A 66,609-nucleotide genomic window follows, 5' to 3' on the forward strand; every position below is an offset into this window, starting at 1 on the left:
TGGTTTGAAGTGGTTTAGACGGACTGGTGTGAAGGGTTTGAGCGACCTGGTGTGAGAAGGGGTTTGACGCGATCTGGTGTGAAGGGGTTTGGAGGCGACTGGTGTGAAGTGGTTTGAGCGATGGCTGTGAAGTGGTGTTGAGCGACTGGTGTGAAGGTTGGGTTGGAAGCGACTGGTTGTGAAGTGGTTTGACGCGATCGTTTGAAGGGTATGAGCGACTGGTGTGGAAGGGTTTGAGCGACTGGTGTGAAGGGGTTTGAGCGACTGGTGTGAAGGGTTTGAGCGACTGGTGTGAAGGGTTTGAGCGACTGGGTGTGAAAGTGGTTTGAGCGACTGGTGTGAAGTGGCGTTTGAGGCGATGGTGTGAAGTGGTTTGGGCGACTGGTTTGAAGGGTTTGAGCGCTTTGAAGTGTTGAAGCGACTGGTGTGAGGGGTTTGAGCGACTGGTGTGAAGGGGTTGAGCGATGTGTGAAGGGTTTGAGGACTGGTGTGAAGTGGTTTGGAAGCCGACTGGTGTGAAGGTGGTTTGAGCGACTGGTTGAAGTGGTTTTGAACGACTGGTGTGAAGGGTTTGAGCGACTGGTGTGAAGGTTGAGCGACTGTGTGAAGAGGTTGAGCGACTGGTGTGAAGGTTTGAGCGACTGGTGTGAAGAGGGTTGAGCGACTGGTGTGAAGGGGTTCGAGCACTGTGTGAAGGGTTTGAGCGACTGGTGTGAACGTGTGTTTGAGCGATGTGTGAAGTGGTTTGAAGCGATCATGGTGTGAAGTGGTTTGAAGCGACTGGTGTGAAGTGAGTTTGGAGCGACTGGTGTGAAGGGGTTTGAGCGAGTGAAAGTTTTTATTTGTATTTAACCTTTATTTTAACAGGGAAGACATATTGAGACTTAGCTATATTTTACAATTGTGCCTTGTATGGTACAACATAAATAAACATATTATACCCAGACTACACTGAACAAAAATATAGACGCAGTGTTGGTCCCATGTTTCATGACCTGAATTAAAAAATCCCCGAAATGTTCCATACGCACAAAAAGCTTATTTCTCTAAAATTTTGTGCAAAAAAATTGTGTATATCTATTAGTGAGAATTTCTCCTTTTGTCAAGGTAATCCTGCCAGGTGTGGCATATCAAGAAGCTGATTAAACAGCATGCTTATTAAAACAGGTGCACCTTGTGCTGGGGACAATAAAAGGCCACTATAAAATGTGCAGTTTTGTCACACAACAGTGCCACAGATGTCTCAAGTTTTGAGGGAGTGTGCAATTGGCATGCTGACTGCAGGACTATCCACCAGAGCTGTTGACYGAGAATTTAATGTTAATTTCTCTACCATAAGCCGCCTCCAACGTAGTTTTGGACAATTTGTTCTTAACTGACTTGCCTAATTAAATAAAAAATAAAGTGGTTGCTGTAATGGRGCTGTGCCCAGGCCTAAYACCTGATTGGTTTACATTCAAATGCATTTCTCAGATAAAAAAAAATGTGCAAAGTTMTACATTTTATCAAGCATTCAAGTATCTTAGCTAGACGAGGAAGCCTTGAAATGMGGCGATTCATTATTAAGCGCACTATCCTTAMGGAGTGGCAGCACGAGCTGATGTCCAGACTTATGGAATATTTTCTGAACCAACCATGATGGGCGCCGCCCACTTACGCAGCCCGGGATCTAATTGGTCAGCCCCTTGTAGATTTCATGTTGTCTATTGCTAGCAAAAGCATCCAGGACTTATTTTTCTCTAAATAAGCCTAAAAGAAAAGCTTTGACTATCATTTCTCTGATCATTCAGCAAGTTTCCCCCTATCAGCATCCAGCCCCAATAGCATTGTGAATAGGCTTAGAAGTTCTTTCAAAGAGAGAGCACTCTGAAATAAAATGGTGACTTAAATGCATCAATGATGGCATTTTTCCCCCGTAATGAGGCCAGTGTCTGAATTGATTTGTTGTGGCAGAGAGGAGGAAGTAGAACCCTTCAGGGATTTGACCGTTTTCCTGAATTAACCAGGTTCCCATTTAGTCATTTACATAATCAAGATTTAGCCTTTCAGARTTGTCTAACACAWTGATTCCTCAGTTTGCTTCAAAGCTTGCCAGACCGGGCCTAAGCCCGTGTTCCTGGCCTTGACCCAATCAGCATCTGTTTTATGAARGACTTCTGATCATTCCAGAGTGTACCAGACATTCAATCTATATTTTAACCCTTGATTTGTTTGAAGGGAGCATGAGTTTGTGTGTGAGAGATGGTACTTATTTCTCTGTCTGTCTGGCCATCCTTCCCCCTTCAGATCCGGCCCCACATCTCCACTCTGAGGAAGTATACGTATGGAAAACACATCCTGGCCAAGCTGGAGAAATACTACATGAAGAATGGAGTGGACCTGGGGCCTCTCTGTGGCCCTCCCAACGGCATCATGTAAACTTTACCACCCTTTTCAACACTCTTAACTCTTGAGGACAAGACGGACCAACGGGAACGTCGGACGTGCTCAGTAGATCACCGGCTGGGTTGGTGGAGGAACCGTGGTGATTCAACYTGTAGGACAGCCACCCTCTGTGTACAGCTGACGTTGTATTGGAATGTCATGTCTTTTATACCATAACCCCTAGCCCTATACCCTACATGAAAAATGACATGTTAACTACTACCCACAAACAACCCATTTCCTACCACCCGATGGTCTAAACCCTATACCCCCCCCCCTCTTTTCCGCTCCTAACTGAGAATAATGTAACTGCTGTCCTACCCCCCCCCCATGACATCATGTTAGAACCCTCTTTGCCTACTCCAAACCCACTCCCTTTCCCTTCCCACTCTTATCGCCATGGTAACCCATTGGTAAGCCTGTGTCTAAACAGGAAGCCTTGGTTAGTTTTATCCGTCCCCCACACCAAGCCCTACCCTGTTGCAGGGAGGAGACAGGGGAGGTGAGGGGGAAGGTGAGATGCGTCCCACCCTTCGTTCCTTCTCTCTGTTCTTGTTTTTCTTTATTTGTCTTTTGGATAAACTAGAAATCATTTCATTTTTTTTTTTTGCTACTGCCGTGGCATTCACAGTTTCTGTTCGTATCGCTAGTATGGGATGGAACGTATTTAATTTGACTGCCTACGTCACCAATTCATAGTCCCATACACAAACCACAAGCCATGTGCTTACCAGCAGATTATTAACATGGAGGTTAGTTTCCAGTCCTGCTTCATATATATATATATATATTTAGTGTGTATACTTGGTGTAGACCTTTGCATATATATAAATATAAAAGACTTTGTAGTTTTTCTGTTTGACTATCTATAATGTATCCTAGTAGTGAACAACATTTCTGACTGTATAATTGTCATTTGTAACCCTTGTAATGTAAAAAGTGATTTTTACCACCCTTTTGGTATCAGGCGATATATAATATATATATTATATATATTATATTATATATATATATAAAACGTAAAAAAAAAAAAAAACTCTTAAACTCTTGTGCATTTCAGTGTATATTCTCACTCCTTGGTTGTGTATATGAGTTTGTTGTATAATTGTAAATGTAATTCAAATGTTTGTTTGAAAATCTTTCTATACTGCGTAGTACTTGTACAAAGCCCCCACCCCACCCCTCTCTCTGGTTTTATTTACATTTTACTCACTGCTTAAACAGAACTCACCACCTCCTCCCCAACCACCGAACTACACTGCAAACGTTCCCTGTCCGTTTACTATACGTCCATTAGCCACAGTTAACACTGAAATCAACGAGACGTGGGACACCAACATGTCAGTAGTGAAGCGACTCTTTTTTTTTACACTTAAGTCTATTTAAATTACAGAGAGAGAGAGAGAGAGAGAGAGAGACATGGAATGTGACTGAAGCAGAAACAACTGACAGTGGCTTTGGGTTTCTTCCTGTGCTGTAGCAGGCAAAACATTACAAAACACACGTGAGATGTCTGCAGTGTAGTTTTGGGGGTTGTAACCGCCACCACAGGACACACCGTTAGCAGTCTGCTTTAACTTGGAAGCTGTGTTTTTGTTTTTGTATTTTTTAGATATTTTATAGGGATGCTTTGCCCTTTGTCTAAGGTTAGTGGATGGGGTGAGGGGTTTTGAGTTTAAAGGTTGACTCGGTGATATGACGTCATACACACCGGGGCGACTTCCCGGGCTTGTAAACATCAACAACGGCCTATTTTCAAATCTGCCAAGACTACCGCTATTGGTTCTTCTCTTGAGGCATGACGCCCACATTGAGAAGAGCCGTCAGTGGCGGTCTTGGGACATAATATATGAATTGTGTTGTTACTGATGTCTGGAAGCAGGAAGTAGCTCCCACTGTGTACTATGTCATATGGCTGAGTCTACCTCGAATCTGCTCTCTCAGGGTACAGTGAAACCATGGGTCGTACAAATGACGGCAGCAGCGTGGTATGCTTTCTGTTTTTGTTTTTGTACCTAAATAATAGTCCTGTAAAAGTGATGTATCATAATGTTCCCCGGTAAAGGCCGGGCGTCGCCTGTCTCGCCGTCCGTCACCAGGACTATTGTGGCGGCGGTGGGCAGTGGCATGTGTACATTTGGAGCAGCGAGCCTTGTGTATCTGAATAGGAGCACCGTCTGTGACCATAATGTGTATAGTTCTAACAGAAACCTCTGTGTGTGCTTGTTGCCTGGGCAACTATTTTTTTTGTATCTCCTGTTGTAGATTGTCTCTCTAAACAATGATGTGTGATTATTTTTATTTTGAAACAAAACTGGGAAGAAGAAAAAAAAACTGTCGTTTTGGAGTGTTTTGTTTGTCTGTGATTTGTGTTGGGTGGCCCCCAGGAACAAGTTTGGGGTGGCCCCCAGGAACAAGTTTGGGGAAACCCTGATTTACACAATGATTGTGATATGCAGTTGCCAGCTGGTGACATTAGGCTGATTCATTAGCTCAAATGATTGATTGTTTTGATCATTTAAGAGTTATTTATTTTACATTTTAACTAGACAAGTCAGTTAAGAACAAATTCTTATTTACAATGACGGCCTAGGAACAGTGGGGTTAACTGCCTTGTTCAGGGGCAGAACGACAGATTTTAACCTTGTCAGCTCGGGGATTCGATCTTGCAACCTTACGGTTACTAGTCAAAAGCTCTAACCACTAGGCTACCCTGCAGAGTGATTTGATTAGCCGATCATGATAAAAACAGATCTAGCTATAGAATAGTTGAGTTTTATTGTCCTCCAAGAAGGGAATCTTTTGGGGGGGGGGGGTTCAGACTGGTAGGCCTATATGGCTSCGTTTACACAGGCAGCCCAATTCTGATCTTTTGCCCAATTATAAAAAAACACCAACAATACCAGACTTGATGAGGCTGCTTTGTATTAGGGTAAGGGAATCTGGAAATACTTCTTATAGGCCTAATTGTGGTGTTTTTTAATATTTTAAGTTCCATTTTAAATTGGCCATTTGTACAATTATTTGGTAAATATTTAACCAAACTATTAAATCAAAAGACACTCCTGTAGAAAATCTGTTGATTTATTAGTGTTGTTTCAATAGAAAGTGTTCTGTGCTTCATGTCCTTCCCTGTTCTGTATTCAAAGGACAGGTGAGACAAAATGGCTGGAGAGGGGGAGGTCTCATGGGAACGTGCCCTCACATTCCCAATAAGCCTAATGATGATATGCTAATGTCAGTTCACCTCAATATGATGGAATGGGAAAAGAGGTCAGTCTGGGTCATCATTCAAAGGTACAGTATAGGCAACATAGAAAAACGTGTATATATATACACGTCGAAATTGATTTACCTTCCTTCATTGGGCAAATTCAAACTGTTGAACGTTTTAAAAAAAATGGTCTAGGCTACTGAACTCGAGCCAGTTTTGACAAGAATTAGTTGATATGTTGGTGTGAAAGTCCTCTGACTCGGGTTGTTATTGTTCGGTTGGAAAACGGGTCCAGTAGCCGGATGGTCTGGGGGTCTTGGGCACACCCGAGACCCAGTGAACACAGACACGCCCCCTATAACCGACTGGCGCTGCGTCCAATGTCCCCTGCAGTGTGGAATGTGCCCTACCTCGGCCCCGGTTGCGGTTGCGTTGGGAGGTGTGTGTGTCAGGGGCGGTGATGGAACAGCCTGAGGGTGCCTATTCGGGGCTGCAGGGGGCATCCTCGCCTCGCCCACCAGAGGAGACCCCCCCCAATACACACACACACAACCTCCTGCCAGACTGACTCTCCCAGGCTCGTCCCTAGTTACCACAGCCACAAAGTCATGAACCCCGCCTATTTCTACAGTTGCTCTTAAATTAGTTATTTTAAACATCACCACACTGCGAACCTTATGCCGAACCTTAAATTAAGGCCAAAAAGCTCATTTTTGTTTTCATGCAGTTTTACGATATTGACCATTTTTACTTTGTGGCTGGGGTAACTATAGCGAAAACCCTCTCCCAGGCCGACGCGCGTAGTCAAACGGATCARCAGAGAGCAGAGGGCTGGCGTCTCCTGGTAGTAAATCTATCAGGTCTCGAGCACATAAAGTCCAAAAGAGGGGGACTAAAGAAAATAAAGAGAAAAGGGGCTCCCTTGCAGGAAGAAGGAATCTCCCATCGTTTTAAACCTGGTTCCATTACCAGAGAGGACACACGCGGGTTTAGCGTTTTACCGAGACGGATTAATAAAACGCCAGACGGATGTTCGCGAGGAGGGGTGGTCCGCTCTGAAGTTGGAGACTACTGCCTACCGAATACGGAGAGAGGAGAGAAGCGCTTTTGTTTTTCCCGTGAAGGCTAGCGCCCCCCGGCCACAGCATGAAGCTGCCGCCTTGTTTCATGGCGCTCATCGCGGCGCTGCTCGCTCACTCCGCGCTGGTAAGGGCACGAGACTGCCGGGTCCTTTGTGTATTCTATTGAAGTATTGTTCAATTTCTACCAATGAATCACTTCGATGGACTGGGAAAACCGGAATCTAGGTTTGCATAGCATAGGGTATTGATAGGCTATGACTTTGACATGTGTGTTGCTCGTGGTTAATAAGGTAGCAGTGTGTGTGTGTGTGCGTGTGCGTGTGTGTGTGTGCGCTGCTCTGTGGTCTATGGGGGCATAGTGGTCGGTAGTAAATCTTGGACTCGACCCATATTTGGTCGCGAGCCGCCCGTGACTCCCGTGTCTCTCCCGGGTCTCTCCCGGGTCTTTGTGTCTCAGAGACATGGGGTCCGTTCTGATTGAGGTTATTATGGGCTGTTCTGTGAACTGCTCGTGTGGCGTCTGCTTCGCTAACTCACATCCATCCCCCGGTAATTCAGCTCAAGCATTTTAGGCTCCTGCGGTAGGGTTTCGATTGGTTGCCCTGTGTATATGTGTGGGTGTCTCTCAGATACTGAGGGTGAGGGCCGGCCTAGAGTAAACGGGGGCCTGTCCGTTGAGGATGGGTGAGAGACCCCGGGGCTTCTCCGGTAACCGGAGGGTGTGAAGAAGGGGTGGGGTAGTGGAAACGCCATGCGGTGCGCGATGGATGGGAATGATGTCATCGGGAATCGCGAGGAAGCAAACTGTTAGGAATGCGTGAGTCTCTTGGAACCAACCGGTGCTTCATGCGCATCCAGCACCCCCTCACCAGCCCGTGCTAATTTATCCTCCATACCGGAAGAGATCGTTGTGGTCTTAGTAGGATAGCACAAGTCGTCATATAGGCCACAGTCCATCTTGGATGCAAAAGTGCTATTGTCTTAAAATGGTAAAACACATAATTGCCTAAAAATACCCATTCTGTAGCTTTATCTCATATTGTCTATGTGGTCAGATTTGCTGCGGTATAGAGGTCAAACACGGCAAAGGTTGCTGGATCGAATCCCTGAGCTGAAAAGGTAAAAATCTGTCATTCTGCCCCTGAACAAGGCAGTTAACCCATTGTTCCTACGCTGTCATTGAAAATAAGAATTTGTTCTGAATTGACTTGCCTATTTAAATAAAGTTAAATAAAAACAGTGTTTAACTTCACTGTTTTGAGAAGGAGAGAGGAAGAAATTGATATTCTCCAACAGGCACATACTGGGTCAGTTGGTGCTGTTGGCTGCCAAAGATCTGCCTCCTCTAATCTGACCCTGATGACACACACATCCACACACACACACACACACACACAACACACAACACACACACACACACACACACACACACCCACATAGAGTCATAGAAAACCGCACAGATGGAGGCAGGTGTGTGTCTCATGCTGGCACAGGTAAATTACACACACATCAGTGTCTCCGGAATGCTCAGTAACCCAGACAGCCCTTGCCCCTGGGGACACTGACATACACACTTCAAAGGCACTCACACACAGATTGGCTACTTGCTCAGATCTTTTGCTGCCTCCAGTGATGACGGTTGTGTGTGTGTGTCCTGGTTCAATCCTCAGTGGCATGGTCTGCGTTGGGATTTATTTCCTATGATATGAGGCTGTGATTTCATTTCCTGCCGTGTAAGTTTAGATGTGCCTGATTTTCCCACATACATCTGCTGCATCGCACAAGACTCTCTCTCTCTGTGTGTGTGTGTGTGTGTGGTGTGTGTGTGTGTGTGTGTGTGTGTGTGTGTGTGTGTGTGTGTTGGTGTGTGTGTGTGTGTGTGTGTACGCCTATCTATTCGTACCAGGGTTTTAGACGAACCTGATTTTCCACCAGATTCTCTGTGTGTGTGTGTGTGTGTGTTTGTGTGTGTGTGTGTGTGTGTTGTGTGTCTGCCAGGGTTTGTGTGCTATTTTTGTGGCGTGTATGAAACGAGAGAGTACTTTATGGTGTGTGTGTGTGTGTGTGTGTGGTTGGTGTGGTGTGTGTGTGTGTGTGTGTGTGTGTGTGTGTGTGTGTGTGTGACAGAAGAGAGAGAGAGAGGAGAAGTTCAGAGTTTTTGAGGATTCATGTTTGGTTCGGGGATTGAATCAGTTTCTTGTGCCTGAAATAGTAGACAAGCCCCCATAGAGAGCAAAGGAGCGAGGAGAAACTAGTGAGAGAGAGGGGGGGATAGAGAGAGTGGTGTGGAATGTCAGAGGCAATTTGACACAGGAAGTGGGTCCTTCTCACTCTTTTAAGGGCGTCTCTCTATCTATATTCAAATTCAATTCAAGGAGCTTTATTATCATGGAAACATTGCTAACATTGCCAAAAGCAAGTGAAGTAGATAATAAACAATAAAAAATTAACAGTAAACATTACACTCACAGAAGTTCCAAAGAATAAAGACATTCAAATGTCATTGTGTTATATATACATTTACATTACATTAAGTCATTTAGCAGACGCTCTTATCAGAGCGACTTACAAATTGGTGCATTCACCTTATGATGTCCAGTGGAACAACCACTTTACAATAGTGCATCTAACTCTTTTAAGGGGGGGGGGGGGGTTAGAAGGATTACTTTATCCATCCTAGGTATTCCTTAAAGAGGTGGGGTTTCAGGGTGTCTCGGAAGGTGGTGATTGACTCCGTGACTCTGGCGTCGTGAGGGAGTTTGTTCCACCATTGGGGTGCCAGAGCAGCGAACAGTTTTGACTGGGCTGAGCGGGAACTGTAACTTCCTCAGAGGTAGGGAGGCGAGCAGGCCAGAGGTGGATGAACGCAGTGCCCTTGTTTGGGTGTAGGGCCTGATCAGAGCCTGAAGGTACGGAGGTGCCGTTCCCTCACAGCTCCGTAGGCAAGCACATGGTCTTGTACCGGATGCGAGCTTCAACTGGAAGCCAGTGGAGAGAGCGGAGGAGCGGGGGTGACGTGAGAGAACTTGGGAAAGTTGAACAGCCAGACGGGCTGCGGCGTTCTGGATGAGTTGTAGGGTTAGATGGCACAGGCAGGGGAGCCCAGGCCAACAGCGAGTTGCAGCTAATCCAGACGGGAGATGACAAAGTATACAGTGTGTGTAATGATGTGCAAATGGTTAAATACAAAGGGAAAATAAAAAACATAAATATTGGTTTATTTAAATGGTGTTTGTTTCTTCACTGGTTGCTCTTTTCTTGTGGCACAGGTCACAAATCTTGCTTGCTGTGATATCTGTCTCTCTCTCTCTCTCTCTCTCTCTCTCTCTCTCTCTCTCTCTCTCTCTCTCTCTCTGTCTCTGTCTCTGTCTCTGTCCTCTGTCTCTGTCTCTGTTCTTGTTCTGTCTCTGTCTTCGTCTCTGTCTCTGTCTCTCTCGTCTCTGTCTCTGTCCTCTGTCTTGTCTCTCTCTCTCTCGCTCTCTCTCTGTCTCTGTGTCTCTCTCTCCTCTCAATTCAATTAAATTCAAGGGGCTTTATTGGTATGGAAAACATGTGTTAACATTGCCAAAGCAAGTGAAGTAGATAATAAACAAAAGTGAAACAATAAAATGAACAGTAAACACTACACTCACAAGTTCCAAAGGAATAGAGACATTTCAAAAGACATATTATGGCTATATACAGTGTTTGCACGACAGACAGACAGACAGACAGACAGACAGACAGACATACAGGTGTGGACAGACAGACAGGTGTGGACAGATATCAGAACTCCCATATATAGGTGTATAATAATAACACCTATACTGCTGGGATTTTCCTCATCACTATACTACACTATGTAGCCTAATATACATTGTTCAGGGTTGGAGTCAGTTACACTGCAGTAATAGGAAATGAAACATCTCTCAGTTCATATTTGGAGCTCTGTTATACGCCTTGACTTTTTCAACATTTTGGTACATTACAGCCTTATTCTAAAATGGATGAAAATAATATATCATCAATCTACACACAATACCCCATAATGACATCACAATACCCCATAATACCCCATAATACCCCAACATATATATTTTTTGCAAATGTATTAAAAATAAATATTCAGACCCTTTAATCCGTACTTTGGCAGTGATTACAGCCTCGATTCTTCTTGGGTTTGATGCTACTTCCTTGGCACACCTGTATTTGGGGAGTTTCTCCCATTCTTCTCTGCAGATCCTCTAAAGCTTTGTCAGGTTGGATGGGGAACGTCACTGCACAGCTATTTTCATGTCTCTCCAGAGATGTTCTATCAGGTTCAAGTCTGGGCTTTGGCTGGGCCAGAGTGATGGAGTGCTGCATCAGATGACCTGGCCTTCACAATCACCTGACCGCAACCCACTTGAGATGGTTTGGGATGAGTTGGACCGCAGAGTGAAGGAAAAGCAGCCAACAAGTGCTCAGCATATGTGGGAACTCCTTCAAGACTGTTGGAAAAGCATTCGTCATGAAGCTGGTTGAATGCCAAGAGTGTGCAAAGCTGTCATCAAGGCAAAGGGTGGCTACTTTGAAGAATCTCAAATATAAAATATATTTTGATTTGTTTAACACTTTTTTGGTTTTTACTAAATTGATTCCATGTGTTATTGTCATATTTCTTTAACCCTGAATGGGTTGTGGTGTCCAAACTTTTGACTATGTTTTATGGTTATGTTATGTTACAGTACGCCCTTGTGTGTGGTCGTGTGTGGTCGTGTGTGTGTGTGTGTGTGTGTGTGTGTGTGTGTGTGTGTGTGTGTGTGTGTGTGTGTGACAGTCAGTCTCAGTCAGCGAGAGAGTGTGTGTGTCTAAGTCGGTGTGTGTGTGTGTTTGTGTGAGGACAGCAAGGCACGTCTGTCACCCAGTCACAGACACTCCCTCCTCCTGCTCTCTCTCCCTCTATTGTCCATGACTAGAAGACAGCCCACTGTGGAACCGGAGCAGGGGAGTGGCACTAAACGATTCTCAGACTGACAGGACTTTGAATGTTTAGATTAGAGCATGGAGTCAATTCAAAATGTCAGCTATGTGACAAGGACTAATATAACCATATAATAAGTTATAGTGTTATCCCTATCAAGTCTAAATGTGTCTATTTGCTCACCCCCCTTTTCAAGCGTTGAAATGGTATGTTCCACCAGACTCACCATGGAAACAGTGCAAGGCGGAGCACACCATAAGACACATACACCTGTTGTAAGGGTGGGGCCCCAGCCTGCCTCACCACAGTCACATCCACAGGTGACTCAATTTGCACATGCATACTTATTCAACGCAGAAGCAACATACTGAGAGCCAAATAACAGAACAGGAACCATTAAGAAATACAGAGCTTGATGAAATAGAATAAAGGAAGAACAGTATGTATACTGAACTAAAATATAAATGCAACAGTTCATAGAAGGTAAATCAGTCAATTTAAATAAATAAATAAATGAGGACTTAATCTATGGATTTCACCTGACTGGGAACACCAATATGCATCTGTTGGTCACAGATACAGTAACTGATTCTAATCAATCGACATGCACTGGCTTTATCAAACTAGTCACATTGAGAGCAATGCAACAGTAAACAAATCACCAACATTCCAGTGACAAATGTAAACTGCTAGACAAACTATTATAGATGTGAAAGCCGGTTAGTCAGTTAACTTGTGACAAAAACATCGTTGTGCCCATAACGACTGATAAAAACATCGTTATGCCCATAACGGCTGATAAAAACATCGTTATGCCCATAACGACTGATAAAAACATTGTTATGCTCATAACGGCTGATAAAAACATCGTTGTGCCCATAACGGCTGACAAAAACATCGTTATGCCCATAACGGCTGATATAAACATCGTTATCCCCATAACGGCTGATAAAAACGGTTGACAAAAAACAACCTTGATCCCATAGATAGAACACCATCACCAAATACTTCACATAACTCTCCAATTAAACATGTTTCCTTCAATTATCCCATGTCCAAATAATTTTCATTCATCTCATTTAACTTCTGGTAATATCCTGGGCAGTACTGTATGCTAGTGTGGGCATACTGAATGCAACCACACATTCCTATTGAAACAATACAGCATCCACAACAGCTTGTGGCTAACCCCCCAAAACAACCCCCACCTCACAGCCTTCCTGTCTGCCTCAGAGGCCCTTTTTGTGTGCACTGATAAAGTTCCCAGCATGGAGAGACTGGAGGAGGACAGCCCCTCTCACCTCCCTCCAACTCCCCCTCCCAGGCCAATAGAACTGTAAGCCCTGGGCTTTGTGAGCAGGGTGGAGGTGGGTAGCGGAGAGGGATGAGGAGAGGGGTACTGTAGGAAGAGGGGAGGGAAGGCTGGCAGAGTTTGGCTGGCAGCCTTCCCTCCCCGCTCCTGTGGGGAGATGTACATGGTCCATGCCCTCCCCACTGCCGAAGTGATCAATATTCTGAGCATCACCCAGGGCTGTGTACCTGCCAGACTCCCAGCCATGTGATCATGGAGCTAGGCCCATCCAGGCAGCTCTGAGCTTGGCCAGGCTGTCCCTGGCTGCCCCTGGCCTTCTGGAGCCCTCGTCTGGCTGTAGCCCACTGAGCCGCCAGTCTCCACAGTACAACCTCCCCTTTAAACCTTCCCCTGCTTCCATGTACTGTCTGCTTCATTATGAGCCCGTCTCCACAGTACAACCTACCCTCCAAACCTTCCATGAACTGTCTGCTTCATTATGAGCCCCAGTCTCCACAGCACAACCTCCCCTCCAAACTTTCCATGTACTGTCTGCTTCAATATGAGCCCCAGTCTCCACAGCACAACCTCCCCTCTAAACCTTCCCCTGCTTCCATGTACTGTCTGCTTCAATATGAGCCCCAGTCTCCACAGCACAACCTCCCCTCCAAACCTTCCCACTGCTTCCATGTACTGTCTGCTTCCTTATGAGCCCCAGTCTCCACAGTACAAACTCCCCTCCAAACCTTCCATGTACTGTCTGCTTCATTATGAGCCCCAGTCTCCACAGCACAACCTCCCTCCAAACCTCCCCTGCTTCCATGTACTGTCTGCTTCATTATGAGCCCCAGTCTCCACAGTACAACCTCCCCTCCAAACCTTCCATGACTGTCTGCTTCATTATGAGCCCCAGTCTCCACAGTACAACCCCCTCCAAACCTTCCCCTGCTTCCATGTACTGTCTGCTTCATTATGAGCCCCAGTCTCCACAGCCAAACCTCCCCTCCAAACCTTCCATGTACTGTCTGCTTCAATATGAGCCCCAGTCTCCACAGCACAACCTCCCCTCCAAACCTTCCCCTGCTTCCATGTACTGTCTGCTTCAATATGAGCCCCAGTCTCCACAGCACAACCTCCCGTCCAAACCTTCCCCTGCTTCCATGTACTGTCTGCTTCATTATGAGCCCCAGTCTCCACAGCACAACCTCCCTCCAAACCTTCCCCTGCTTCCATGAACTGTCTGCTTCATTATGAGCCCCAGTCTTCCACAGTACAACCTCCCCTCCAAACCTTCCCCTGCTCCATGAACTTGTCTGCTTCATTATGAGCCCCAGTCTCCACAGCACAACCTCCCTTCCAAACCTTCCATGTACTGTCTGCTTCATTATGAGCCCCAGTCTCCAAAGTACAACCTCCCCTCCAAACCTTCCATGTACTGTCTGCTTCATTATGAGCCCCAGTCTCACAACCACAACCTCCCCTCCAAACCTTCCATGTACTGTCTGCTTCATTATGAGCCCAGTCTCCACAGCACAACCTCCCCTCCAAACCTTCCCCTGCTTCCATGTACTGTCTGCTTCATTATGAGCCCCAGTCTCCACAGCACAACCTCCCCTCCAAACCTTCCATGTACTGTCTGCTCCATTATGAGTCCGAGTCTCCACAGCACAACCTCCCCTCCAAACCTTCCCCTGCTTCCATGTACTGTCTGCTCCATTATGAGCCCCAGTCTCCACAACACAACCTCCCTCCAAACCTTCCCCTGCTTTCATGTACTGTCTGCTTCATTATGAGCCCCAGTCTCCACAGTACAGCCTCCCCTCCAAACCTTCCATGTACCGTCTGCTTCATTATGAGCCCCAGCTCCAAACACAACCTCCCCTCCAAACCTTCCCCTGCTTCCATGTACTGTCTTGCTTCATTATGAGCCCCAGTCTCCACAGTACAACCTCCCCTCCAAACCTTCCATGTACCGTCTGCTTCATTATGAGCCCCAGTCTCCACAGCACAACCTCCCCTCCAAACCTTCCATGTACCGTCTGCTTCATTATGAGCCCCAGTCTCCACAGCACAACCTCCCCTCCAAACCTTTTCATGTACTGTCTGCTTCATTATGAGCCCCAGTCTCCACAGTACAACCTCCCCTCCAAACCTTCCATGTACCGTCTGCTTCATTATGAGCCCCAGTCTCCACAACACAACCTCCCCTCCAAACCTTCCCCTGCTTCCATGTACTGTCTGCTTCATTATGAGCCCCAGTCTCCACAGCACAACCTCCCCTCCAAACCTTCCATGTACCGTCTGCTTCATTATGAGCCCCAGTCTCCACAGCACAACCTCCCTTCCAAACCTTCCATGTACTGTCTGCTTCATTATGAGCCCCAGTCTCCAAAGTACAACCTCCCCTCCAAACCTTCCATGTACTGTCTGCTTCATTATGAGCCCCAGTCTCCCAACACAACCTCCCCTCCAAACCTTCCATGTACTGTCTGCTTCATTATGAGCCCCAGTCTCCACAGCACAACCTCCCCTCCAAACCTTCCCCTGCTTCCATGTACTGTCTGCTTCATTATGAGCCCAGTCTCCACAGCACAACCTCCCCTCCAAACCTTCCATGTACTGTCTGCTCCATTATGAGTCCGAGTCTCCACAGCACAACCCCCCTCCAAACCTTCCCCTGCTTCCATGTACTGTCTGCTCCATATATGAGCCCCAGTCTCCACAAACACAACCTCCCCTCCAAACTTCCCCTGCTTTCATGTACTGTCTGCTTCATTATGAGCCCCAGTCTCCACAGTACAGCCTCCCCTCCAAACCTTCCAGTACCGTCTGCTTCATTATGAGCCCCAGTCTCCACAACACAACTCCCCTCCAAACCTTCCCCTGCTTCCATGTACTGTCTGCTTCATTATGAGCCCCAGTCTCCACAGTACAACCTCCCTCCAAACCTTCCATGTACCGTCTGCTTCATTATGAGCCCCAGTCTCCACAGCACAACCTCCCCTCCAAACCTTCCATGTACCGTCTGCTTCATTATGAGCCCCAGTCTCCACAGCACAAACCTCCCCTCCAAACCTTCCATGTACTGTCTGCTTCATTATGAGCCCCAGTCTCCACAGTACAACCTCCCCTCCAAACCTTCCATGTACCGTCTGCTTCATTATGAGCCCCAGTCTCCACAACACAACCTCCCCTCCAAACCTTCCCCGCTTTCCATGTACTGGCTGCTTCATTATGAGCCCAGTCTCCACAGCACAACCTCCCCTCCAAACCTTCCATGTACCGTCTGCTTCATTATGAGTCCCAGTCTCCACAGCACAAACCTCCCCTCCAAACCTTCCGTGTACTGTCTGCTTCATTATGAGCCCCCGTCTTCGTCAGCTCTGCTAGCGGTGGTTTGGCGTGATAATGAACGACAGGAAGGTTGGCTACACAAAGTCAATGGGACCAGGCTAGTGGCTAGGCTGGTTGGCTGTCCAATCATGGTGTTGGATGAGATCTCTAGAAACGTGTGGATAGTTGGAAAGAGATATCCACAGTACAGCACTGCAGCGTGTTTATCAACCATGTGAATATAAAACCATGTCATTTAGACTTGTCTTAACTGTTGGAGTAGACCGTAGTAGGGGACGTGGACATTAAAATGTCAAGAGGCCCTCAACACAATCTACTGTAGTAAATGAGTCCTCCAACATCATATGTAAACAGCATTACCAAAGAGATCTTATCCAACAGAACAGGCCTCTTCTCATAATATATAACCATCATCTATGGAAACGTCTTCAGCCAAGGGTATAGGCCTAGTCAGCTGTTTTATATCGCTTAAGTTGGAGACTTATTTCCCTCACCAACTTTAAACATCAGCTATCTGAGCAGCTAACTGACCGCTGCAGCTATACATAGTCCATCTGTAAATAGCCCACCCAATCTACCTACCTCATCCCCAACTGTTTTTATTTACTTTCTGCTTCTTTGCCACCAGTTTTTCTCTTTTACTTGCACATCATCATCTGCTCATTTATCACTCCAGGTGTTAATCTGCTAAATTGTAATTATTTGCTCCTATTTATTGCCTACCTCCTCATGCATTTTGCACACACTGTATATAGACTTTCTTTTCTACTGTGTCATTGACTTGTTTATTGTGTTATTGGCTTATTTATTGTTATTCCATGTGTAACTCTGTGTTGTTGTCTGTGTCACACTGCTTTGCTTTATCTTGGCCAGGTCGCAATTGTAAATGAGAACTTGTTCTCGACTAGTTTACCTGGTTAAATAAAGGTGAAATAAAATAAATATATAGAGCCACTGATCATGTTGGATGGCTCAATGAAAGAATCAGGGGATACAGGGATAGCTATATTCCGCTAGGTGAAGCTGCTGTAAAACATTTCCATATTATATTGCTGTGTGATGCTATGTGCTGCTACTTTCCAGGACTCAGATCTATAGGACTGTTATCTGACTGTACAGATCTATAGGACTGTTTATTTCTGACTGTACAGCTCTATAGGACTGTTATTCTGACTGTACAGCTCTATAGGAATGTTATCTGACTGTTACAGCTCTATTAGGACTGTTATTCTGACTGTACAGATCTATAGGACGTTATTCTGGCTGTACAGATCTATGGATGTTGTTCTGACTGTACAGATCTATAGGACTGTTATTCTGACTGTACAGCTCTATAGGACTGTTATTCTGACTGTACAGCTCTATAGGACTGTTATTCTGCCTGTACAGATCTATAGGACTGTTGTTCTGACTGTACAGATCTATAGGACTGTTGTTCTGACTGTACAGATCTATAGGACTGTTATTCTGACTGTACAGATCTATAGACCTGTTATTCTGACTGTACAGATCTATAGGATTGTTATTCTGACTGTACAGATCTATAGGACTGTTATTCTGACTGTACAGATCTATAGGACTGTTATTCTGACTGTACAGATCTATAGGACTGTTATTCTGACTGTACAGATCCTATAGGACTGTTATTCTGACTGTACAGATCCTATAGGACTGTTATTCTGACTGTACAGATCCTATAGGACTGTTATTCTGACTGTACAGATCTATAGGACTGCTATGCATCCCTCTTCTCCCATTTTCTCTGTCACATACACACACAATGGCAGGCCAATGCTAAAGCTCCATGGGTAGTCAGTCCGCTCTATGAAAAACCACCTTGTCATTCCCCTTTGTTGCTACATTTACATAGCAGCCTTGTTTTGTGGTGCCACAGTTTCTGTTGCTCCTAATTCACCCTGGTTACAATCAACAGAAGCTGATATCACACCCAACACAACAAAATGATAGTAAGAGAATTAGCTACAGCCTCGTCCTACAGCCATGGCCTCCTTGGCTGAGGTAAACTTAGTTAAATGCACCTGTTATCAGACAGACCAGAGCAGAGTGAAGCAACACAGCAGCCTCTGGCTCAGTGGTTCCAGCATCATGTGACTGACGCAATACATACTGGAGCGAAGAGAGACAGGCAGATTTATACAGTCAATGGTATATAACCACCCTACCAGCAAAATCATCCCCTCTAGCCCTCCTCCCTGTCCCTCTCCCTTCCTCCCTCCCCTTTCCCACATATAGCCCCATTAACAGCACAGTTAGATAACAGCTAGATGGATAACCGTCCCGATCAGGCTTACCATCTGTGCATTCCTCATAGTACCAGTCTAGCTCATAGTAATCCGCCTCCACAAATTTCTGCATACTCAGTCCCCTTCAGCTGAGAGGAGCATCACCATCTTCTCCTGTCCTGCTGCGGAGGTCACGAGAACACCTGCCCATCCTTTCATTACATACTCTGAGTTCTCTAGGAGTTTACCATGATGAGGAGACCACGTGGAACAGCACATTTTATCACTGGTACCCGAGCGGAAGGATGGTAGGGACAGGAGGAGAGGAAAGAGAGAAAGAGATATTTCCCAAAAAGCAACGCAGCCCAAAACACAGTTATGCAGCAGGGATGTGTTGCTGCCTGGTGGTGAGTCAAGGTTGTATCACAAATGAGGGAGGGGCCTGGGGAGGGCCATGAGCCAATGATGAAGGGAAATGTCAGAGGCATGCTCCTCCCTCTGAACTGTTCCGTCAATAGCAACCTGCTTTCGCCCCTCCTCTCTCTCCTTGGCTCACCCTCCCCTTCTCCCAACAGTACATCCTTCTGTGAGGTTGCCATGGAGACTGGCTCCCTACTCCAGCACTGAGTAGCATCTGAATGCAGGCTAGTGTTGCTACTGCTGCTGCCTCTGTATGTGACCAGCTCTCTGTTCATATCTGCCTGGTCTGGTACAACACCTCTACTACAGGGCAGGGAGATATTAAGAAATCATTCAATAGGTTTATAGTGGGGAATATAGTTCTCTCCCCCACACTGATTTACAGCAGGATAATACCTGAGATGCTTCTACTTCTTTAATAGCATGTCCCTTTGATAAAGAGCACACTGACTAATTCTAACACCACTTGACAGTCAGACAATAAAAAGGTCAGATGTAATTTTAGAGACAGCCATGAATCAAACACTGAGGATTATTATTTCAGCGATTATAGAATCACTTCCTCAACCTGCCTGCTGACTGATTCAACGGTGTATAATGCCATTAGTATTGCATCATATGGAGTGTAATGTGTCTGTGGTAGAAGATGCATCAGAGTAGGAGTGGCCTATCAGGGAACAGCTGACTAGCCAGATGACCAATGAACCACCCTGCTGCCTATCCTCCTTGTGACATCACAATCACAGGTGACAAGACCAGAAATGACAAGACAAGTGACAAGAACGGAATTGACAAAACCAGATTGGTGATATAAATCTCTATAGCCTAGTTCTGAATTGAATCAAGGAGTAGAGTACAATATCTAAAACCATCTATCAAAGAATATCAGTTTGGGAACAAAGGTTTGTATTACGCTGCACAAATGTGACAAAGTGGTCTTGTCTTGTGAGAAGACTGGAGTCTATCCTTTAAGTCAGTATCAGTAACTATTTTTAACCAATGCTGCAGGACTGTCATTGTAGTCTACATCTGCGACAATGTAATCAGAGTATTAAAGTGCCACAGCATCTGTTATTACAGCATCCTACAGTGCCGTCTTTCAGACAACAGTACAGATACTGTATCAACACAAAGCACATATCTGCTGATTGATGGTGTTAAACTTCCTGAGCTCTACAGTATGACCTACATTCACAACAGAAGGCCGCTGACAACCAGTTGACATAAAGGTCATACACAAGGACAGATCAGTATGTGATCAGATCAGATCCTGAGTGGTGGAGCGGTCTAAGGCACTGGTATCGCAGTGCTAGAGGCGTCACTACAGACCCGGGTTCAATCCCGGGCTGTATCACAACCACCGCACAATTGGCCCAGCGTCGTCCGGGTTAGGGGAGGGTTTGGCCGGGGTAGGCCGTCATTGTAAATAAGAATTTGTTCTTAACTGACTTGCCTAGTTAAATAAAGATAAAGAAAACACACACAGCCTTGTGTCTGTCCAGCCTCATGTCTGGTTGAGACACAGACAGACGTTAGGACAGACGTCTCCCACTGAGCTGATAGGACCAGCAGCCGAGCAGACTGGCAGAGCGTGGCGCTTCAGCCTGCCGGGCACCCACGGCCCAGCGGGTATGTTTGCTGTGTCAACTAGGCCCAGCTGTCTGTCGCTGACCCATATGGGCTCAGGGTCATATTAAAATGACTGTCTCCCTCTACCTTTCATTCCCTTTGTCTCAACCTCTGTCTGTCTCTCTGTGTTTGTATCAATCTGTCTGTCTGCATGTATATATCTCAGACAGTCTCATTACGACACCAGAATCTCAGCTGTTTGTCTTCCACCCCCATCATCCTCATTTTTTAAATCCTTGATCTCGGCTCTAACCTGCACCATTTCCAAAAATACACTGCAATATGAGCTCAATACAATTACTAATGTCAATGAACCAGTTGAATATCAAATGTGTACCAGCGTACAACAGACCACATAAAAGGAAGAATAGAAATCAGAGAAGTGACCAGCAGAGGGAGTGTGGAAGCCCTCGACCCTCTTGCCTGCATCATCTTAACAAAACAACCAAATACAAAACGCTGTGCTTACGGAAATACTTCAGTGTCTCCTCAATCTGCTCGACGGTGAGGTCCAGGTTGGTATCGGGGGAGAGGAGAGGGGTGTGGAGCCAGTCGTCGTGGTCATACCCGTAGATGGTGTCTGCTCTCAGCTTGTAGTGGGGCAGCTGCTCCTCCAGCAGACTGATGATCTCCACCTCTGGAAGATCAGTACTGTTACACACATCTGTAGGAGGAGGACAGGGGAGGGGAGAAGGACAGGGGAGGAGGAGAGGGAAGGGGTGGGGAGGGAGAGGAGATAGGAGAAGGTATGAGGGGAGGAGAGGGAGAGGAGAAGAGACTAGAGGTTAGTTTACCCCCCTACAGCAGCAGGAGGTTATGTAACAGGTGCGTGGTTGAAAAACACCAGAACAATGGCTGTTTATGTTTAAACTTCATCATCTAGAGCAGGGTTCCCCAACTGGCGGCCCGCGGCCAACTCAATATTGGGAAGGTGTTCTTAATGTTTTTGCACACTCAGTGTATGTGATCGTATACAAATGTAAGCAAGGTTTGAAATTATTATGGTTTTAGTGAAATGTTAATCTGTTTGGCCTTCTTTTGGTCAATTTGTAGTCTACAAATGATTTGTAATTACGTTCTGACCCCCTGACCCCAAAAAATTGTCCTGCGTCTGAATCTAGTTAATGATCCCTGATCTAGTGAGAACGATGACAACAGTCTTGCTCAAGACGTACACATACCTTTCAAAAAGCAATTTGTAGCTCCTCAGTGGGCTATCCCTCTGAACAATCTGCTTTTCTAAACCATAATCAAACACAACGACCTCTGAACTATGGTCATACGTGATGATGTGTAAACAAGATACAATGACACATCAGAATCTTTGTAACAGTCTGTTTACATAAAGGGAGTGCAGCAAGAGCTACTGAAAGCAGTGTAGGAGGACCTCTGTTGGCACATTGAGGAACTACAATCCTGCTGATGTCTATGTATCACAACAGTGCTACAGAACAACAGGATATGACAGTGATTTACAGAATAACTGATCCTGGAGCTGCTTTATGAAAATGAAGAGCGGGCATACAGTATACTATATAAACAAGGAGAATAAACCCACAGACTGCAGAACATATTGGCATGGGAACTGGGAAGACGTTCTCCTTCCAGATACTAGTTTGCGACAGTAAACTCTGTGCTTCACTGGAACATAGTGAAGTCATCTTACCAGCACTTCCTGCCATGGGATTTACTCCTTCCTCAGCAGATCCAGATGTCCATCAGACTCCCATCCAAACACTGTTACAGCTCATCACTGTAAAACGCCTAGATAACTTCACCAGAATCACACACACTAACAAGTGACTGAGTTGTGAATATGGAATTGAACGTCTCAGTTTATGTGAGCAGGCATGTTTCCAACCCATTTGTTCAACAGCTGCATACATAAGGCCTGCATATCTGAGGTGGCGATGACACTCCAGCAGACAATGGTGTCCCAGATAGCCAGGCCTTAATCCAGACAGAATGGGCTGGCAGGCTGCTGAGACAGGCTAAACTGACTGACACCATGGTACTGACTGTCACCAGCAAAACCTAGCAGCATTAGCAGACTACAGCAGGGGAGTCTGCAACAGACAGTCACACACAGACTACAACACGTGGGGGACACACTACTGTTATGGTCCACTGCCATCAATTAAAAGTAGTAAAAACATAGAAATTCATATTTAACTCCTTAAATCTCATATTTCTGTTAAATAGAGCCGATTATAGGTATATTCTTCATATTCAGCTCAGATCTCCGAAGTGTAACTGGGACGACCAACTATACTCAGAGCTATAAAAACCTTCTGAACAACACAACAGCCAGGCCATGCAAACCAAAATAACAACAATGGCTGGAAGTGTCACATGAAGTCGATCAGGGCAGCCAGACATACTGTATCATCACAGGCATTAAACAGTCTCTACTATCCTTCACAACAACATATTCACTGATACAGTATGACAACACCTGTGTCATGCCTTCTCTGTCGCCATGCAACAGCTGGAACTAAGGGATGTTGTATTAATGTTGTATGAAGATTGCATAAATGTTGTATGAAGGTTGCAGAGAGCCCCTGAGTGCTGACAGCTACTAGCTAGACCATTTGCTGTTGATTATTCCTGGACTGTATTTATAGTCAGATCTGTAAGGCCCTGGCACTCTGCTCTGCACCCGCTGGCCCACTGTCCTTCCTGTCCCCTCTACCTCTCTGGCATTCACTTCAAATCCCCAGGCTACAGTACACTACTGTAGCGCAGGGCCAATACAGGCAGAACCTACATCCAACTACACAGAAAACTAGACCCCATGGTGACAAACAGACAGACAGAGAGCGAGAGAGCACAAGAGAGACAGACATGGGGGCAGTACAACTACGAACTGTGTCTAACTCTAGTCTAGTTCACGTTCTAGTCTTCATATCCAACCCTATTATGTTTACTAAGAGATGACTAAAACAAATGACTGAACAATAATGTGTGTACTTGAAAAATAAAAAAATAAAAAATGTATGTCCAAATAAAGTGAGGAATCCCAGTAGTTTTAAACACCAAACAAGCCCAAACCACCCCATAGATCCAACCCAAAGTCACGGTGTCCAGTACTCACTCATGGCGCCTCTGCCCCTTGCTCCGTGTCCTCTCACCCAGACTTACATTTTCCGCTTCTCCAGGAAGGGGCAGGGCGAAGAGTGGGAGAGAAAAAAAGAGGGGAGGGAGGGAGAGAGAGGAGAGGAAGGAAGAGAGAGAAGGGAGGGGAGGGAGAGAGAGAGAGAGAAGGGAGGGAGAGAGAGAGAAGGGAGGGAGAGAGAGAGAAGGGAGGGAGAGAGAGAGAAGGGAGGAAGGGAGAAGGGAGGAAGAGAGAAGGGAGGGAAATAATAAAGAATTAGGAAAGCGACCCTAGCTACTCTGCTTTACCATGCCTGGCATGCCACTGACGGTGGTCACATGGGGCCCACAACCTCCCCATACTGTAGCCAGCATGGCAGCACAGCCCCGCAGACCACCCACCCCACCCCACCCAGCTGCCTAAACAGACTGTCAACTGGATTACTGTTGGCCCGGAGAGTGCAGTAGACTGGAACACTCATTGTCCTCCATACTACAGGCTGGTCTCTTCCCACAGCTGCAGGATCTCCATGAGTCTGACAAGTGAGACAAACTACAGGCAGGATATACTGTAGTGCAGCTGGAAGCCAGCAGGGGAGAAGATGGCCTCCTCAGACAGGATAATATCCACCACAAATCATAACAGCAAAGATCAACTGTAGGCACTCTGGGAACTTTTCCCTCTACAATAAGGAATTAAACTAATGATAAAAAAATCTAAAGTACAAATTCAGATTGTTAGCCAGAGTCCTATATACACAGAGTCCTATATACACAGAGCCCTATATACAGAGTCCTAAATACACAGAGCCCTATATACACAGAGCCCTATATACACAGAGTCCTATATACACAGAGCCCTATATACACAGAGCTCTGGCTGTACAGTATATCAAAAACGTTCAAATCATCTTGAGCCAAGCCACTACTAGCTGACTACGTTTCTCCAGGCTGCTGAACTTGGGAGCTAGTGTTTAAAGCAGCCGTTGGACTACTGGAGTCACAATGTCAAGGTGGACAAATGTCCCATCCTCCAGCAGGCTGACATGAAATAAGAGTTCAGTGGAGGAATGGGACTGCCTGGCTCTGGACCCACCGCAGTGACAACAGCTGAGGTATGCTAGCTAGAGAGTCACACATACAGTACTTTCTCCATATCCATTAGGGGAACACTACCGTACGGTGTGCTACCTCAACACGTCTCCATTAGGGGAACACTACCGTACGGTGCTACCTCACCCGTCTCCATTAGGGGAACACTACCGTACGGTGTGCTACGTCAACACGTCCTCATTGGGGAAACTACCGTACGGTGTGTACCTCACGTCTCACTTAGAACACCACGTTACCACGTCTCCAATTAGGGAACACTACCGTAGGGTGTGCCTGCTAATCACGTCTCCATTAGGGGAAACTACCGTACGGCGTGGCTAGCCTCCACGTCTCCATTAGGCGGAACACTACCGTACGGCTTGTGTTTACCTCAAACGTCTCCATTAGGGGACACTCGGTACGGTGTGTACTCAACCACGTCTCCAATTAGGGAAGCACTCGTACGGGTGGTGTTACCTCAACACGTCTCCATTAGGGGAACACTACCGTACGGTGTGTTACTCAACACGTCCCATTAGGGAACACTACCGTACGTGCGTTACCTCAACATCGTCTCCATTAGGGGAACACTACAGTGTGATTTAACTAAATAGCCTCCAGAGAGATCCAGCCACACTTGCGCCACACAGGGTCGATTTACGCACACACCACACACACACACACACACACACACACACACACCACCACACACACACACACACACACACCACACACACACAACACACACACCACACACACACACACGGACTAAAGCATAAAACATTTGTGAGAACCCTAGAAACCTGAATACACCCGAACGGATTCAAGCATATTAAAGTGTAGAACTGTTCTGTAGGACGTGGGTCCCTAAGATACAGATGTAAACATGATATTCCACACGTTAACAGAGCTGGGGAAGAGACAGAGCAGCATCTGATTCAGTGTGCTCCAGGACGACAGGGAGGGAATCAGAAGGCCGTAGACACAACAGAGCAGCATCTGATTCAGTGTGCTCCAGGACGAAGGGAGGGAATTCAGAAGGCCGTAGACACAACAGAGCAACATCTGATTCAGTGTGCTCCAGGACGACAGGGGAGGGAATCAGAAGGCCGTAGACACAACAGAGCAGCATCTGATTCAGTGTGCTCCAGGACGACAGGAGGGAACAGAAGGCTGTAGACACAACAGAGCAGCATCTGATTCAGTGTGCTCGCAGGACGACAGGGAGGGAATCAGAAGGCTGTAGACACAACAGAGCAGCATCTGATTCAGTGTGCTCCAGGACGACAGGGAGGGAATCAGAAGGCTGTAGACACAACAGAGCAGATCTGAATCGTGTGCCTCCAGGACGACAGGGAGGGAATCAGAAGGCTGTAGACACAACAGAGAGCATCTGATTCAGTGTGCTCCAGGCGACAGGGAGGGAATCAGAAGGCTGTAGACACACAGAGCAGCATCTGATTCAGTGGCTCCAGGACGACAGGGAGGGAATCAGAAGGCCGTAGACACAACAGAGCAGCATCTGATTCAGTGTGCTCCCAGGACGACAGGGAGGGAATCAGAAGGCCGTAGACACAACAGAGCAGCATCTGATTCAGTGTGCTCCAGGGCGACAGGGAGGGAATCAGAAGGCTGTAGACACAACAGAGCAGATCTGATTCAGTGTGCTCCAGACGACAGGGAGGGAATCAGAAGGCTGTAGTCAAAGCAGGCAATCTGATTCAGTGTGCTCCAGGACGACAGGGAGGGAATCAGATAGGCGTAGTCACAACAAGCAGCATCTGATCAGTTTGCTCCAGGACGACAGGGAGGGAACAGCAAGGCTGTAGCACAACAGAGCCAGCATCTGCATTCAGTGTGCTCCAGGGCGACAAGGGAGGGAATCAGAAGGGCGTAGACACAACAAGCAGCATCTGATTCCAGTGTGCTCCAGGACGACAGGGAGGGAATACAGATTACATGGCTATAAGCCCCCTCCATTACCCTGGCTATAAAGCCCCCTCCCATTACCCTGGCATGGTGTAATAAGCCCTCATTACCCTGGTATGGTTGTAATGAGCCCCTCCATTACCTGGCTATGGTTGGTAATAAGCCCCCACCATTACATGGCTATGGTTGTAATAAGCCCCCTACATTACACTGGTATGGTTGTAATAAGCCCCCCATTACCCTGGCTTAATTGGTTGTAATAACCCCACCATTACCGCTGACTATGGTTTGTAATAAGCCCCACCCATTACCTGGCTATGGTTTAATAACCCCCTACATTACCGGCTATGGTTTGAATAAGCCCCACCATTTAACTGGCTTATGGTTGTAGAAAGCCCCTCCATTACCTGACTATGGTTGTAATAAGCCCCCTCATTACCCTGGCTATGGTTGTAATACCCCCTCCATTACCATGGCCTGGTTGTTATAAGCCCCCTACCATTACCCTGGCTATGGTTGTAATAAGCCCCCATCCATTACCCCTTGGCTATGGTTGTAATAAGCCCCTCCATTACCTGGCTATGGTTGTAATAAGCTCCCTCCATTAACCCTGCTATGGTTGTAATAAGCCCCTCCATTACCATGACTATGGTTGTAATAAGCCCCCTACATTACCATGGCTATGGTTGTAATAAGCCCCTCCATTACCCTGAGCTATGGTTGTAATAAGCCCCCACTTACCCTGGCTATGGTTGTAATAACCCCCTCCTTACATGGCTATGGTTGTCAATAAGCCCCTCCATCTATGGCTATGGTTGTAATAAGCCCCCTCCATTACCCTGGCTATGGTTGCAATAAGCCCCCACCATTACCATGGCTATGGTTGTAATAAGCCCCCACCATTACCATGGCTATGGTTGTAATAAGCCCCCTACATTACACTGGCTATGGTTGGAATTCATGTGGTCTTGCCAAGAGGCTGGGTCTGGCACAGATCCACCAGACAGATGACACTGCTCAACGGCTCCTGACGCCATGGCAACTGTGCTGTTGTGTGTCTTGGTCTGTCCCAGAGGAAAAGCAGAACTTGGTGAACAGTGCAGGGCCGGGCTATGAGTCAGTCTCAGTCCGTTCCATTCAGCTGGCCTGACCACTGCTCATGGACTAATGGAAAAGCTCTGGCTGATTCCAACTGTTTTGTCTACCCACAAACTGTTCCCATGGATACATCAGGCTGTGGGAATATCTGTGGTGTTTGGCTAAAACTGCATATCTGACAGAAAGAGAAGCATCTCAGTTAACCCGGAGCTAAAGTCTTGTGTAACTGGTCAGCTGCTATGTTAACGTGGTCGGCCCACCAGAGCAACAATGGCATGTGGACACACTGACACTGACAGACTTAATGACAAACAAAGTCCACCAAGCCAGAAATCAACACTCACACAGCCCCCTGACATGAACTTTGGGTTCAGTTCACATGGCAAAGTTGAATATTTAAAGTATCTTAAGTCCAAAAGTGAACAGACTACGATATAGCATCCGTTATCCGTTAACTGCTAACAGTACTGCATACATGTGTTCATGACTTCAACTTCCTATCTATATGTTGTGGGCAGTAATATAGTGGCTGTATTGGCATGATATTTTTACCTCAGTGTGGACCTCAATAAGCCACATCTGTATCAATAAAATAGCCTTCTACTGATACTACTGGAGAAGATTACAATTGGATACACATGTTGAACAAAATTCATATTTGCTGGTGTGAAGTATCATCCTGTTCTAGACGGAGTATCCTGCTGTAATATAGACTAAAGTTAGCATGATATTGTTGAGGTACTTCCAGACTATTTAATTAGCTAGATGAGCACTAATGTTATTTTGAGAACAGCACAAGATGAGCCCTAAGCATTGTAAACATCCCATGAACTTTAGTAACATTATAATCATGTGATTATTTTTTTTTATATGTCTTTGAAAGATAACTCTCAGAGAAAAGATCATGTTTTGCCACAAGACGTAGTTACAGTACATCTCCTCTGTTCACTACAACCTTACTGAACCCAACCTACCACAGCCTGGGTACCTACTGTAGTTACAGTAACTTTACTGAACCCAACCTACCACAGCCTGGGTACTACTGTAGTTACAGTAACCTTACTGAAACCAACCTACCACAGCCTGGGTACCTACTGTAGTTACAGTAACTTTACTGAACCCAACCTACCACAGCCTGGGTACCTACTGTAGTTACAGTAACCTTACTGAACCCAACTACCACAGCCTGGGTACCTACTGTAGTTACAGTAACTTACTGAACCAACCTACCCACAGCCTGGGTACCTACTGTAGTTACAGTAACCTTACTGAACCAAACCTACCACAGCCTGGGTACCTACTGTAGTTCCAGTAACCTTACTGAACCCAACCTACCACAGCCTGGGTACCTACTGTAGTTACAGTAACCTTACTGAACCAACCTACCACAGCCTGGGTACCTACTGTAGTTCCAGTAACCTTACTGAACCCAACCTACCACAGCCTGGGTACCTACTGTAGTTACAGTAACCTTACTGAACCCAACCTACCACAGCCTGGGTACCTACTGTAGTTACAGTAACCTTACTGAACCCAACCTACCACAGCTGGGTACCTACTGTAGTTCCAGTAACCTTACTGAACCCAACCTACCACAGCCTGGGTACCTACTGTAGTTCCAGTAACTTACTGAACCCAACCTACCACAGCCTGGGTACCTACTGTAGTTACAGTAACCTTACTGAACCCAACCTACCACAGCCTGGGTACCTACTGTAGTTCCAGTAACCTTACTGAACCCAACCTACCACAGCCTGGGTACCTACTGTAGTTACAGTAACCTTACTGAACCCCAACCTACCACAGCCTGGGTACCTACTGTAGTTCAGTAACCTTACTGAACCCAACCTACCACAGCCGGTGTACCTACTGTAGTTACAGTAACCTTACTGAACCCAACCTACCACAGCCTGGGTACCTACTGTAGTTACAGTAACCTTACTGAACCCAACCTACACAGTGGGTACCTACTGTAGTTACAGTAACCTTACTGAACCCAACTACCACAGCCTGGGTACCTACTGTAGTTACAGTAACCTTACTGAACCCAACCTACCACAGCCTGGGTACCTACTGTAGTTACAATAACTTTACTGAACCCAACCTACACAGCCTGGGTACCTACTGTAGTTACAGTAACCTTACTGAACCCAACCTACCACAGCCTGGGTACCTACTGTAGTTACAGTAACCTTACTGAACCCAACCTACCACAGCCTGGGTACCTACTGTAGTTACAGTAACCTTACTGAACCCAACCTACCCACAGCCTGGGTACCTACTGTAGTTACAGTAACCTTACTGAACCCAACCTACCACAGCCTGGGTACTTACTGTAGTTACAGTAACCTTACTGAACCCAACTATACCACAGCCTGGGTACCTACTGTAGTTACAGTAACCTTACTGAACCCCTACCACAGCCTGGGTACTACTGTAGTTACAGTAACCTTACTGAACCACACCTACCACAGCCTGGGTACCTACTGTAGTTACAGTAACCTTACTGAACCCAACCTACCACAGCCTGGGTACCTCTGTAGTTACAGTAACCTTACTGAACCCAACCTACCACAAGCATGGGTACCTACTGTAGTTACAGTAACCTTACTGAACCCAACCTACCACAGCCTGGGTACCTACTGTAGTTACAGTAACCTTACTGAACCCAACCTACCACAGCCTGGGTACCTACTGTAGTTACAGTAACCTTACTGAACCAACCTACCACAGCCTGGGTACCTACTGTAGTTCCAGTAACCTTACTGAACCCAAACCTACCACAGCCTGGGTACTTACTGTAGTTCCAGTAACCTTACTGAACCAACCTACCACAGCCTGGGTACCTACTGTAGTTACAGTAACCTTACTGAACCCAACCTACCACAGCCTGGGTACCTACTGTAGTTCCAGTAACCTTACTGAACCCAACCTACCACAGCCTGGGTACCTACTGTAGTTCCAGTAACCTTACTGACCAACCTACCACAGCCTGGGTACCTACTGTAGTTCAGTAACCTTACTGAACCCAACCTACCACAGCCTGGGTACCTACTGTAGTTACAGTAACCTTACTGAACCCAACCTACCACAGCCTGGGTACCTACTGTAGTTACAGTAACCTTACTGAACCAACCTACCACCAAGCCTGGGTACCTACTGTAGTTACAGTAACCTTACTGAACCCAACCTACCACAGCCTGGGTACCTACTGTAGTTACAGTAACTTACTGAACCCAACCTACACAAGCCTGGGTACCTACTGTAGTTACATAACTTACTGAACCAACCTACCACAGCCTGGGTACCTACTGTAGTTACAGTAACCTTACTGAACCAACCTACCACAGCCTGGGTACCTACTGTAGTTACAGTAACCTTACTGAACCAACCTACCACAGCCTGGGTACCTACTGTAGTTACAGTAACCTTACTGAACCCAACCTACCACAGCCTGGGTACCTACTGTAGTTACAGTAACCTTACTGAACCCAACCTACCACAGCCTGGGTACCTACTGTAGTTACAGTAACCTTACTGAACCCAACCTACCACAGCCTGGGTACCTACTGTAGTTACAGTAACCTTACTGAACCCAACCTACCACAGCCTGGGTACCTACTGTAGTTACAGTAACCTTACTGCACAACCTACCACAGCCTGGGTACCTACTGTAGTTACAGTAACCTTACTGAACCCAACCTACCACAGCCTGGGTACCTACTGTAGTTACAGTAACCTTACTGAACCCAACCTACCACAGCCTGGGTACCTACTGTAGTTACAGTAACCTTACTGAACCCAACCTACCACAGCCTGGGTACCTACTGTAGTTACAGTAACCTTATGAACCCAACCTACCACAGCCTGGGTACCTACTGTAGTTACAGTAACCTTACTGAACCCAACCTACCACAGCCTGGGTACCTACTGTAGTTCAGTAACCTTACTGAACCCAACCTACCACAGCCTGGGTACCTACTGTAGTTCCAGTAACCTTACTGAACCCAACCTACCACAGCCTGGGTACCTACTGTAGTTCAGTAACCTTACTGAACCCAACCTACCACAGCCTGGGTACCTACTGTAGTTCCAGTAACCTTACTGAACCCAACCTACCAACAGCCTGGGTACCTACTGTAGTTACAGTAACCTTACTGAACCCAACCTACCACAGCCTGGGTACCTACTGTAGTTACAGTAACCTTACTGAACCCAACCTACCACAGCCTGGGTACCTACTGTAGTTACAGTAACCTTACTGAACCCAACCTACCACAGCCTGGGTACCTACTGTAGTTACAGTAACCTTACTGAACCCAACCTACCACAGCCTGGGTACCTACTGTAGTTACAGTAACCTTACTGAACCAACCTACCACAGCCTGGGTACCTACTGTAGTTACAGTAACCTTACTGAACCCAACCTACCACAGCCTGGGTACCTACTGTAGTTACAGTAACCTTACTGAACCCCACTACCACAGCCTGGGTACCTACTGTAGTTACAGTAACCTTACTGAACCAAAACCTTACTGAACCCAACCTACCACAGCCTGGGTACCTACTGTAGTTACAGTAACCTTACTGAACCCAACCTACCACAGCCTGGGTATGTACTACGTCTCCCAGCAGCATGATATCAGACAGCCTAGTTAGTCTCCGATGCCCTGGCTTCACTCAGGAGATGGAAGCCTGAGACAGAGGCTAAAACAGTCTAATGAATGGATATTAACCCAGTGTGTGGTTCGTCACCAAACCCCATTCATGTTACTTAATACTCTACATCACCACGCTGAAGCATGGCAAATCCACGGCTCCTATGGCAACCACTGGGACACATGGGGAGCAGGGAAACGGAGGCTTCAGAACGGACTGAGGATGAATCCCAAACGGAACCATGTGGGACACAGTGGGAGAGATGGGTTTGGGAGTGAACAAAGTAACATCCACTGGCGTATGTTGCTATTACAACCGGAAGAATACAGCACTGTACCAATAAATTAAATCAGCATGGTATGAAACTAAGTAAAAAGAGACAGAATTATAGGACATAAGATTCTTTTTGGATAAGCCTTACTACAATAAAAGGGAATATAATCCACCTTGTAGTGAATCCCTGCCTAGAAAACTAATTAAAAACTTCCATCTCCTCAGACAATCAACTGGCCTTGCGTTGAGACTGTCTGTCTGAACAGAACAACAGAAGGGATAGTTACCCTTCGATGCTGATCTTGGGTCAGTTTTGTATTTTCCCAAATAATGGTTAAGGTTAGGATTGGGGGAAGGGAAGTTGATCCTAGATCTGTACCAAGGGGAAACTTCACCCTACACCGAACAGAACAATGCCAGGAACCTAACCCCACCAGGGGGCAGCACTGAACCACAGCAGCACAGCTCTCAGTCCTTCAATGCCATTGAGCTGCTTCCTGTACTCATAGCAAGGGTCCAACACCAGAAAAGAGACTACATGTTGCCATTCATTCATCAGCATAGAGGTAAAGGGTACAACAAACGTTTCATTGTGGGTAACTCAAAGCTGCTTCCAACAGTTTTGGAAGCAGTCAGTCTGTATGCATGTCAGCTTGGCTGTCTTCAGCTAAAATACAGTTTTTATTTTATTTTGTTTCACCTTTATTTAACCAGGTAGGCTAGTTGAGAACAAGTTCTCATTTGCAACTGCGACCTGGCCAAGATAAAGCAAAGCAGTTCGACACATACAACAACACAGAGTTACACATGGAAAAAACAAACATACAATCAATAATACAGTAGAAAAATCTATATACAGCATGTGCAAATGAGGTAGGATAAGAGAGGTAAAGGCAATAAATAGGCCATGGTGGCGAAGTAATTACAATATAGCAATTAAACACTGGAACGGTAGGATGTGCAGAAGATGAATGTGCAAGTTGAGATACTGGGGTGCAAAAGAGCAAGATAAATAAAGAAATACAGTATGGGGATGAGGGTACAGATGAGCTATGTACAGAGTGGCAGTGATCTGTGAGCTGCTCTGACAGCCGATGCTTAAAGCTAGTGAGGGAACAAAACGGATGGCACTGTGATAGACTGCATCCAATTTGTTGAGTAGAGTGTTGAGGGTATTTTGTAAATGACATCTCCGAAGTCGAGGATCGGTAGGATGGTCAGTTTTACGAGGTATGTTTGGCAGCATGAGTGAAGGATGCTTTGTTGGCGAAATAGGAAGCCGATTCTAGATTAATTTTGGATTGGAGATGTTTAATGTGAGTCTGGGAGTAGAGTTTACAGTCTAACCAGACACCTAGGTATTTGTAGTTGTCCACATATTCTAAGTCAGAACCGTCAGAGTAGTGAATGCTGAAGGACGGGAGGTTGGGCAGCAATCGGTTGAAGAGCATGCATTTAGTTTACTTGCATTTAAGAGCAGTTGGAGGCCACGGAAGGAGAGTTGTATGGCATTGAAGCTCATCTGGAGGTTAGTTAACACAGTGTCCAACGAAGGCCAGAGGTATACAGAATGTGTCGTCTGCGTAGAGTGGATCAAAGAATCACAGCAGCGAGAGCGACATCATTGATGTATACAGAGAGTCGGGCCCGAGAATTGAACCCTGTGGCACCCCCATAGAGACTGCCAGAGGTCCGGACAACAGGCCCTCCGATTTGACATACTGAACTCTATCGGAGAAGTAGTTGGTGAACCAAGTGAGGCAATCATTTGAGAAACCAAGGTTGTTGAGTCTGCCAATAAGAATATTGTGATTGACAGCCTTAGCCAGGTCGATGAATACGGCTGCACAGTAATGTCTCTTATCGATGGCGGTTATGATATCGTTTAGGACCTTGAGCGTGGCTGAGGTGCACCCATGACCAGCTCTAAAACCAGATTGCATAGCGAAGTAGTTACGGTGAGATTCGAAATGGTCGGTAATCTGTTTGTTAACTTGACTTTCAAAGACCTTAGAAAGACAGGGTAGAATAGATATAGGTCTGTAGCAGTTTGGGTCTAGAGTGTCTTCCCCTTTGAAGAGGGGGATGACCGCAGCAGCTTTCCAATCTATGGGAATCTCAGACGATACGAAAGAGAGGTTGAACAGACTAGTAATAGGGCTTGCAATAATTTTGGCAGAAAATGTACAAAGAGAGGGTCCAGATTGTCTGCCCGGCTGATTTGTAGGGGTCCAGATTTTGCAGCTCTTTCAGAACGTCAGCTCTCTGGATTTGGGTGAGTTTGTAATGGAAACAAAAAATCTGTGTGCTCATTGAACAAGTTTTGGATGCAGCATAGCACCTCCCTGTTTCACTCCGTTTCAGTGTTTCTTCTCTACTGAACAGGACCAGGAGAATGATGAGAAATGCAGTCCCACTGCCCCCTGGGAGTTCGCTGAGTGAACACTGAGGGTGTGTCCCAAATGCCACCCTATTCAAAGTACTTCTTTTCATCAAGGCCCATATGTCTCTGGTCAAAAGTAGTGCACTATATAGGGAACAGGGTGCCATTTTGGATGCACCCTGAGCAAGCAGCATAATCTGGTCCCGTAACTGGCCTCATGACAGGAAGTGACAGTCAGTGGCAGGTCACAATAGAGTTTGGTTTCTCATTCTCACCACATCTCCCTCACTATGCCCGTTAAGCCGCCCCTCCCCCCAGCATTTCCTGGGTTACAGATAGCCTGCTAAGTCCCAAATAACATTCTATTCTCTATATAGTGCCCTACTTTTGACCCTATGGACCCTGGTCAAAAGTAGTGCACTATAAAGGGAATAGGGTGCCATTTGTGACGGAGACCCTCTGTAACTCCCTCCTGAGTTGTGTTTGAATCAATAAGAATGTCATTTTAAAGTACTCAGCAGAAGCCACAATAATGCAGCCGTAAGTTGGATGAAACTGTCATCACAGTGAATTGTGACATTCATTTCCCCATGGGCTCTGTTTGTCAGGTTGCCAATACTGGTACTGTTCAACAGAAATGCTGATGAAACACCACCCAGAGCATATGATTTTGCTCACTGTGATCCTAAAATTCAATGGTTCTATAAGTAATTGTATGATTTGACAAAGCTAGGCCATAACAGTGAGATGGGTACAGGCAAATAGTAGGGCGCAGGAGTATGGTGTGGTTGGGTTTGTTGTGGTGAACAAGCGGATCTCTCCAGTGACTCAGACAGATGTGTTGTGTGGGTTCGTTCCCCTGATACCCACACAAAGGGACTGCTGGGTTCGTTCCCCTGATACCCACACAAAGGTACTGCTGGGTTCGTTCCCCTGATACCCACACAAAGGGACTGCTGGGTTCGTTCCCCTGATACCCACACAAAGACCTGCTGGGTCGTTCCCCTGATACCCACACAAAGGGACTGCTGGTTCGTTCCCCTGATACCCACACAAAAGGGACTGCTGGGTTCGTTCCCCTGATACCCACACAAAGGGACTGCTGGGTTCGTTCCCCTGATACCCACACAAAGGGACTGCTGGTTCGTTCCCCTGATACCACACAAAGGACTGCTGGGTTCGTTCCCCTGATACCCACACAAAGGGACTGCTGGGTTCGTTCCCTGATACCCACAAAAGGGACTGCTGGGTTCGTTCCCCTGATACCCACACAAAAGGGACTGCTGGGTTCGTTCCCCTGATACCCACACAAAGGGACTGCTGGGTTGTTCTCCCTGATACCACCACAAAGGGACTGCTGGGTTCGTTCCCCTGATACCCACACAAAGGGACTGCTGGGTCGTTCCCTGATACCCACACAAAGGGACTGCTGGGTTCGTTCCCCTGATACCACACAAAGGGACTGCTGGTTCGTTCCCTGATACACAAAGGGACTGCTGGGTTCGTTCCCCTGATACCCACCAAAGGACTGCTGGGTTCGTTCCCCTGATACCCACACAAAGGGACTGCTGGGTTCGTTCCCCTGATACCCACACAAAGGGACTGCTGGGTTCGTTCCCCTGATACCCACACAAAGGGACTGCTGGGTTCGTTCCCTGATACCACACAAAGGGACTGCTGGGTTGCATGCTCTGCTCAGTGAAGCTCTGTGCTCTGCGAGGCTGTGCTGTCTGCTGGGCACGATCCCTGCCAGTCCCCTGGGACTGAAACACTGACGCCACTTCATTCTTACATCTTGAGAAGCCACTTTTCATTTCTATTTCTAGAAGCATTGAGAGGGTTTACATGAACTTGGTTTGCCTTGCAGCTGCATTATAACTGTCAATATCAGGCTTCAGTGTAACGGATACTGCTCTCTCTCTCTCTCGCTCGCTCTCTCTCTTCCTGCAGTGTAGTTTATCCAGACCATACAGAAACAGGGCATGCATCCCAAATGGAACCCTATTCCCTATATAGTGCACTACTTTTGACCAGGGCCCTATGCCATTAGGGAGTAGTGCACTATAAAGGCAATAGGGTGCCCTTTAGGATGCAGATAGCGAGCGAGAGCGGGGAGAGCGAGCGCGACCATATTCGTTGTTCTGTGGAGAACCATTCTGATGATGAATAATAAAGTATTGGCAGCTGTTCCTCTACTATGGCTTGTTTCAAGTGCTTGTGTTGTACATCCCACATTCAATAACACACCCACTGACCACATGGAAACCTCTAATGCTTAAACAATAACACACCCACTGACCACATGGAAACCTCTAATAACAATAACACACCCACTGACCACATGGAAACCTCTAATAACAATAACACACCCACTGACCACATGGAAACCTATAATAACAATAACACACCCACTGACCACATGGAAACCTCTAATGCTTAAACAATAACACACCCACTGACCACACAAATGAAAAAACCAATTTGTGGTTCGTGTTCCATCAATCTTTCAATTCCAGAGGCAGCAACACTCAGGACATAAAGGTGTTCTGGAATAAGACTACAACTGCTCTTTGGAACATGTATTGAATTCCAGATGGAGCTACTCTGAAGTTCTGCTGTAGTGTTGAGCAGAACACTGAAGATGTGTGTGTGTGTGTGTGTGTGTGTGTGATCTAGCTTGGACACACACACACACACACACACACACACACACACACACACAAGGGTGTTAGAACCTGGATCTAGTTTAGAGGGACAAGGGAGCGCTGCTTTGATTCAGCCAGATACACAACAAGGATCAAAAGGTTACTGAATGAACTGAGGACTACAACTTGTCTTGAATTCAGTGAAATCCATAAACAATGCAGTGGAGGCTGTTTATGGCTTTCAGTTACACTGAATTCAAGACAAGTCAGAGCCATTTTCTGTCAATCAGAATTGGATTTAGTCTCCTACTGTCAGGCTGTACTGCACGTACCAGTGATGGTCCCGGCATCTCTGTAGACGGTGGTGACGTCATCGGGGGGCGCGACCTCAGTCACATACTGCTCTTCGCGGGGGCCGTGCGCGCTGGGGTAGTCTGGCTGCGGATTGGAGGGTTCACTGTGGGGAGGGGCGGAGGTGGAGGCAGAGGTGTTGTGGTGTGAAGCTGCGGTGTCCAGCTTGCTGGATGAGATTCACAGGAGAGCAGTATGTGCCATGGGCAGGGCCAGCAGAGGGCAGAGGGCGTCAGGCGGAGGGAGAGAAGCAGCAGCGGCTATACACCCTGGACCACACCGCACCTGACTACACCACACCACCACCAGACCAGATCACTTCCTGTAGACGGAACCTGGGAAGAGAGAAGAGAAACATGAATTGGGTTGTCAGGCAAATTCAAAAGGACCCACAGGACAGACGTTTAAATAATCAATAGGAAAGCAGGTCAGGTCACAGCAGGTCACTGTATCCCCTGGTTCAGGAGGGAAAATAACCAGCCTCTATTGTGGCTCAGAAACAACCTCTCAGTTTGAGGAACTTCATGTATATAAACAAGTGCCTAGGTGTTAGGGCCTATAGGGGCTAGGGGTTATGGACTAGGGCTTGTTTATGGAATGGGCCCATGTAAGACGGGTAGCAGCCAGCAGGATGTACTATGGGAGAGGTGAAGGACGGAAGGACCTGTTTTCCACTCAGAACATAAATGTTGGTGAGCCTCAACTTTCTCTTTCACTGTCTGGTGCTTGCAGAAGTCTGTCTGAGTATTTATAGCCCTATCAAACCACCTGGGAGACTGGTAAGACATGTCAACAACAAGAAAAGCATTGATGTCCTTTTCACACTTCAGAAGAAGTTACAAGACTGATATTAAGCTGCGAGAATGTCAAGATAAAGTGGGACAGTAAAATAAAATAAAAAAGCATTTCTATTCATCTTAGGATGCAGTGATGCAGAGAAGATTTTGAACCTCCCTGTCCCAGTTTTGCTAGTACTGAGAAACAGAACATCAACAGTGTGAAATCAGAAAATACTATAAAATAATTAGAAATGATTATAAACTTAAAGCCACGTTGTGAAGAAGGTAACATGTGTGTTGGTCTTAAGGCCCCAGCATGCTTCAGTTCGGCTGGTAGCTAGTCTAAGATGTTGGGAAGCTATCCGTCACATCTAAGATGTTGGGTAGCTATCCGTCACATCTAAGATGTTGGGTAGCTATCCGTCACATCTAAGATGTTGGGTAGCTATCCGTCACATCTAAGATGTTGGGTAGCTATCCGTCACATCTAGATGTTGGTAGCTACGTCCACTAAATGTGGTAGCTATCCGTCACATCTAAGATGTTGGGTAGCTATCCGTCACATCTAAGATGTTGGGTAGCTAGCCGTCCACATCTAAGATGTTGGGTAGCTATCCGTCACATCTAAGATGTTGGGTAGCTATCCTTCACATCTAAGATGTTGGGTAGCTATCCGTCACATCTAAAGATGTTGGTAGCTATCGTCACATCAAGATTTGGGTAGCTATCCGTCACATCTAAGATGTTGGAGCTATCCGTCACATCTAAGATGTTTGGAAGCTATCCGTCACATCTAAGATGTTGTGGTAGCTATCCGTCACATCTAAGATGTTGGTAGCTATCCGTCACATCTAAGATGTTGGGTAGCTATCCGTCACATCTAAGATGTTGGGTAGCTATCCGTCACATCTAAGATGTTGGGTAGCTATCCGTCACATCTAAGATGTTGGGTAGCTATCCGTCACATCTAAGATGTTGGGTAGCTATCCGTCACATCTAAGATGTTGGGTAGCTATCCGTCACATCTAAGATGTTGGGTAGCTATCCGTCACATCTAAGATGTTGGGTAGCTAGCCTCCACATCTAAGATGGTGGTGCAGTATTTCTCAATAAAAAACACAACAACAAAACAAAACCTTACCCAAGTCCAACAAACTAACAAAACCCTTACCCAAGTCCACAACTAACAAAACCTTCCACAAGCCACAAACCCTTACCCAAGTCCACAACTAACAAAACCCTACCCAAGTCCACAACCCTTACCTTACCCAAGTCCACAACCCTTACCCAAGTCCACAACCCTTACCCAAAGTCCACAACCCTTACCCAAGTCCACAACCCTTACCCAAGTCCACAACCTTACCCAAGTCCACAACTTACACAACCCTTACCCAAGTCCACAACTTACACAACCCTTACCCAAGTCCACAACCCTTACCCAAGTCCACAACCCTTACCCAAGTCCACAACTACACAACCCTTACCCAAGTCCACAACCCTTACCCAGTCCACAACCCTTACCCAAGTCCACAACCTTACCAAGTCACACCTACCCAGTTACCCAAGTCCACAACCCTTACCCAAGTCCACAACCCTTACCCAAGTCCACAACCCTTACCCAAGTCCACAACCCTTACCCAAGTCCACAACCCTTACCAATCCACAACCCTACCCAAGTCCACAACCCTTACCCAAGTCCACAACCCTTACCCAAGTCCACAACTTACAAAAACATCCCATAATATTTTGCAAAACTCTTCTGAACGATTTCGTCTAAGAAGCATGCGGATGCCTTTAGATAGACCATGACACAACAGGACGCAAATAAAAGGTGCAGAATCAGGTTTGTTTTTTTATAGGCTAGGTAATACAACATTAAAGTTGACAAAAAAAGACTGACAAAACAAGCAAAACACAGGAAGTGTCCAAAATCTAAAAAGATATATACCTTAGTCTACTAGTATCAACAATATATTCTCTAATTCCATGCATAGGCTTCATACCAAACCAAACACAAGGTGCTGGACGACCCCCTGTGCACGGTAAATACTGGCAAGCATTCACATGCGCACTACAACACACAGCTGATCACGGGCCTGGCCGATGTAAGCGCGGCAAAAACTAACAAACTTGAAAATGAAAAGTGATTAAATGAAGAAAAAAAAACCTAAGTCGTAAGTCTTTGCCAATGAGCTCTTAAACATCACAGAGAGATCAAATAGCTGATATATTTCATCTTTATTTTAACAGGGGTCATGCTGAGACCAAAGTCTCTTTCAAAGGTATATACACACACATCAACACATGTTCTTATTACACACCATATCTACCTAGATACAGTAAGAGGTTACTGGCTAGCTAGGGGACCATTTACACACAATATTACACACCATAATCTACCTAGATACAGTAAGAGTTACTGGCTAGCTAGGGGACATTACACACAATATTACACACCATATCTACCTAGATACAGTAAGAGGTTACTGGCTAGCTAGGGACATTACAGACAATATTACACACCCATATCTACCTAGATACAGTAAGAGGTTACTGGCTAGCTGGGGACATACACACAATATTACACACCATATCTACCTAGATACAGTAAGAGGTTACTGGCTAGCTAGGGACATTACAGACAATATTACACCCATATCTACCTAGATACAGTAAAGGTTACTGGTAGCTAGGGGACATTACACAACAATATTACACACCATATCTACCCAGATGCAGTAAGACGTTACTGGCAGCTAGGGACATTACAGACAATATACACACCATATCTACCTAGATACAGTAAGAGGTTTACTGGCTAGCTAGGGGACATTACAGACAATATTACACACCATATCTACCTAGATACAGTAAGAGGTTACTGGCTAGCTAGGGGACATTACAGACAATATTACACACCAATATCTACCTAGATACAGTAAGAGGTTACTGGCTTAGCTAGGGACATTACACACAATATTACACACCATATCTACCTAGATCAGTAAGGACGTTACTGGCTAGCTAGGGACATTACAGACAATATTACACACCATATCTACCTAGATACAGTAAGAGTTACTGGCTAGCTAGGGACATTTACACACAATATTACACACCATATCTACCCAGATGCAGTTAGACGTTACTGGCTAGCTAGGGGACATTACAGACAATATTACACACCATACTACCTAGATACAGTAAGAGGTTACTGGCTAGCTAGGGGACATTACACACAATATTACACACCATATCTACCTAGATGCAGTAAGACGTTACTGGCTAGCTAGGGGACATTACAGACAATATTACACACCATATCTACCTAGATACAGTAAGAGGTTACTGGCTAGCTAGGGGACATTACACACAATATTACACACCATATCTACCTAGATGCAGTAAGACGTTACTGGCTAGCTAGGGGACATTACAGACAATATTACACACCATATCTACCTAGATACAGTAAGAGGTTACTGGCTAGCTAGGGACTTACACACAATATTACACACCATATCTACCTAGATGCAGTAAGACGTTACTGGCTAGCTAGGGGACATTACAGACAATATTATACACCATATCTACCCTAGATACAGTAAGAGGTTACTGGCTAGCTAGGGACATTACAGACAATATTACACACCATATCCCAGACTGAACTCAAGACCAGTGCTGTTGAAAGGCTTGCTATAAATAGCAGACCACTTGCTTTTTACTTCCCTCCTTTCCTTACCTCTATTTCTCCCTGTTGTCTGTACTTAAAGCAGAGGTCAGAGGTCAGAGGTCAGTTGAAGCAGGAGGCTCTGTCGGTCTCTACTCCTGCAGGCTATCAAGACAAAATTGAGGCACAGCATTTCTATTCACTTGAGAGAGATGATTCTATGATCATTCTACCTGCTATGATATTCTACTAAATACATTGTATAAGTTTATACGTTTAAAAGTCAAGACTCAACCAATAAAAATATAATGAATTACAAATGTTAGTTTTCTTATCCCAACCCACCCAAGAGTGATGTTAGTTTTCCCTTCTATGAAACATCACACCTGTGGGACAGGTACAGGATGGCAACAACAACTGCCCGAGTTACACCAGGAACGCACAATCCCTCCATCAGTGCTCAGCTGTCCGCAATAGGCTGAGAGAGGCTGGACTGAGTGCTTGTAGGCCTGTTGTCTGATGAGGACCTGCCTTACATCACCGGCAACAACGTCGCCTATGGGCACAAACCCACTGTCGCTGACCAGACAGGACTGGCAAAAAGTGCTCTTCACTGACGAGTCGGCAGTTGTCTCATCAAGGGTGATGGTCGGATTCGCGTTTATCGTCGACGGAATGAGCGTTACACCGAGGCCTGTACTCTGGAGCGGGATCAATTTGGAGGTGGAGGTCCGTCATGGTCTGGAACTGTGTGTCACAGCATCATCGGACTGAGCTTGTTGTGCATTGCAGGCAATCTCAACGCTGTGCGTTACAGGGAAGACATCCTCCTCCCTCATGCGGTACCCTTCCTGCAGACTCATCCTGACAGACCCTCCAGCATGACAATGCCACCAGCCATACTGCTCGTTCTGTGTGTGATTTCCTGCAAGACAGGATTGTCAGTGTTCTGCCATGGCCAGCAAAGAGTCCGGATCTCAACCCATTGAGCACGTCTGAGACCTGTTGGATCGGAGGGTGAGGCTAGGGCCATTCACCCCAGAAATGTCCGGGAACTTGCAGGAGCCTTGGTGGAAGAGTGGGTAACATCTCACAGCAAGAACTGCGGTTGCATTAAGGAGAAGTGCATCTAAAATTCCATGCATAACAGTTGTATCTTTAGCAATGTTTATTATGAGTATTCCTGTAAATTGATGTGGCTCTCTGCAAAATCAAAGGATGTTTTGTGACTTCTGAACGTAAGGCGCCAATGAAACTCAGACTTTTGGATATAAATATGAACTTTACCGAACAAAACATACATGTATTGTGTAACAGAAGTCCTATGAGTGTCATCTGATGAAGATCATCAAAGGTTAGTGATTAATTTTATCTATATTTTTGCTTTTTGTGAATCCTTCTTTGGCTGGTGTTATTATGTGAATAGGCACTCACCTAACATAATCGTTTGGTTTGCTTTCGTCGTAAAGCTTTTTTGAAATCGAACACTGTGGCTGGATTTACAACAAGTGTATCTTTAAAATGGTGTAAAATACATGTATGTTTAAGAATTTTAATTATGGGATTTCTGTTGTTTTGAATAGGCGCCCTGCACTTTCACTGGCTGTTGACGAGGTGGGACGCTAACGTCTCACGTACCCTAGAGAGGTTAACAGTGAGGACATTTATTATTTTGCTGAGTTTATATGCAGTAGAAAAGGCTGTGCCGTTACTTGTCACTATTTTTTGCTTGTAAATTCAGCTGCTAAACCTGAACAAAGGGTCAACTGAGGGGTTGGGTTACTGACCTGATAGAACTGTGGAGTCAGTGTGGTGGCTTAGGTTACTGACCTGATAGAACTGTGGAGTCAGCGTGGTGGCTTAGGTTACCAATTTGTAAGTCGCTCTGGATAAGAGCGTCTGCTAAATGACTTAAATGTAAATGTAAATGTAAACTGAGTCATCATACAGGTGTGTATGTGAAAGCAGAATCTCACACACACACACACACACACAAAACTGGCCCCAGCAAGAGATGACTGAAAGCCCTTAAAACTACCACTAAAGGCTCTTGCCATTGTAATGTGACCTCTACAAAGCATGCAATATTATTCTACCTCTCACATGTCATGTGATATGACGCAACAACCCCAGAAACCAGGGCATACTACAATCAGATGAAGCGCCTGAGCGTTGGGAATGAACTCACCATTCATAATACATTACACAACTAACATACTGGACAACACAAGGTAGTTGGAGGGCTTTCAATATCATTCACATTCAAATCCTACTGAATATTTATGACCTCTTTAAGACTATTTGGTTATAGAGCCATCAATCGAACTGTGACCAATAAAAGCACAGCTGTTTGATGTAGAGGTCTGACATCCAGGATCCACACATGAGTGATGTGGTGGGTCATATTGGCACTGTGCATATTCACAGTGTTCCCATAGCAGATGTCTGAGAAGCTCGCTGCACTGATAGAACTGTGGAGTCAGTGTGGTGGCTAAGGTTACTGACTTGATAGAACAGTGAGCCAGCGTGGTGGCTTAGGTTACTGACCTGATAGAACTGTGGAGTCAGTGTGGTGGCTTAGGTTACTGACCTGATAGAACTGTGGAGTCAGGCGTGGTGGCTTAGGTTACTGACCTGATAGAACTGTGGAGTCAATGTGGTGGCTTAGGTTACTGACCTGATAGAAACTGTGAGTCAGCGTGTGGCTAGGTTACTGACCTGATAGAACTGTGGAGTCATGTGGTGGCTAAGGTTACTGACCTGATAAACTGTGGAGTCAGTGTGGTGGCTTAGGTTACTGACCTGATAGATCTCTCACACACACACACACCTGATAGAACTGTGGAGTCAGTGTGTGGCTAAGGTTACTGACCTGATAGAACAGTGGAGTCAGTGTGGTGGCTAAGGTTACTGACCTGATAGAACTGTGGAGTCAGTGTGGTGGCTAAGGTTACTGACCTGATAGAACTGTGGAGTCAGTGTGGTGGCTTAGGTTACTGACCTGATAGAACTGTGAGTCGTGGTGGCTTAATTACTGACCTGATAGAACTGTGGAGTCAGTGTGGTGGCTAAGGTTACTGACCTGATAGAACAGTGGAGTCAGTGTGGTGGCTAAGGTTACTGACCTGATAGAACTGTGGAGTCAGTGTGGTGGCTTAGATTACTGACCTGGTGCCAGACAAGAGAACAACCTAAGAGACCTCTGGATAGATCCCCATGACAACATCAATTGCAGGAGAGAATGATTCTGCCCACGTGAACACTCTCTCTTCACACCACACACACACACCACACACACACACACACACACACACAACACACACACACACACACACACACACACACACACACACACACACACACACACACACACACAACACACACACACACACAACACACACACACACACACACGTCAAGTCTATTTGTCACATGCACAGGATAAACATGGTACACAGTAAAATGAAATGCTTACTTGCAGGTTCACTCTCAAAAATGCTGCATAATAAGGAATTATATAAAATCAGTAAATTGACCAGAAATATAAATACAGGGAGACACTCATTTACAAGAAGATATTTACACGTGCCGGGGAAGGAGAACAGACACACACCTTGGTTGGAGGGCGATGTAGTGTAGCAACTGTCCCCAATGGCACTCTATTCCCCATGTAGTACATAGTAGTGCAGGTAGGGCCCACAGGGCTCTGGTCAATGTAGTGCACGACGTAGTGAATAGGGTGCTATCTGGGATACACACTCTGTGGGCCAGACAGCCTCTGTGGCCAGACAGCCTATACCCTCCCCTCATCAGCAGCCACACTGAGCCCTGGCAGCGAGCCTCCACATGGGGAAAGCCGAGCCAAGCGCACACTGATCACATCACCATCCTATCATCAGCCTGTAGGCTAGGGGGCCGTGAGCTCAGAGGGCCGGTGCTGCTGTGCCAGACATTCCTGCTACTGCTATAGCTGTCTACACATACTGAATACACACACGAGTGTGTTTGAGCGCAGCAGCGATACCGCCAGAGATGCACAGCAGCATGATCCTGCAGCTGACTCTTTAGTGTAAACGTCATCAACAAAACACAGCCACACCCACACACACACACACACACACACACACAGGGGTAAAGGTCTGCTCTACTCAATGAATCAATATTCAACTCAATGCCCTGTTTTCATGTGGTGATGATGCCTCATCTACTCCCTCTAAAACACATTGTCCCAGTCCATTACCTTTATGACAGCCTGGACAACCCCAGGGACATTACACAGATGGATGGCCAACCCTGGCACTTTAAACAGACCTCTCTGTCAGTTACTCTGACTCACTGACTCTCAGTACATGGGTCAGGCAGCTTGGATCACAGACTCAAGGTCAGGATTGTTATCAAGAGTGCAGAGAGAGAGAGAGATCAGTGCAGGAATTCTCTCAGAAAAAGTGTGTTCCACACCATGCTGTTTCTTTAGAGAAAGGATTTGTTCCAGTCTGATGGTTCTGGAACATCAGCACCCACACAATAACTCACCAACAGGACACACAGCCCATAAGCTACACTGTGACTTCACTTCTCTGTGTTACACAAACAAACTGCTCCACATTAGCATTCCCTAGAAGTTCCATTGACCAGCCCGGCACCACTTAGCGATAGCTGAAAAGCACATTGGGAGTTGCAAGGCCGTACTTTATTGACCGTTAGCCTCAGGGCACACTTAGTAACACAAGTAGGGATGCACGATATATCGGTGAACATATCGGAATCGGACGATATTAGCAAAAATGCCAACATCGTTATCGGCCCGATGTCTAGTTTAACGCCGATGTTGAAAACTGATGTCAAAGCTGCAGTGCATACCTACAGTTGAAGTCGGAAGTTTACATACACTTATGTTGGTTTTTCAACCACTCCACAAATGTCTTGTTAAGAAACTATAGTTTTGGCAAGTCGGTTAGGATATCTACTTTGTGCATGACAAGTAATTTGTCCAACAATTGTTTACAGACAGATTATTTCACTTATAATTCACTGTATCACAATTACAGTGGGTCAGAAGTTTACATACACTAAGTTGACTGTGCCTCTAAATAGCTTGGAATATTCCAGAAAAGGATGTCATGGCTTTAGAAGCTTCTGATAGGCTAATTGACATAATTTGAGTCAATTGGAGGTGTACTTGTGGATGTATTTCAAGGCCTACCTTCAAACTCAGTGCCTCTGACATCAAGAGAAAATCAAAAGAAGTCAGCCGAGACCTCAGGAAAAAAATTGGAGACCTCCACAAGTCTGGTTCATCCTTGGGAGCAATTTCCAAACGCTTGAAGGTACCACGTTCATTCTGTACAAACAATTAGTACGCAAGTATAAACACCATGGGACCACGCAGCCGTCATACCGCTCAGGAAGGAGACGTGTTCTGTCTCCTAGAGATGAACGTACTTTGGTGCGAAAAGTGAAAATCACTCTCAGAACAACAGCAAAGGACCTTGTGAAGATGCTGGAGGAAACAGGTACAAAAGTATCTATATCCACAGTAAAACAAGTCCTATATCGACGCTCAGCAAGGAGAAGTCACTGCTCCAAAACTGCCATAAAAAAGCCAGACACGATTTCAACTGCACATGGGGACAAATATAGTACTTTTTTGGAGAAATGTCCTCTGGTCTGATGAAACAAAAATAGAACTGTTTGGCCATAATGACCATTGTTATGTTTGGAGGAAAAATGGGAGCCGAAGAACACTATCCCAACCATGAAGCACGGGAGTGGCAGCATCATGTTGTGGGGGTGCTTTGCTGCAGGAGGGACTGGTACACGTCACAAAATAGATGGCATAGTGAGGAAGGAAAAAGATGTGGATATATTGAAGCAACATCTCAAGACATCAGTCAGGAAGTTAAAGCTTGGTCGCAAATGGGTCTTCCAAATGGACAATGACCCCAAGCAATACTTGCGCAACCAAAGTTGTGGCAAAATGGCTTAAGGACAACAAAGTCAAGGTATTGGAGTGGCCATCACAAAGCCCTAACCTCAATCCTATAGAAAATTTGTGGGCAGAACTGAAAAAGCGTGTGCGAGCAAGGAGGCCTACAAACCTGACTCAGTTACACCAGCTCTGTCAAGAGGAATGGGCCAAAATTCACCCAACTTATTGTGGGAAGCTTGTGAAAGGCTACCCGAAACGTTTAACCCAAGTTAAACAATTTAAAGGCAATGCTATCAAATACTAATTGAGTGTATGTAAACTTCTGACCCACTGGGAATGTGATAAAAGAAATAAAAGCTGAAATAAATCATTCTCTCCACAATTATTCTGACATTTCACATTCTTAAAATAAAAGTAGTGATCCTAACTGCCCTAAGACAGGGAATTTTTACTAGGATTAAATGTCAGGAATTGTGAACAACGGAGTTTAAATGTATTTGGCTAAGGTGTATGTAAACTTCTGACTTCAACTGTATATAACGTAGGTACATGACGTAATGACGCCACGTAAAATTTTGTGCTATACGTGCAATACAGCATCCCTAACCTGGCCCACAATGTCTGCTGTGTGGATCGAGCAGTCAACAAGTCGAACAGTCATTTGAAAGAGTAAGAAAATTTCAGCGAGACAACTCAAAGGCGAAATCCATGAAAGCCAAGATAATTGAATTCATTGCCCTTGACAATCAACCGTTCTCTGTCGTGGGTGATGTTGGCTTTCACCGACTGGTCGAGCACCGATACACACTACCTATTTTTCAGATGTTGCCTTACCGGAGTTGCACACAGTTATTAGCGCCACTGCTATTAGCTTCACGACATACATACTATGGAATGCCGTTTGGGTCTTTGCGTGTCAAAAAAGATACAGTAGCACTGTCAAAGCTGTACAAAAAAGTCTGCAAACAAGCAAACACTGGCCACGAACGATGTGTTTACAATACCACGTTGGTAATAAGGCATCATTTGTTCCACCTCAACTTCTGGGGTAGCTAGCTTTAGCTTGGTACCTAGCTAGCACCAATACAACCAGCCTGAAAACAATGACCAGTAGAAAATACAGTCATTTTCATTATTCTTAACAATGATTTAGGAATCATTGTGACTAAGTATTAGCTAGGTTGCCACTTGTTCACCTATTGAAATTGAACTTCAGTCATTGAAAATAAATAGCTAGATAAAGTTATAAGCAGCCAGGTAGCTTCATCTGGCTAGTGAGGTTCAACCAGACCAGGTTGTGTTGTGAAGCTTGCAACAATAAGGATTAGGCACAATAGTGGAATTTGCACTTTTGACTCCTGGGTCAAGGCAGCATCACTTTCTAATACCTATAGCTGCTGCTGACACAGCTGCATGTACTGCATTAGGCCCAGCGGACAGCTGACAGGTAAATGTTTCAGTATATGGAGGAAGAACGGCACATGAGATATTCTTATTTGCTTTCTGACACAGGCACAGCATACCTACATGTTGTTTGGAGAACAGGAGAGGTCTAAACTGAGTGGGACGAGGTGATGTTCATCATCCATTCATTCATCGTCTCATAATCCACAATGTTTCATCTTCTCATTTTATGAAAACAACCCACAGACTCCAGAGTGACTCAGTCCTCTGTTTATATATGTGGCCTCAGCAGCTAAAAATAGACATTCATCTGTAAAGTAAATGCCATCCACAGGTAATTATTATTATAATAGAGGGTGCTTTCCAATGGAAGACAAGCAAGCATATATTACGTGTTTCCATTTAATTGTTACTACTATGTAACACTGATGAAGCTTATAATATACATTTTGTAAAGTAGACATAATCATGGGCCATTTTTGCCTTCCCTTTGCCAGTTCAGTTAAATCCTGGTACTTTTCATATGGCTAAATAAAGAGGTTCCTAATGATAGCAGACACATCACCTGAGGCCATTGCTCAAGATCCACATCGCTGTGTCTAAATAGTGAAAACAAAAAAGGGTCCAATATCTTTACATTACAGAGTAAACAAAACAACAGATTATCTGGCCCAGTCCATTCTAATCCCGATGGGCCAAGCATGCATCCTAAATGACACCTCATTCCCTACATAGTGCACTACTTATGACCAGGGCATGGTACCACCTCACTCCCTACATAGAGCACTACTTATGACCAGGGCATGGTACGATTTGGGATGTAAACTAGAGGTCGACCGATTAATCGGAATGGCCGATTAATTAGGGCCGATTTCAAGTTTTCATAACAAATCGGTAATCGGCATTTTGGACACCGATCATGGCCGATTACATTGCACTCCACGAGGAGACTGCATGGCAGGCGGACTACCTGTTATGTGAGTGCAGCAAGGAGCCACGGTAAGGTGCTAGCTAACATTAAACGTATCTTATAAAAAACAATCAATCTTAACATAATCACTAGTTAAACTAGTAATATCATCAACCATGTGTAGTTATCTAGCTTGTCCTGCGTTGCATATAATCGATGCGGTGCCTGTTAATTTATCATTGAATCATAGCCTACTTCGCCAAACGAGTGATTTAACAAGGGCATTCACAAAAGAAAGCACTGTCGTTGCACCAATGTGTACCTAACCATAAACATCAACGCCTTTCTTTAAAATCAATACACAAGTATATATTTTTAAACCTGCATATTTAGTTGATATGGCCTGCTAACATGAATTTCTTTTAACTAGGGAAATTGAGTTCACTTCTCCTGCGTTCTGTGCAACAGAGTCAGGGTATATGCAGCAGTTTGGGCCGCCTGGCTCGTTGCGAACTGTGTGAATACTATTTCTTCATAACAAAGACAGCCAACTTCGCCAAACGGGGGATGATTTAACAAAAGCGCATTTGCGAAAAAAGCACAATCGTTGCACGAATGTACCTAACCATAAACATCAATGCCTTTCTTAAAATCAATACACAGATGTATATATTTTTTCAAACCTGCATATTTAGTTAAAAGAAATCCAGGTTAGCAGGCAATATTAAACTAGGGAAATTGTGTCACTTCTCTTGCATTCATTGCACGCAGAGTCAGGGAATATGCAACAGTTTGGGCCGCCTGGCTTGTTGCAAACTAGAGTTCGTCTGATTAATCGGTATCGGCTTTTTTTGGTCCTCCAATAATCGGTATCGGCATTGAAAAATCATAATCGGTCGACCTCTAATGTAAACCCAAGCCCAAATCGCCATTTAGACCTAAAGTTAAGACCTGGGCGGGGTTTGCAGTTTTGGGACTTTTTCTATTGGTTCATTAAGTCAGGAAAGCTCTAATAGACATAGATAAAGTATTTCTTTTTAAATTTCAAGTATTTGCAACCCAGGGCTTCGCACCACGCCAACCCAGGGCTTCGCACCACGCCAACCCAGGGCTTCGCACCACGCCAACCCAGGGCTTCGCACCACACCAACCCAGGGCATCGCACCACGCCAACCCAGGGCTTCGCACCACGCCAACCCAGGGCATCGCACCACGCCAACCCAGGGCTTCACACCATGCCCAGCCTACCCTTTCATGTGGTGTAAAAGACTGTAAAACATAACTAGATACAGCAGCTGAATAATCATGCACTTTGTAGCTCAACCAGTGAATGACGGTGATTGAACTAGAACACAGAAGTGTCTAAACCCTCACCCATAAGGTTCCTGGGCTATGACCCATGACAGAATGCTGCTCACACCATGACACACCAACATGACTGGAGGAGGATATACATTCTGAGAGCAGCAGACAGTGGCTAATAAAACATTGACAAGATAACACAGAAAATGTAACCGTGCCAACAGAAGAATGAGATTCTATTTCTATGACAGTGCCTACGCATGGAGTGATCTAGTCCAGACAGACGGCTGATGTAGACACAGCAAACATCACAGACATACATCTAAAGGTGAAATTAAGTAGAGTTGTCACAATACCAGTATCGCTATACTACGATACCAGATTCTCCATGGCAAAAAAAGAAAACACGGATTAGACTAAACTCTATGGTCTGATAAAACCCTACTTTATGTAAACTTGTGGATGCTACAGCTTGCAAAATAAACAAATGTGACAACATCATGCTGTTTGTTTCTAACATTAGGACTGTTTTCTCAAGAAATTAAATCCGCTTCAAGCTTTGTTTCCTTGCCACAATACTTGTGAGTATAGTGTTACTGGTATGGTGACAACCCTAAAATGAAGGTCCGGGAGACAAAGGCTTCCCAGGGGTTGTATTGTCTGTTATGACCTTAAGGGGTCATATGATAACCATCTCCCATCTGGTGCTGAGTGGTTACACCCTGCCCCCATGCCAGACACTCCCTAGCCATAACATCAATACAAATCCATAGACAGAGCTTCTCAGAAAGGACCCGTGATCACAAAAGATATTCCCTTTCAACCCTCTCAATTCATTGCACTGTGGACCAGCGTTGGGCTCAATTCTAATTGAAGGCAGTCATTTCAGTGATTTGAATTTTTAAAAACACACATTTAAAAACTTTCCACATAAATAGCTTCTCCTTTTCAACTTATCGAGGTAATTAAAATTAGATGCCCCTTTTTCAATCATTGAATTGTAATTTCAGTTTACTTCCTGAATTAATTTAATTTGAGCCCAACCCTGCTGTGGACTCAAAGACCCAGCAGGCTATTTCATGGAGGAGTTACCTTGAGGACACTGTCAGGTGTTGCTTTAAGTCATGCTGCAAAGTCTCGTAGTGATTCTGAATGAATCTGATTGTGTCAGTTATAGAGAGACACAGGATACTGCCGGTTTCCTTTTATCCAAATGTTGAATAGACATGCAGACAAATTCATTCATTCAGGGAAGGGAATAATAACATATTACTCTGGAGTAATAAAAACAATTACACTGATGTTATTTGGCAGGTCATAAATCAACTAGGAACAATTCATTGCGTGTGGGTCAGGTTGCGGGGAAAAATCTGTCCCGATGTCGGATATCGGGTGGGGCTATGAATTGATGTGGCCGTGGTGGGGCGGGTGCAGCTCCTAAAATACTGACCCGTGCAGGACACTACCTGCAGCCAACCAGGTCCTGAGTTCACTGTAGTGTCACGAGGGCATTGTGTTTAATCTAAACAAGGTTCACGACACACTAGCGAACAGCTCAACAGTCACAACCACTGTGATTATTCTTTGACCCTGCTGGTCATCTTTGAACGTCTTGAAGAACTATCTGGCCTTAATGGCCATGTACTGTTATAATCTCTACCCAGCACAGCCAGAAGAGGACTGGCCACCCCTCATAGCCTGGTTGCTCTCTAGGTTTCTTCCTAGGTTCCTGCCTTTCTAGGGAGTTTTTCCTAACTGTGCTTCTACACCTGCATTGCTGTTTGGGGTTTTAGGCTGGGTTTCTGTACAGCACTTTGAGATATCAGCTGATGTAAGAAGGGATGTATAAATACATTTGATTAGAACACACACAACACATTATGACAACGTTATTGACCTATTCTGATACCACTTGTGTTTGTCTTACATGACTAAATGTCAACCGGTCCTCAAATGAGACAGACACTGGCAACTAGAAGGATAGAAAAGAATGAGTTCCTAAAATGATCCTCTCAACATTTTCAATGCACTCCGAGACTAGCCTGGTCCCATATCTGATAGAACCATAGTCAGAGAAGTTGGCTGAATATAAAAGCACATCTAGAACAAGGCTTCCCTGAGACCATTCCAGTAATAAACACCAACACATCTAGAACAAGGCTTCCCTGAGACCATTCCAGTAATAAACGACCAACACATCTAGGAAAAGAGGCTTCCCTGAGACCATTCCAGTAATAAACACCAGCACATCTAGAACAAGGCTTCCCTGAGACCATTCCAGTAATAAACACCAGCACATCTAGAACAAGGCTTCCCTGAGACCATTCCAGTAATAAACACCAGCACATCTAGAACAAGGCTTCCCTGAGACCATTCCAGTAATAAACACAGAGCACATCTAGAACAAGGCTTCCCTGAGACCATTCCAGTAATAAACACCAGCACATCTAGAACAAGGCTTCCCTGAGACCATTCCGTAATAAACACCAGCACATCTAGAACAAGGCTTCCTTGAGACCATTCCAGTAATAAACACCAGCACATCTAGAAACAGGCTTCCCTGAGACCATTCCAGTAATAAACACCAGCACATCTAGAACAAGGCTTCCCTGAGACCATTCCAGTAATAACAACCAGCACATCTAGAACAAGGCTTCCTGAGACCATTCCAGTAATAAACACCAGCACCAGCACACATCTAGAACAAGGCTTCCCTGAGACCATTCCAGTAATAAACACCAGCACATCTAGAACAAGGCTTCCCTGAGACCATTCCAGTAATAAACACAAGTTATCTTGATTAACTAAATTGTAAAGTATTTTGTCAGTGATGTATTTTTCGTTATATGTCGGACACCAGCAAGACTAGCTGTCACCATTGACGTAGGCTAATGGGGATCCCAACAAACCAATAACAAAATAAAAGAACTTGGAAGACATTCACATGGTAAATGATCTGCATACATACCAGAGGTCTCTGTCTGAACCAGACTACGAACATAACAGCCTTTCAGTGTAATGACCTCCCTCTACCAGGACTACAGCACCACCTGAGGTCAGCACAATCTATTCAATGTACTGTCACGTCTAGAGTAGGCCTAAATCCAATCATGTATTCCACTGACCCTCATTGGAAACAAACAAACACATGCTGACCCATAGTCAGACACTCAAACAATCAACTGCTTTCCCTACTAGCACCTGGGCAGTGTTCCAAATAGCACTCTATTCCCTATATAGTGCACTACTTTTGACCAGAGCACTATGGGAATTATATAGGGAATAGGGTGCCATTTGGGACGCAGGCCTGATATGAGGAAAAACAACCTCAACAGGGACACAGGTCTGACCTGATGACAAAGTAGCCTACTTATATCACCAGAAAAACTACGCATTCAACTAGACACCATTAGCCTGCCTGACTATTAATAGCTAGCTGAATGACAAATGACCATACGTAGTTTCTTTAATGGGTTTTTCTCCGCCAGCTCATTCCGAGGTGTCACACTTTCCACAGGAACTCTGGTCTGCTCTCTCTCTCTCTCATTATATTTCAGGGCACGTCTCCAAAGTAATGCAACTCTTTCTTAAAAGTTCCCCTGAAACTAACTGAACAAAGGAGAGAACAACGGGAGTGGAGGCATTATGGGATCAACTCAGAGGCCTGCTTCTGTTGACTGCCTCAGTCACACACAGAGGAACACTTTCTGAGGAAAGGTGGTGGGATGGTGTGTTCCTTTATCTGTGGCTGTGTAGAGTCTTAGTTAAACTGCACATTCTGCTATGATTAATAATCACTTTGTGTCCCCCACTTGTCCCCCTACCTTGTTTGCCATGGAATAAATGTTGCGATGAATCTGTCATATACAAGTGGGGGGAAGAGGTCAACTAGAAATTATACCTGCTCATTCTAATTGCACCCTCGGACAGTGTTCTGCTGCCAGCAGCCAACTACTAGGACACTGGGCCTACATTTCCCAACAACTAGAGGAAAAGGGTTGTCCCTCCTGTTCAAGCAGTCAGCTGTGTGTTGAGCAATATTTGAAGCTGCTGTCTGTAGCTGTGATTGGGTAGAAAGACAGAAAGTGGGATGCCCATTGCCCCCAAAAAACAAAAGCTGTATTTACAAAGGAGAGGCCAAAGAATGGAGCTGAGCTCAGAGCCCCAGCATGCCTCATTCCAGCAGGAGACTCAGTCACACTATAGTGAGGCAGGCAGTTCATCTGGACTTGCTGAAAGGATGCGTCTCCATGTCTTTCTGCCATGGCTAACGCTAGCTAGTGTGCCTCAGGATATCAACTATAAACTATCAACAAATCATGCATATATATTTCAAATGTGAATGCTTGTGAAATTAGACAGATGATGTGAACTCATTTGATTAAAAAAACAGTTCAACTTCAACTGTAGAAAAACCTTTAGTTGAATAATTAATTCATCCCTAGTATAAATGTTAGTCATCTGGAGGGGTTGCTTTGCTTCAATTCTTTGAATGATGAAACTGCCTCTCAGCATGTTGCACAACTGGTGAAAAAGAGGAACGGGATATTGATGTTATTAGACAAAATGGAGAGATGTAGTGCCTGATTGACTGCAGAAATAGATATGAACTGTAAAGGCCCAGTAAGTGTTGGTTACGTAGGCAGTAGACCTTCAACTAGTAAAACATGCTTCATAATTACTGCATGTAAGAATAGAGAGAAATGACTGCAAGAGCAAGAGTGGATCCTCTTATTTTCATCAGTCCATTAGCCATGTCTATGCCGCAGCTGTAGGCAAGTTAGAATAGGATAGGACAAACAAATCTAGCCTAACACATTTGCATTAGCAGGATTGGATTGGACTGGACATACAGACACAACGTGAACCACCTAATTATAGTGAGTGATACTCGCTGCCATAAATAGGAGCAGCGAGAGTTAGAGGTGAAAGAGAGAGAGAAGAGGTTAGGGAGAGGGGTTAGGAGAGAGATAGATGAGAGGTTAGGGGAGAGAGAGAGAGAGAAGAGTTTAGGAGAGAGAGAGAAGTTAGGAGAGAGAGAGAGAGGTTAGGGTAGAAGGGTTAGGAGAGAGAGAGAGAGAGTGAGGTTAGGGGTGAGAGAGATGAGGTTAGGGGTGAGAGAGAGTGAGGTTAGGGGTGAGAGAGAGTGAGGGTAGGGGTGAGAGAGTGAGGTTAGGGGTGAGAGAGAGAGTGAGAGTGAGGTTAGGGGTGAGAGAGAGTGAGGTTAGGGGGGAGAGAGAGAGTGAGGTTAGGGTGAGAGAGAGAGTGAGGTTATGGGTGAGAGAGAGAGTGAGGTTAAGGGTGAGAGAGAGTGAGGTTAGGGGTGAGAGAGAGAGAGAGGGGGTTAGGGTGAGAGAGAGTGAGGTTAGGGGTGAGAGAGAGAGTGAGGTTTAGGGGTGAGAGAGAGAGTGAGGTTAGGGGTGAGAGAGAGTGAGGTTAGGGGTGAGAGAGAGAGTGAGGTTAGGGGTGAAGAGAGAGTGAGGTTAGGGGTGAGAGAGAGAGAGAGAGAGAGTGAGGTTAGGGGTGAAAGAGAGTGAGGTTAGGGGTGAGAGAGAGAGAGAGAGTGAGGTTAGGGGTGAAAGATAGAGGGATGAGGAGCTAGAGAGAGATGAGGGGAGCGTTCCTCTGCCCAGGTGTTGCTGAAGCATACCAGATCTAACAACGCCTGGATAGGCATCAGTTTACCACATCATATGCTATAGCAATCTGGTGCCCGACGGCACAGTCGATGATGTGACACGCAACCATTGGTTTATGCACGCAACGTTTGAGCAGGGGAACACGACCAAGCTCTCCAGGCGTTCAGGCCAAAACACACGTGCAGAAGAGCAGAGAAGAAGAAATCACTCATGCATTAAGAGGATGAGAAAATGCAAGAGACCGTAATAAGGCCAGTCGCTTTTCCCAGAGATTGTGAAATGAGTAGGAAAGCAATGGACCCATGTGTCCCTCGAAAGTCTCTCCGCACTAAATCACAGTGGGATCAACGAACTATGTCCAAGAACAATATATAACCCCAGTCCTAACGCTCAGCTGTATGGTTGGTTATACAACCCTTCATCTCTGTCTGCTGCAGGGAATGGGATGGCACAATTATTGAGCTGCTCGGATGCAATCTGTTAAAACACAGGGATTATAAATCACGCATGGATGGCATGGCCCCGGTTGATCCTGACTGACTGACACGCGCACACGCACGCGCACACACACACCAAGACCCATTGTCACAGCAGCAGTAGAGTATAGGCTGCTTTCACTTTCAGACACCAGGGGGATTTAGTATGGGCACCTATGTGACACGTGTTTCACACAGCTAGCCACGCAGCACAATGGTCAATAGGGCATGATTAGGATTATGACACACATGATTGTTTGAACTTAATGTGGCCTTGAATATTGGATGTGCCACCGTATCAGATGGAAATACCACCACAGACCTGTGTGTGTGTGGTTGAGTAGTTGAGAGCAGCCTCAATAACAATGCATGAAAGTCTGGCATGGTAACAATAGGGCATGATTATGACACACATGACTATGTTTGAACTAGTGCATTTAATGTGGCCTTGAATATTGGATCTCAAAGTGCCAGTGTATCAGATAGAAACGATGTGTGTGTGTGTGTAGTTGAGAACAGCTAAGAGCAAAATAAAATAAAATGTTATTTGTCACATGTGACGAATTCAACAGGTGTAGGTAGACCTTACCGTGAAATGCTTACTTACAAGCCCTTAACTCTAATTCTTGAACTGCATTGTTGGTTAAGAAAACATTTACTAAATAAACTAAAGTTAAAAAAATAAAATAAAAAGTAACAATAAAATAAGAATAACGAGTTAGTTGAGGTAATTTGTACATGTAGGTAGGGGTAAAATGACTATGCATAGATAATAAACAGCGAGTAGCAGCAGTGTAAAAACAAAGGGGGAGGGGTGTCAATGTAAATAGTCCAGGTGGCCTCAGTATCTCTGCTATTAAAGTCTGGGATGGTGGCCTATGTTTCTGGTCAAACATAGCCAGCAATGTGGAAAGCTTGCACATCTGGAGACATGAAAGGAACAAAGTTAACCAACATGTGTTAGGCTATTCAGCAGGTTAAGATCCATTACCTCACTGCTCATATAATGGAAATAAAAGGAAGGTGTCATTGTGATACAAACAAAATGTTAAAAAGTATTTTTGGAATGAAACTGACTAATAGGGAATTTGTTATGGAGTATGTTTCCAGGCAGATCATGTGCCTTCTCGATTGCTTCATTTATAGTCCATCGTGGCCCTCAAGAAGAAGACTCCCAGTCCACCAGCCACTGCATGAAAAACTGACCAAATATACCTTGAAGACAGCAAGCCATTAGGCCTAAGTGTTTGGTTCAGTTTAACGTTAAGAAAGCTTTAATGTAATCGAATCACAATCTGCTTTGTATAAGAAAGCTTATTAAACCCTGCCTCTAGACACACGGCTTCGATTTTGCATCTAGAGGGAGAGAAATGGAATCAGAATGTCACATCACATTCTACTAATCCAGATCCTGGGGCACTCTCGTGCACAAAGTAACCTGTCAAAATGTCGGTCAGTGAACTATTTATTTTATTTCATCTTTATTAAACCAGGTAGGCTAGTTGAGAACAAGTTCTCATTTACAACTGCGACCTGGCCAAGATAAAGCAAAGCAGTTCGACACATACAACAACACAGAGTTACACATGGAATAAACAAACATACAGTCAATAATACAGTAGAAAAAGTCTATATACAGTGTGTGCAAATGAGGTAGGGGTGTAACACAAGGTGTGCATATGCTACATAATAATCAGTATTTATTTACATTGACACAATGTTTCCAATTGTAGGCAGTCGATACTCAATGAACTGTGATGACACTTACCACGTGAATAGCGGCAAAGAATACGAATTATTTCAGTTCGTACAGCCGAATCAACTGTTCCCTTTCTGTGTGTGGCCTCAATTCATTCAGTCGCCAATTGTATTCCGTAATGGAGACCACCCGCTTTTCTAAAATATTGTCCATGGAACTGTTGGTCTGTTTTGTAGAGAAAAATACTAAATAGCACAAAAAGTAAAAGTGCATGAACAACCAAAGAAACGTACAAAAATACCTTCGCCGTCGCTTACATTTGGGGAGAAAACTTCTGAAGCAAATGTAGCCTATGGATGAAAGAAAAGTAGCGCCGGCAGAATGCTATGTTTCGTTTTCTTGGTTCGTTCAGCATCAGCGTTTAGCTTACACTGTCTCAGAGAAGCCTCCAAGTTATGGCGAAAAAATAATAAGAGTGCAGTACTATAACACAGAATCGGATTCGAGTAGATTTCATGACGTTGAAATGTTGTAGAGAAAGCCGGGTGTGAGTGTGTCCAAAATCCACGCTGATCGCTACCGGTGTCACATTCCGCTTGAACGCATCGAACATGATGACATCCCTCTCCTCACAGCTGGAGGGTGCTATAGCTCTTGAAAACCCCTATTATCTGTAGGGGTTTTCATCAGTTAGTTTCGCACATTGTTGGATGTGTGTGAACTACAATTCCCGACAATGTGCTTTAACGTTTAGAAGCATCAATAATCATCACTTGCAAAACGTTTTTCAAAACATATGCTCCTTATCTTTCATATCAGTGAGAAATAATATTTCAAATAAAAACGATACACTTAGCCTACTGCACAGATCCATAAGCTGTGTGTGTGCCAGTTGACGAACTACACTTTCTCCATAGTTCCATTTACACACAGTTGTCAGGAAGACACGCTAGATAACTAATTAGCACAGGTGGCCGACATGGAGATATGGTTGTGTGGAAACACTATGTTTTGGGACACTGTAAAGTCCATAGAGAATAAGAGCACCTCCTCCCAGCTGCCCACTGCACTGAGGATAGGAAACATTGTCACCATCGATAAATCTAAGATAATCGATCACTTCAATAAGCATTTTTCTACGGCTGGCCATGCTTTCCACCTGGCTACCTCTACCCCCGGCCAATATCTCAGCACCCCCTGCAGCAACTTGCCCAAGGCCCCCCTTCTCCTACACCCAAATCCAGACAGCTGATGTTCTGAAAGAGCTGCAAAATCTGGATCTCTAGACATCAGCTGGGCTAGACAATCTGGACCCTCTCTTTCTAAAATTATCTGCCGAAATTGTTGCAACTGCTATTACTAGCCTATTCAACCTCTCTTTCGTGTTGTTTGAGATCCCCAAAGATTGGAAAGCACTCTAGACCCAAACTGTTATAGACCCATATCCATCCTGCCCCGCCTTTCTAAAATCTTCAAAAGCCAAGATCACCGACCATTTCGAATCTCACCGTACCTTCTCCACTATGCAATCTGGGTTCTGAGCTGGTCATGGGTGCACCTCAGCCACGCTCAAGGTCCTAAACGATATCCTAATCGCCATCGATAAAAGACAGTACTGTGCGGCCGTCTTCATCGACCTGGCCAAGGCCTTTGACTCTGTCAATCACCGCATTCTTATCAGCAGACTCAATAGCCTTGGCTTCTCAAATGACTGCCTCGCCTGGTTCGTCAACTACTTTTCAGATAGAGTTCAGTGTGTCAAATCGGAGGGCCTGTTCTCCAGACCTCTGGCAGTCTCTATGGGGGTGCCACAGGGTTCAATTCCGGGCCGACTCTTTTCTCTGTATATATCAATGATGTCTGGTAATGGTGATTCTCTGATCCACCTCTACGCAAACGACACGATTCTGTATACATCTGGCCCTTCTTTGGGCACTGTGCTAACAAACTAATAAAATAACCCTAACCTTATAAAGGTGTGTAGTAATTTAACCTTTATTATTATTATCATTATTATTTCTCGCTGATAGGAAAAATATGTTCCATATGTTCTATCGAGCGTCAAGGGATCTTAACAAAACTCCCCCGACCAGAAGATAATATCGTCAACAGGCGCTAAAGCAGTTAGCATCTATGAATGGGTTAGGTGCTAGTGTGAAGGGAGGCGGCTACAGACTAATTCTGTCAAATGGTAGGCCTATTAAAGTACACTACTACATTCCATCTGTATAGTATGTGACCAGGCTAGACCTTGAAGACAGAGTAGAAAAGAATAGATCATAACTTCTTATGTCACCCACAAACACACACACACTCATACTCACGTTCTCACACACACAGGGGTCAACCATAGAGTAGCATACAGAGGTCAACCATAGAGTAGCGTACAGAGGTCAACCATAGAGTAGCGTACAGAGGTCAACCATAGAGTAGCGTACAGAGGTCAACCATAGAGTAGTACAGAGGTCAACCATAGAGTAGCGTTGTCACGTTCCTGACCTTATTTCCTTTGTTTTGTCTTTGTTTAGTTGGTCAGGACGTGAGCTGGGTGGGCATTCTATGTTATGTGTTTCTATGTTGGGTTCATTTTCAATTAGCCTGATATGGTTTCAATCAGGGGCAGGTGTTTTACGTTTCCTCTGATTGAGAACCATATTAAGGTAGGCTGTTCTCACTGTTTGTTTGTGGGTGATTGTTCCTGTGTCAGTGTTTGTGCCACACGGGACTGGTTTCGTTCGTTTCGTTCATTTCATTCGTGTGTTCCTTCCTGTTCGTGCGTTCATGTTATATGTTCACAAGTTCAGGTCTGTTAACGTCGTTTATTGTTTTTATAGTTTATCAAGTGTTTGTTCGTGTTCTCTTTCACAAATAAATCAAGATGTATTCACACTACGCTACATATTGGTCCGATCCTTGCTCATCTCAGACGAGGAGGAGGACGAGCGTTACAAGCGTACGAGAGGTCAACCATAGAGTAGCGTACAGAGGTCAACCATAGAGTAGGCGTACAGAGGTCAACCATAGAGTAGCGTACAGAGGTCAACCATAGAGTAGCGTACAGAGGTCAACCATAGAGTAGCGTACAGAGGTCAACCATAGAGTAGCGTACAGAGGTCAACCATAGAGTAGCGTACAGAGGTCAACCATAGAGTAGCGTACAGAGGTCAACCATGAGTAGCGTACAGAGGTCAACCATAGAGTAGCGTACAGAGGTCAACCATAGAGTAGCGTACAGAGGTCAACCATAGAGTAGCGTACAGAGGTCAACACATAGAGTAGCGTACAGAGGTCAACCATAGAGTAGCGTACAGAGGTCACAATAAGAGTAGCGTACAGAGGTCAACCATAGAGTAGCGTACAGAGGTCAACCATAGAGTAGCGTACAGAGGTCAACCATAGAGTAGCGTATCGAGTTCAACCATAGAGTAGCGTAGGCCCTATCTGGAGCATGCTAGAGCATGTTAGCTACTGTCAAGCCTTGTTGGCAGTGGCACCTGACAATAGACTGTATGCATGTGACAATATTTTGATTTCATTGATCTGTATCCGTCACAAACGCAAGCATGTGCATGCTCTCTCTCTCTCTTTCTCACACGCACGCACGCACGCACACACACACACACACACACACCGAGAAAGAGAGGAGCGAGATTATGCCTACTGTATGTGGGACGTCTGAAAACACCAGACAATAAAAGGCCCTTTGACCACTCAAAAGAACATCTGACCTTTATCTACTTGCTCTGCCCGACAACAAGCTTCACTTAATGTCTTCAAAATCCATTTTTATTGGTCACATACCCATATTTAGTAGATGTTATTGTGGGTGTAGCTAAATGCTTGTGTTCCTAGCTTCAACAGTGCAGTAGTATCTAACAATTCACAACAATACACACAAATCTAAAAGTAAAATAATGGAATTAAGAAATCTATCAGTATTATGATGAGCAAAGTTGGAGTGGCATTGACTAAAATACAGTAGAATTGAATACAGTATATACATACGAAATGAGTAAAGCAGTATGTAAACATTATTAAAGTGACTAGTGTTCCATTATTAAAGTGACCAGTGATTCCATGTCTATGTATATGGAGCAGCAGCCTCTAAGGTGCAGGGTTGAGTAGCCGGCTAGTGATGGCTATTTAACCGTCTTGATGGCCTTGAGATAGAAGCTGTTTTTCAGTCTCTCGGTCCCAGCTTTGATGCACCTGTACTGACCTCGCCTTCTGGATGATAGCGGGGTGAACCGGCCATGGCTCAGTGGTTGATGTCCTTGATGATCTTTTTGGCCTTCCTGTGACGTCGGGTGCTGTAGGTGTCCTGGAGGGCAGGCAGTGTGTGTTGGGCAGACCGCACCACCCTCTGGAGAGCCCTGCGGTTGCGGGTGGTGCAGTTTCCATACCAGGGCCACTACAAGCAAAAAGATGGCTGCTGGGTTTCATACCACGTAGGTTTACCACATTCTCATGTTTATGTCATGAGTTAGCGCCGTACTGTGGATGCACCATGGGCTCAGTCAGTGTTCAAATACAATTTGTATTGGTCGCATACCCGTTTAGCAGATGTTATTGGCGGGTGTAGCAAAATGCTTGTAAAATGTTACTAAGTAAACCCAGTTGAAAGGGATGTGTGTACTACTAGGAAGTGATGCTGGATACTTACGTTGGTTTGTAATTTCATGTCTTTTTGACTTGTCACTGAAATAATTGCAACAAAATTGTGCTTCCTTTCCTCCTCCCCTTATAAACCACTGACTTGCGTCCTGTTCCAATTTCCTCATACAGGATGAAGTTTTCCATCTGCACAGAAGATTCTCAAGTTAGGGAAAAGTGGTTGGTCACTTGCAGGGGGTGAATCACATTTGTATAGGTTGAAACTAGTAAATGGCATTTGCATTTAGCTAGTTAACTAGGTCGCTAACTGCTAGCTATTTTGCTAGGTAACGCTAACTTTAACTGTTTTACTGACAGAAGCAAGCTGTGCAGACCAACTGTACGGTCCATGCAAGTTCAATCATAAAACCAGACAGCCAATTCCCATAAACAGATAAACAGGTTATACATGCAAGAATCCAGAAACTAACTGTAACTATATCACGAACTAGTTAAATTGCTTTATATATAAAATACATATTATTAAAAAGCGCTGTTTTACCTTCAAATCCCCCTCGAACTCAAACTCAAAGCGCGAAGTTTGTTACCGGATATCACTTTTGGATCATTTCATTCTTCTGTAGGGGGTAAGAATACATGGTTTTAAGAAAAATTAAGCTAATCATTTTTTATTTATCTTTTACATTTGATGGATGTAAAACGATGTTAAACTTTAAAAGTTGTATGAAAGGATCCATAATAAGCATGTACTTGTGTCTTATTGTATTTCATTATTTTGCTTGAATACCTTGACTGAGCTATTCCTTGGTTACTAGGATACGAGGAAGGACGCGGCAGTAGTGCACACCACAATGCAAGGTTATGCGTCTTCTTGTGTAAGGGACAGACAAAGCACAGAGTTTTCATACTAAAACATCTTTGGACAAGCAGGCCCACATAATTTTGACTGCCAACTCAAACTGTGGACATAGATCTAGCTAGCATTCGCAAATATGGTGATAATTATTGGATCCATCCTCCAACCTGGGATAGACCCTTACCTAAATATGATATTATATTCTATATGATAGCTATATATTTTTATTATATTTGTAGCGACCGCACACAGACAGCGGTGTGTTATGTGTTAGGCTATGATTGGGTTGTCGTATTACCAGTGTTCGCGGGGTCCGACATGCCAATCAACCTGCTACCTGCCAATCACGGGACCTGGATGTTCTGATGCCGGGCTACCTGGTGGTTGGTGGAGTGGCGTGAAGCGGGGTTGGGCAGGGGATGGAGCATTGGAAGTATAAGACCAGGTTTAGCCATTGTTCTTCTCTTACGTCTGGGTTTCACAAGAGAAGGTCACGGGTTGGCTTGTGGGTATCTTTCATTAATTTGGTGTGGGCTACGGACAAACAGTAGCCTGTGTAAAGTTGGGTTAATAAACCGTCAATTCGTAAACTCATCCTTGTCTGGACAATTGTTCCTTTATGATTCAGTCAGGTCATTACATTATTATATCCTGTGTAAAATAAATCCTGGAACCTATGATATAGAGCTAACTCTCTCTTCTTTCCTAGTCTGTTTGTCTGTCTGCCTGTCCCCACCCACCTGCCCACTCCTTGTTCCTAACCTGGCTTTGATAGCTATTGAGGGAAAATTAGTAAGGGGCAAGCAAGGTTAAATGCACAGGGCAGTGCACTTCAATCTGTAACTGTTACTGAACTGGTGTGAACATGGAGGAGGTGAGGGCCCTGGCAGAGTGGTGCCTGGAAAATAACCTCTTCCTACATGTCAACAAAACGAAGGAGCTGATCGTGGACTTCAGGAAACAGCAGAGGGAGCATGCCTCTATCCATATCGACTGGGCCGCAGTGGAGAAGGTGAAAAGCTTCAAGTTCCTCTGCGTACACATCACTGACAATCTGAAATGGTCTACCCACACAGACAGTGTTGTGAAGAAGGTGCAACAGCGCCTCTTCAACCTCAGGAGGCTGAAGAAATTTGTCTTGGCCCTAAGACCCTCAACAACTTTTACAAATGCACAATTGAGAGCATCCTGTCGGGCTGTATCACCCCCG

The 66,609-nt window shown here is 45.1% G+C and overlaps 1 protein-coding gene and 1 long non-coding RNA gene across 2 annotated transcripts in view; one reads left to right on the forward strand and one right to left on the reverse strand.

Annotated features, from left to right (window-relative positions):
- LOC112070633 (pumilio homolog 1) overlaps positions 1-2,465 on the forward strand; it is a gene marked incomplete at its 5' end in the record, with an annotated part of 43,691 nt that extends 41,226 nt beyond the window's left edge. The window contains one exon of the mRNA XM_070439060.1: positions 2,287-2,465. Within this exon, the coding sequence (XP_070295161.1) occupies positions 2,287-2,418 (132 nt within the window). The remainder of the gene's footprint in view (positions 1-2,286) is intronic.
- An 18,609-nt stretch (positions 2,466-21,074) lies between these two features.
- On the reverse strand, positions 21,075-60,544 carry LOC112070634 (uncharacterized). The gene is made up of 3 exons (XR_002893937.1): positions 59,999-60,544; positions 38,104-38,457; positions 21,075-21,263 (listed from the first exon to the last, which is right to left on the reverse strand). It is a non-coding gene; the product is annotated as an uncharacterized lncRNA (long non-coding RNA).
- Positions 60,545-66,609: the final 6,065 nt, after the last annotated feature.

This window comes from Salvelinus sp. IW2-2015, unplaced genomic scaffold (assembly GCF_002910315.2).
Source record: "Salvelinus sp. IW2-2015 unplaced genomic scaffold, ASM291031v2 Un_scaffold1381, whole genome shotgun sequence".
Taxonomy (NCBI): domain Eukaryota; kingdom Metazoa; phylum Chordata; class Actinopteri; order Salmoniformes; family Salmonidae; genus Salvelinus; species Salvelinus sp. IW2-2015.